The sequence below is a fragment of the Oncorhynchus gorbuscha genome, linkage group LG25 (assembly GCF_021184085.1).
Source record: "Oncorhynchus gorbuscha isolate QuinsamMale2020 ecotype Even-year linkage group LG25, OgorEven_v1.0, whole genome shotgun sequence".
Lineage (NCBI taxonomy): Eukaryota > Metazoa > Chordata > Actinopteri > Salmoniformes > Salmonidae > Oncorhynchus > Oncorhynchus gorbuscha.
The window spans coordinates 27,940,165-27,994,388 of record NC_060197.1 but is presented as its reverse complement, the minus strand read 5'-3'; the positions used below and the strand labels follow the sequence as shown (position 1 = coordinate 27,994,388).

Sequence of the window (54,224 nt, the reverse complement as noted above, 5' to 3'; positions counted from 1 at the left end):
CCCCTGTTTTTGAAATCTCTCTGTTCTTATGCATCCCTATTGCCCATTTAAAGGGATATCAACTAGATTCCTTTTTCTATGGCTTCCCTTAGGTGTCAACAGCCTTTAGACATAGTTTCAGGCTTTTATTTTGAAGAATGAGCGTGAACGACCACATTGCGTAACTGTCCCGGTTGATATAATATCGAATAGATATTTGAAAAACACCCTGAGGATTGATTATAAAAAACGTTTGACATGTTTCTGTGGACATTATGGATATAATTTGGAATTTTTGTCTGCGTTGTCGTGACCGCTCTTTCCGGTGGATTCCTGGGCATAAACTTGCCCTGGTTAAAAGCAGTGCGGCATGTATTTTGACAGGGACAAGCCTTTAGAGGCCACACGGATGACAGTAGGAATTTATACCAGCTTTTGAAACTTAGGGCAGAAGAGGATGATCCCATTTTACTGAAGTGGTTAACAGAGCGTACCACAATGTACACAGGCCCCAAAGCACAGAATGAAATTCTAAACATCATGGCCAATACAGTCATTCGAGGCATTGCAGCTGAGATTAGGTCTCTTCCGATTGTACAATTTTCAGTAATTGTTGATTGTACTCAAGATGTCTCTGGTGCGGAACCGGAGAGTGTCTGTCTGCGTTATGTTGACCATGACCGTGTCCCTCACGAGGACTTTATTGGGCTAAACAGGGTGGCGGAGACAACAGGAGAGGGCATTGCGAAAGTGGCAACTGATGTGTTGTTGAGGCTCAATTTGCCCATGTCTGGCTTACGTGGGCAGAGTTACGATGGTGCCTCAAACATGGCAGGAAAATACACAGGTGCACAGGCAATTGTGAGGAGGCAGCAGCCATTTGCCCTCTATTGTGCATTGTGGAGCACACTGTGTAAATCTGATTACACAGGCTGGCTGCTCAGCCTCCCCACTGATCCGGGATTCCCTTTCTTGGGTCCATCAGTTAGGTGTCCTCTATGGCCAGTCAGGGAAGTTTAAGAGCGTGTTTGAATCAATTGCCACGTTCAAAGATACAAATCTGACCACCCTGAAACCCCTATGTGCAACAAGGTGGACTGTGCAGAATACTGCTATTAGAGCTGTATTAGGGCAGTATGAGCGGGTACTAAGCAGCCTAGAGGAGATGGCAAAAACTGCATCCAAGACAGCTTCAACTGCCAGTGGCTTATTCGAGCACTTCAGCAAAGGCAAGACTGTGTTGGGCCTCACACTTGCCTCTGCTGTTCTTGGAGAGCTTGAATGTGTAAACATTTCACTGCAGAAGACAACTCAGACTGTCTCTGGTATGCAGGCTGCAGTCGAGTGTGTGCGGTCATCTCTTAGGGGCAAGAGAAATGACGAAAGCTACCTTGCACTGCATGAGAAAGCAACAGCATTGAATCCATTGAGACGCACTCAAGACGATTTGCTGGCAAAGCAGTGGATCACTATAGGGCAGACATTTTTTAAGTGTTGGATGGTGTGGAGGTTCAGTTTGGCGACCGTTTTGACCAGAACAGTCTTAAGCATCCTACAAAAGTTGGAAAGAGAGCTTCTCACGGGGGTGTTGGATGAGTCTCTAGATCAGTACCCTGAGCTGAACATAGATTCTCTTTCAGTGCAGATCCCTCTCTTTCACAACAAATACCCCTGTAGCAGCAGTGGAGAGGCAGCAGAGGGTTATTTGGGTTTTTCATTGAAGTAGTTATTTTGCTTTTAGAACTGTACTTATTTTGAGCTTTTTGTTCTTGTAAAGATGTAGTAGACTCAGGCCAGTGGCACATATTTAATGACTATATAAATGTATCAGAAAAAGGTCAATTAAAAGGTCAATTCAATACCAACTTTGTGATGGTTCTCAATGGGGATTATTTTAGACAAGATCACACCATGTTCATTGTATTTATGAAAACTGTTCCTTTGTTGGTATTGCCACCTACTGGCCTTTGTTGGTATTGCTGGTTGTAAGTACAAATACGTGCATACATACTGGACTGATAAGGAACACCGCTATAACTATTATTATTATTAGTATTATAATGATTTAAACATTTGAACAAGTTAACTACTTTACCTATCAATTATCCAGTAGTAGTGATCATGGTTCCACAATATACATTTAACATATTACAACGTAGGCTATGTGTTGCAGCACTACTTTTGGTGTCCCCCTCAGGAATTGCTCTTGAGAAAATGTAATGTAATTGTCCCCTCCAAAGTTGATATCAGATTTTCGCCCCTGGGGAAAGTGTAACTGCAGGTCACTGCGGGCCTGTGTTAGATTGTGTGACTTCTTGCAAACACTAGGTACCTGATTAGATAATTATTTAATGCTGCATTCATGACAATTCGGAAAACTCAGAACCTCCAAGTTCAAATGAATTTATTTGCGTATAGCTTCCTATTGGTTGGCGTATAGCTTCCTATTGGTTGATTCTGATACTTCCCAAGTGGGCAACTCATGTATTATTGCCACATTCAAGACAACTTGGAAACTCGGAACTCCGAGTTCAAATTTGCGTAGAGCTTCTTATTGGTTGATTTTATATTTTCTAAGTGGGAAACTTGGATCTTAGATTTCTACAACGAGTTCCCAAGTCTGAAATGTTAGAGTATTCGAGTTCCGAGTTGTCTTGAATGTGACACATCTTCCTACAACGCGTTTTTCAAGACAGAAATGTTTGAGTTTCCTAATTCCGACACGTCATGAATGCAGCATAACATCAGTACAAAGTTTTAAGGTCTTATCCTCCAGGGTCAAATATAATAAATATCAAGAGGAGGATATTAATAAGGTAGAATATGACAAAAGGCACATCATATCATAATGACAGAGAAAGTGAAATCTCATAAAACAAATCAAGGGAACGATCATAGAAAACCTGAGCTTTGCTCAGTTCAACTTAATGAATAGTTGATTTCCTGCTGTATTAAATCATGAAAGACTGTGCTATTATGGTCACCTAGTTTCCATCAGTATTCTTTTGAATCACATAGGGTTGAGTGCAACTGCAGAAACCCGGGGGCCTCAGGGGGCAGCATGCACCCTGACTCTGGATGAGCGGTACCTCATTGGCCCAGGTTTTTAAATCCAGATCAAAATGACCCTGTGTTGTGTTAAATATGGTCCCTCGTTTTTGGATGTCGTTTTAAGACAAAATGGAAACAAATCTCTAACATATCACATCATGTGCTATTTCCTCTCAAATTCTATTTTAGCGGTCAACAATGTGGTTTTTAAAATCTGTATTTTGTATTGTCAATTATTGTATCATTGCAGTGACAATTAAATATTGTATAACTTTCTAACGCTAAGCTACAAAGTTCATGTTGTACTGTATGATCCCATGACATTTGGTCAGAATATTTTCTGTCTTAGATTGAGGAACAAATTTGAATGGAGGAACAGGATTGAGACAACACGGGATCATTTTGATCTGGATAAAAAGTTTGCCCTGTAGGCGACCATCAGGGCAGCCAGGAGACACACATCAGCAGTGACCCCCGGGACAGCAGCCACAGTCGGTCTGTACTGAGGAGAGAAAGTGGCTCTGAAGTTGAATTTCCCCCTCTGTTAAATCATGTGACTTCTTTGAAACGGTAGGTACCTGAATCACAAGCATTTACACCAGTATAAAGTTTTGTTACACTCCACAGGGATCAACATGAAGAGCAGACCATAGTAAAGACCAAGTGACGGATATATCAAATATTACTAAAGACGAGGGAAGGCAGGTGTGCGTAAATGATGGTGACATGAGTGCTTAATGCAGGGCAGCCCGACGTGGGATGGGCGCCTTCCGAGCCAACCAGGGCAAGGAAACCTCTCGAGCCACCTAGGGTGTGGAAGCCCGACGAGCTGGCATAAGCACCCCCGGTATTTTAGGGGTGTGGCATTCAGCTAGATCGTATTGGCCACACTGTGCGAGTAAATGTCATCCCATTTGATCATGTTAAGGTTACATACCGCAAATTCAAATTGTCCTTAATTTTATTTGCATTTTACACATTGGATTAATTATTACATATTATAATAAAGTATACCACCTTATTGTATCCCAACAATGGGACTTACAATAATCCAGCACCCAGCATCAATAACCCAGCAGTTTTTAAAGAAAACAACCCAACCCACCACCTGCAACCCAGGATCAACCAAACAACCCAGCATTTTTTGGAGAGTAGTGTAGTGGGATGATGTGACTGGTGAAGATGCTTTAATCTCTATATTTATCAAGCACTAGATGAATGAGAGACTTGTCCTGGATTCCGTAACAGGAGAGCAGGCGTGAGTCTTCCAGAGTCTTGCATGTGTATCTCATCGTCAGGGTATCTGCATAAAGAGGTTAGAGTTCAGCGTACAGTTGTCGTTAATAAGGTGGTACACACATCACTGCAAATGTTATGATGAATTGTTTATCACAATGTTACTCAATATGTTGGGTGTTCCCTTGTTTCCCTAGTGATAAAACCATCAAATTACATAAATATCATTATGTACAATGCCCAGTATGTTTGTTCTAATTCTGTACTGTAGAGTTCAACCTGCCTACCTATGTCCCAGCCTGGAAGTCTCTGGGCAATTTTCTGTTTCAGCTGCAGCACTGTGGTATTGTTCATCTCCTCCTCTGATTGGCCCACGTCGATTTCCATTATCTCCCCTCTCAGTCCATTCACTCTAACGTGGAATTTTGCTGAATGTGATCAAAACAAACTCTATTCATGCACGAATCAAGGTTTAGACTAAATTACATTCAAGGGCATTTATGTATCATTTGCAAGTCATGGTCATAAACATATTGAATTCGTGTAGATTTTTTTTCTTCTTTGAGACTTATTGCTTGAAAGGTCCATCTTGTTAGACACAGAATATCAATGACAAAAGACAGAAATAGTGCTGAGATGTTTTTATGAACATAAAATTAGGTCAGGATCGAAATATTTTCTGTTGTTCCACAATGCTAAGTAGCTAACCCGCCATGTTAAGTCTATGGGAATGCTAACAGGCTTATGTTGACTTTGTACTGTTTATACTACTTGAAAATGCACGTTATTTGTCACCTTTCATTTTTTCATACATTGATATCTTGATATTGCCCAGTGTATTGTACTCTGCATTCTACAGTTACACCTGCCTACCTGAACTCCTCAGGTATTTCGCTGTTGTTTTTATATTGCTAAGCAATTTTACATTTAATTTCTAATTGTAGTTTTAATAGAGTCTATCATCATTGATTTCTTGACATTGCCTGGTAAGTATGTGTGTTCAATTCTGCATATAGTTCTACCTGCTTACCTGACTTCCATGATGTTCTCTCTGGCCCTCGCTCGACAACGTTCTGTTTCAGCTGCAGCACTCTGGTATTGCTCATCTCCTCCTCTGTGTGGCCCATGCTGATTGCCATTCTCTCCTGTCTCTGTCCTTCCACTATAAAAATATACAAATATAAATGCAGGAGCAGACTTAGCAACTTGGGTGCTCGTTTTAAAATGCTGTTTACGTGCCCCCCCCCTGGCCTCTAACCCCCAAAATAAAATAAACATGTTCTTTCAGACATTACCTGCTACGATTATTATTATCCCACAATTAAAATGTCTTTCATTAAAAAAATATATATTATATATAATTATATATAAATATATATTTCAGGAAATAATTATAATATATATATTATAATTATTTACTGAAATATTTTTTTTTAATGAAAGACAATAATAATAATCGATAATAATAATAATCGTAGCAGGTAATGTCTGTAAGAAAATGTTTATTTTGGGGGTGTAAATATATATATATATATATATATATATATATATATATATATATATATATATATATGCATACAGGCAGGCCATACAAAGCTGTTTCTACACACTTACAATTATACTGACAATTATAATTTGACACTCACCTACTGCTCATTTGAAATTTTTGTAATGAACTCTGACTCTAACTTAGCCCTGGATGAATCTTCTGGCTGCACTTTGCCATTTTAATTTCTGTTTTAACAGAAGTTAGAACAGAGAAGTTAGACTCAGAAGGAAAATCTCTCACCAAGGATTGTGTTTCCTGATGCACTCCTCCCAGCACAAGTTTTTCCCAGCGGCAATATCCTCATTCTATCTGTTTTAATAGAAAAAACACAGCATATTTGAGAAACTAATGTACTTGAAATGACTGCCTTACTCATACAGTGACTACTCCATGTTATCTGAAACCAAACAGTTTAATTAATACATTGTAATAGTGATGTTTTTCCCGGTGGTTCTATGTTTACTGTATATGTGCAGTTCTATTTTTATAGATCTTGATACCGTACATTAGATTCTGTTCACTCTATCTAGGGCCGGGCCTAGCCTTTTGGGGGGCCCTAAGCGACCTGGTTATCAAAATGAGTCGTAGGCTACACCAAGCGACAGATACCTTGACATATACCTCGTTAGAGTTATTCAATCACCGGGCTGAATTGTCAGGATTGCACATGTTGCATTGTTGTGTTAAGTGAAATGCTTCAATACTAAATAGGAATACGAAAATAATAAATATATCTATATTTTCATATCGGTGAGCATGATTCATGACAGCTAATTTCCTGCTATTCTACTAATTTTGCAATATGGTGGAAGCGTAGTTTTTAATATGATAACTGATGATCAATGGGCTCCACCTCAGTCAAAAGTTTGGATACATCTACTCATTCAAGTGTTTTTCTTTATTTTTAATAGTGAAGAGATCAAAACTATGAAATAACATGTATGGAGTCATGTAGTAACCAAAAAAGTGTTCAACAAATCAAAATATATTTTATGTTTGAGATTCTTCAAAGTAGCCACCCTTTGCCTTGATGACAGCTTTGAACACTCTTGGCATTACCTCAACCAGCTTCATGAGATAGTCACCTGGAATGCATTTCAAGTAATAGGTGTGCCTTTGTAAAAGTTAATTTGTGGAATTTCTTTCATTCTTTGCATTTGAGCCAATCAGCTGTGTTGTGACAGAAGATAGCCCTATTTGGTAAAAGACCAAGTCCATATTATGGCAAGAAGAAGCTCAAATAAGCAAAGAGAAATGACAGTCCATCATTACTTTAAGACTTGAAGGTCAGTCAAACTTTGAAAGTTTCGTCAAGTGCAGTCGCAAAAACCATCAAGGGCTATGATGAAACTGGCTCTCATGAGGACCGCCACAGGAATGACAAGAGTGAGCAAAGCTGTCATCAAGGCAAAGGGTGGCTACTTTGAAGAATCTCAAGTCTCAAATATATATTGATTTGATTAACACTTTTTTGGCAACTACATGATTCCATGTGTGTTATTTCATAGTTTTGATGTCTTCACTATTATTCTACAATCAAGAAAAATATTAAAATAAAGAAAAACCCTGGAATGAGTAGGTGTGTCCAAACTTTTGACTGGTCCAGTACAGTATATATATATATATATACTGCACTGTATATATATATATATATATATATATATATATATATATTTGTAAAATTGGTCCACGGTCCCACGGGCTGCCAGTTGCCCATCCCTGATCTACATGGATCATAAAGGAGCTATTGTGTAACAGAGACATGGACGGAAGAGGAAGCGAGACATCCCACTCGCTATTCTATATAAAGTGAATGAACTAAGCAGACCAGACCCAGCTGCTAATGCATTGGTGTCAATGGGAGAGCCACCCCCTTTCTTCAATGGTAAACGGCCTGAGTGGGACATCTTCATTTATCCACCGTCTTTGACGGAAATAAGAATGTGCAGTAAACTCACTCCACAGCTAACTTAAAATGTCACCAATGGTGCTATCGAATTGGCTCCTTTTGTATAGCTCAACTGGTTCGTACATTGTCAAGCAGACCTAAGATAACAATAGTTTTAAATATGCTTTGTGGAAAGTAACTATTTTGGGAAAGTAACAAATAATTACTTTGGAGGTGACCCAAAAATGACTAATTTTAAAACTATTTGAATACAGATCTCAGAAAATGACTACCTTTTTAAGTATTTGAATTCCAATCCATCTGGCAGTGGATCACATTAGATCTACACAATACATGTATGTTTGAACATTCTGTACATTTCCATTCTCCTAAACAGGACCCAGGTTTCTAAAGTCCTATGTAACAACAACATTGCTATTGGAATAATCACAAAGTAATGTTCTATAGATTAATATCTTCAAGCCCTCCAAACCATGTGCTAATGATCATATATTTCGACTAATTCAACTAATTGTTGTAGTTTTTCGTTCTTCATCAAATACAGCATTTGGCAGCCACCAAATAAATATTATTTTTGTTTTCAAATCACTTAAATACCTTAAAATATTATTTGTTTTTTTCTGAGAGGTATTCAATATACTTTCAAATATTATTACATTTTCTGATACCTGTATTTGATTATCAAAGGAAATACTTGTCTTTAGTTGATTCTCTATATTCGACAACTTTGAGTATTTGAAAGGTTGGTATTTTCAAAGAAACTACAAAATGCAACTGTTTTCTAACCAGGTCTGGTGTGCATACTGTATGCAGAGAGATAACGGTACCTTATGGCTTAGTGGTAGCTGACAGAGCCGATACAGCTTGTGATACTTACGGATGTCCTGAGTGACCCAAGAATAGTTCTTCACCAGGATGCTGTAGAGTGCCTCCTTCTGGGGTTGAGTGGACATGGCTCCGTATAGCGCCCTCATTTTGTCCTGGCTGGTTCTGGCAGCCAGGATGTTAGAATTAACCTCCGGATGGATCAGTCCCTGTGAGAGCATGACATCTGCAATGGGCTCTACCGGACTGACCCTCTGAATAAGCTCTGCCCTGTGATCATCTATAAACTGGGCTCCTGGTAAATATCATAGAGGTTGTGTCAATATGGAAGAATGCTAATAAAAAAACGTAGTATATATATATACATAAGTACTTATATATATATATATATATATATATATATACACAGATACACATATCTACAGAAGTGGTTCAAATTGGCATTTGGGATAAAATTGTAATTTGTATCCTATTCTTCCCAAAACTTCTAACACATCTTACAACATACAGGTAGATAACTGCCAAAATAAATGAAGCACTTGAGTAAATGAGGAATACAAAGTATATTGAAAGCAGGTGCTTCCACAAAGGTGTAGTTCCTGAGTTTTAAGCAATTAACATCCCATCATGTTTAGGGTATAAAAATGCAGAGTTGCCCATTATTTTGATTACCATGACTTTGAAAGAGAGGTCTCAAAGCAGCATACAATAGGTGGTTTAAATTGTGTGTGTGTGTGTGTGTGTGTGTGTGTGTGTGTGTGTGTGTGTGTGTGTGTGTGTGTGTGTGTGTGTGTGTGTGTGTGTGTGTGTGTGTGTGTGTGTGTGTGTGTGTGTGTGTGTGTGTGTGTGTGTGTGTGTGTGTGTGTTCAGTCACCAGATCTCAACCCAATTGAACACCTATGGGAGATTTTGGAGCGGGCCCCTGAGACAGTGTTTTCCACCACCATCAACAAAACACCAAATGATGGAATTTCTCGTGGAAACATGGTGTTGCATCCAATGTTCCCTATTAAAGTTTAGGTCTCGTGAGCGGAAATGTCAATGTTTTAGGAATGTTTTTGTCATTTCCGGTGCGTTTACAGTGAACACTGAGGCTGTACCCTTAATGTTTTAGCCAATAAGCTAAAATTGTGGCTATTTGAGCATAATGTAGGCCTACCAACAAACCCAATGTGGCAAATCCCAAAACATTGGAAATAGCTTTTGGATTACTTTGATATAGCCTACAGTAGCCTACATGGGGTGTTCAATGTAGGCCTACATTGCATGAGACTTTTTTTTTAAAGAGCTTGACATTAATTAATTATATTTTACTTGGTCTGTAACACCATCGGCCAAATAGGCAGTGGCGACCAGTCATTCAGGGCAGATAGGGCAGAACCCAACCTGTTTTGAGCCCCACATTTTTTGCAAAAACAAACATGTTATTTTGCATGTTATTTTGGCATCAATATGTGTTCACATATCAGTTTGCAAACAATATAAAAAAATATACATCATTGAGTTAATAAAGATGCATTCAAGCAAGGCAGAGTTCCTCTGTCCAGTGTCTGGTCTTTTGCCCATCTTAATCTTTTATTTTTATTGGCCAGTCTGAGATATGGCTTTTTCTTTGCAACTCTGCCTAGAAAGCCAGCATCCCAGAGTCACCTCTTCACTGTTGACGTTGAGACTGGTGTTTTGAGGGTACTATTTAATGAAGCTGCCAGTTGAGGACTTGTGAGGCGTCTGTTTCTCAAACTAGACACTCTAATGTTCTTGTCCTCTTGCTCAGTTGTGCAACCGGGGCCTCCCAGTCCTCTTTCTATTCTGGATAGAGCCAGTTTGTGCTGTTCTGTGAACGGAGTAGTACACAGCGTTGTACGAGATCTTCAGTTTCTTGGCAATGGCCTTCATTTCTCAGAACAATAATAGATTGACGAGTTTCAGAAGAAAGGTCTTTGTTTCTGGACATTTTGAGCCTGTAATCGAACCCACAAATGCTGATGCTCCAGATACTCAACTCGTCTAAAGAAGGCCAGTTGTATTGCTTCTTTTATCAGAACAGCAGTTTTCAGCTGTGCTAACATAATTGCAAAAGGGTTTTCTAATGATCAATTAGCCTTTTAAAATTATAAACTTGGATTAGCTAACACAACGTGCCATTGGAACACTGGAGTGGTAGTTGCTGATAATGGGCCTCTGTACGCCTATGTAGATATTCCATTAAAAACCAGCTGTTTCCAGCTACAATAGTCATTTACAACATTAACAATGTCTACACTGTATTTCTGATCAATTTGATGTTATTATAATGGACGAAAAATGTGCTTATCTTTCAAAAACAAGGACATTTTTAAGTGACCACAAACTTTTGAACGGTAGTGTATGTTGTGTAGTAAGATGTCAGTAGCCCATGTACCTCCCCCTAATAATTTGGTCTATTTAAACCTCTTAATTTCGGCCTACTGTTCTGACTTGGTGGTGCACATGTAGCCTATAACCTGTTTTAGAGAAATGTAATCATTGAATATTGTAAGAGCTTTCATTGTCTGCTTATATGCCCCCTTTATTTATCCTACGGTTCTGACTTGGTGTACAGGGAGAACATTGTAAGAATGGTCAATGTTCTGAATTAGCTTGCTCATTAATGTCTTAATCAAAATTATGGATTGCCTCTTATCCGCTTTGCTTCCCTTATGCCATAGTTTGTACATCTTAATTGTCATTAGAAACCACATTTGTTTAAGCAAGTCAGCCATATCAGCTGTGTTTTTGTAAGGCAGTAAATGAGGCTGAATGAACAGTTTGGCTGCCAGACAAGGCTCCACTGATAGCCAGGTGTAGCAGTGGTAAGATGTTGGGCCTACTTTGGGACAACTTTATGTAGGCCCTAACAGTTTGTGGGTACAGTTTGTCACCGTTATAGTCCAATTAATAAAACGTTTTTTTACCTCTTCTTCTCTCCAATTTAATGGTATCCATTTGATAGTTACAGTCTTGTCTCATCGCTGCAACTCCTGTACAGACTCAGGAAAGGCGAAGATCGAGAGCCGTGTGTCCTCCGAAACACAACCCAAACAAGCCGCACTGCTTCTTGACACAATACCCGCTTAACCTGGAAGGCAGCCGCACCACTGTGTCAGAGGAACCACTGTACACCTGGCGACTGTATCAGCATGCATGTGCCCGGCCTACTACAGGAGTCACTAGAGCGCGATGGGACAAGGACATCCCTGCCAGCCAAACCCTCCGCTAACCCGGACAACGCTGGGCCAATTGTGCTCTGCCCCATGGGTCTCCCGGTCACGGCGGGCTGCGACAGAGCCTGGACTCAAACCAGGATCTCTAGTGGCACAGCTAGCAAATGCGATGCAGTGCCTTTAGACCACTGTGCCACTCGGGAGGCCTCAATGAATGTATTGTTTAGTGTTGTGGCTTTGCTGACATGCCTCCCACTTTCTTTCTTTTTTTGCCCCACCAAGATTTACATGCTAAAATCGCCACTCCAAACAGGTGACTATAAAGTGCATTGTATTGTGTTTTATGATGAAGAAACCAATTTTCAAAGTACAATGATTTATTATTGCCATACAGAGAATCGGACAATGTAGGTTACCCCTCTGCCTATTGGCTTATTTGCATATTCAAGCGTGTCTCAAAATACAACCCTGTCCCTTTAATTAAGACATAAGCTTTTGACATGACTGGCTTTTCAAAAACAGCTTGAAATGTAGCCTACATGTTTTGTGCTCTTGTAGGAAGCAATAACTCCTCCTTGATAAACCTATATTTATCTACACTTGGGGTAATAACTTGCTTACTAGAAAAGAATATCAACAAATGGGGACACCCGCGGCACTGCGCTCTGATCTGAAATGATCTGAAAAATGCATTCATTCGCGGGTGATTGAACGAGCGGTTCGCGTACTACCCCCGCCAATAGAATTCTACTCCGTTGCGCTCTGGCTTTGCCCACAACAAAATCAAACACTCAGTCTTGCAAAGTTAGATTTTTTTTTTTTTTACATTGAAAAGTGGCTGATATAATGTTGATTCGATCACAGGAAAAAACGTTGATCTAAATAGAGCAAACTAATGGGGCGAACTCAGTGACATTAAATCTCTTGCGTCTCTGCGCGGCATGACATTTCTTCTGCGCGGGCAATCCTGGCAGAAGCTGCGCAGCCGCGCACGCGCGCAGTTTATAGGGGACATAGTTCGCATCCCTCCAATAGAGTTCGACACTTGCATAATCTATGCCAAGGCGTATTAAAGCTGTTCTTGCGGCTCCTGGTGGCCCTATTAAGACACTTTGTTGGTGTTTCCATTATTTTGGCAGTTACCTGTATATCTCATTTACTGCATATTCAAGCTATACAATCAAATCAATACTTTCAAATCCGCATACAAAATTCCATGACCTATTAAGCAATTCCTATTTTACTTGAAATCATAAACTAAGGTTGAGCAAGAGAGGCTTAGATACATTTGACCAATATCATCGTGTCTAGTGACGAACTTGAGCGTGGTGTCTTTGGGGTGATGGCGCTTCTCACCCTCCTGCTGCTGGGTTGTCATCGTGTTGCTCTCTCTCGCCACTGTCTCTCAGTCGTTGCCTCACACACACAGGACGGACTGTGGGATATGAATAAGAGAAGCCGATTTGCACCTCGACTATCTCTTGTACGTGTTTTTCCAACATAGCTAGATTTCACTTTCCTTTTCACCTGACATTTACGAGAAGTCACATGGTATGAAAGAAATGCATGCTGTTGATGCTATACTATTTTACTCCTAGCTAGTGTTTGAAAAGTGTATTGTTATACTTTGTGCTGCTGAACTGATTCCTAGAGACTAGCACCTGTGCATCTTGTCATGTTTCATGACTGTCCAACATTAGAATTATCTTGATCATTGAGCATGACAGACCACAGTCACTGCAGATTAACTTCTATCAACTGACATTCTCTGACTCAGGGCCCGTTTTAGCCTTTTGGGGGCCCTAAGCAAGCAAAACATTTGAGTCTGCAAAACATTTTAGTGACCCCCCCTCTTTATGGCAGAGATTAAATGTACGTTGTGAAGTGAATTTCCTGCACCTCTACCCATTTTGTCATGGGGCGGATAATTGTCTTTACAATTTTATTTCAAATTTCATGATTTTTTAAATGCCATGGGGCAAGACACTGCTTTTTCTCAGTTTTACAGCTAATTATCTGCAATTCTACCCATTTTCCATGGGGAGAGACATTTTTTTCAGTTTTAAAGGAAAATTCTACACATGTGCCATGACTTATGCCCTGTTAATGATATCTGACTGAGAGTGACTAACAAAGTCAATAAGGGGCCCCTGGGCTTTTACCCTACGTGCCTGGTCAGTATTTGGCCATTATTACAAGTGTAGATAGGTGGCTAGACTAACTTACCAATTAACAAATTGTTAGCTGGTTAATTGAGTGACTGTCAGTGACTGACATACCAAGAAAAAAATTGCTGAAGCACAACCAAATGTTGAACTTTCACATTGTGTATTCTGCTATTCTAACTGTCAACAGTTAGTTGAGACCTGGACTGAGTACCCCCACCCCGGCCTGAAAATAAATATATACACTACCGTTCAAAGGTTTGGGGTCACTTCAAATTGTCCTTGTTTTTGAAAGAAAAGCACATTTTTTTGTCCATTAAAATAACATCAAATTGATCAGAAATACAGTGTAGACATTGTTAATGTTGTAAATGACTATTGTAGTTGGAAACGGCTGATTTTTATGGAATATCTACATGTGCGTACAGAGACCCATTATCAGCAACCATCACACATGTTCCAATGGCACGTTGTGTTAACTAATCCAAGTTTATCATTTTAAAAGGATAATTTATCATTAGAAAACCCTTTTGCAATTATCTTATCACAGCTGAAAACTGTTGTGCTAATTAAAGAAGCAATAAAACTGTCCTTCTTTAGACTAGTTGAGGATCTGGAGCATCAGCATTTCTGAGTTTGATTGCAAGCTCAAAATGGCCAGAAATAACTTTCTTCTGAAACTCGACAGTCTATTCTTGTTCTGAGAAATGATGCTGGCCTTCTAGGCAGAGTTGCAAAGAAAAAGCCATATCTCTGTCCAGTGTCTGTGTTCTTTTGCCCATCTTAATATTTTGTTTTATTGGCCGGTCTGAGATATGGCTTTTTTTTTCAACTCTACCTAGAATGCCAGCATCTCGGAGTCGCCTCTTCATTGTTGACATTGAGACTGGTGTTTTGCGGGTACTATTTAATGAAGCTGCCAGTTGAGGACTTGTGAGGCATCTGTTTCTCAAACTAGACACTCTAATGTACTTGTCCTCTTGCTCAGCTGTGCACTGGGGCCTCCCAGTCCTCTTTCTATTCTGGTTAGAGACAGTTTGTTCTGTTCTGTGAAGGGAGTAGTACACAGCGTTGTACGAGATCTTCAGTTTCTTGGCAATTTCTCGCATGGAATAACATTCATTTCTCAGACAAGAATAGACTGACGGGTTTCAGAAGAAAGGTCTTTGTTTCTGGCCATTTTGAGCCTGTAATCGAACCCACAAATGCTGATGCTCCAGATACTCAACTAGCCGAAAGAAGGACAGCTTTATTGCTTCTTTAATCAGAACAACAGTCTTCAGTTGTGCTAACATAATTACAAAAGGGTTTTCTAATGATAAATTAGCCTTTTTAAATGATAAACTTGGATTAGCTAACACAATGTGCCATTGGCACACTGGAGTGATGGTTTCTGATAATGGGATAATATTCTGCCGTTTCCAGCTACAATAGTCATTTTCAACATTAACATTGTCTACACTGTATTTCTGATCAATTTGATGTTACTTTAATGAACAAAAAAATGAGCTTTTCTTTCAAAAACAAGGACATTTCTAAGTGACCCCAAACTTTTGAACTGTAGTGTATATTTAGTTAATATTTAAAAAAATAAGAATAATATTTTTTGGGGGGGGGTTGGAGGCCTAAGAGAACGCTTACCGCTTATGCTCCTTATGCCTGGAACCTTCCCTGCTCTGACTTATCTAAGGGGGATTCCAGAGAACATCACCATGGCAACAGATCTGTATAACATATAAATAGTGCAGATTTACATTTTATATGTCAATTTGTATGAGTAAAATGTATACCACAGGGATAAGACACAGAAAACGCTCACATAATTCATTGTTATTACAGGTTAACATAGTGTTAAAGCTAAATCCATGTTGAACAACAAAACCAGGGGACAATTAGAACACCCCAGTGTCGCATTGCTCTTTACTCTAGTGTACTTTTTTCATTTGTACAGTTCAACACTTAACAAATAGTCAATTTCCCCCTCTGATAAATAATGTACAAACACCACCTACTTGATTAAGTAACCATTTACACCAGTGCACAAGACTGTGCTATAATGGACACCCAGTTTCCTTTAGCAGTTATTTGAATCACTTTGGGTCGAGTGCAACTGCAGAACACTGGGGGCCTCAGGGGCAGCATGCACCCTGACTCTGGAGGAGCGGTACCTCCTGTAGGCCACCATCAGGGCAGCCAGGAGACAGACAGCAGCACTGACTCCCAGGACTGCAGCCAACGTGGTGTCTGTACTGAGCCCTGGTTCTGCACAAGTAGGGGCAGGGTCAAAGGTCAGGCTCGGGTCAGGGATTGTGTTCTGATGTAACAGGGGATCGCTGAGGGAGAGAAGATAAGAAAATAAACACTTTATTTATACTGATAAATAAATGATGTATTGCGCTCTGAGAAAGTGAAAGACCACTTAGAACTTGATTGAAATAACAACATTGCAAGTTCATATTGTGCCATACCAAAGACACTGAAATACTTCGTACTCAGCCATACTCACTTCTCAGTAGTCACTGTGCCTTTAGTAGAGGCAGCTGGAGAGTGGGGGTCCTGGTTGTCGATGGAGAGACCAATGTCAGGGTAATAACACAACCTCTTGTCAGGACATGCAATTAGCCCCCTGTAACCTGTCACCTGAGATGAATGAGAAATCATGTCAAAACATGGTAGAATCTAATGGCCAAAATGGCTAAATCGGTGTATGCTCAAAAGTTTACCTCAATGGTGCTTCCTACTGGGCAGTCCAACCATTCAGAGCCAGACACCTGTATCTGATACCGGTTCAGCCCAGTACACCTGTGTCTATAACAACGCCCCACCACAGAGTCACTGACGGAAAGGGAGACATTCTGACAGAGAGAGGAGATGGATAGAAAATAAAATAAATGGTTAGGTGTCACCTTCATACACTTTTTCACAAATATATGCGGTGTGAGTCCACATAAAATGCACACACACTGACCTCTCTGCTCAGGTTAGAGAAGAAGCATCGGCTGTCTATACGGTACAGCTCTCCACTAAACTCTGTTTCAGTCTCTCTCTCATTCTCCTCTTTCCAGCACTCACTCTTCGGAAAACACAGAGAGAAGTAAAGAGGGAGAAGTTCAAAGAGAGAGAGAAGGTGAAGCTGAGGAAGAGTGTTTGAAATACTGTTTTGTCATGTTCAGGGAAATGGTCAAACTGAAGTAAATAAGTATGCAGAAGACCCACCATTAGAGGTTTGTAAATGCGGCACCCATCCAGGTGAGCGTCAGTCTGGCACTCCCCCTTGTGGCGGTGAAGATAATGACACCCTAAACCACTGAGCGATGGAGAACACAAGTCAAACAGAGAATGAGGTAGAGTACCTGGACAGCTTTAGACAACGTTGGAGAATGGGGTTTGTTTTTTATTGTATGGTTAAGTGTGGGATATTCAAATAAAAGAATAACACTACCTGCCTGTGCAGAAAAATGAGGAGGAGTTGTCATGGCAGGTGGACAGTAATCCAAACATTGCTCCCTCACCTACGAAAGATACACAAACAATAATTCACTACGGCCATTAATCAGGTACACTCAGAATCACTCACACCACATGATATTCCTCTCTTACACTCTTTCTCTTTGACAGATATTCTTTCTAAACCCCTTATCTGTTTGGTTCAGTTATATCCGTCTCAATGGACAGGCGGGTCCCTCACCCTTTCCCCACACCAGGCCCTGTGCTCGGCTGTGGTTGACAGAGTACCAGCCCGTGTCCTGTAGGGCGGCCAGGGTGACCGGGTCGACACGCACCACAGCTGGATCCCCCAGGGCTGCAGCCATGATGGAACCCTGTAGCACCCTGGACTCCCAGTGAGAGGACAGACCACTAGAACCTACATCCTGGGAGATGGGGAGAGGAGTGGAGAAAGAGAGAGGGAGGGGCAGAGTGTGTGTTAAAGAGCAGGGGAGAGAAAGAGAGAGATTTAGAGAGAAAAGTGTGAGAAAGGAGTTATGGGTAACGAGGTAGCTAGAGAAAGGTAAAGCACAATATAATATATATATATAATATGAATAAAGTGTGAGAGTCCGGTATTTCAGGAGTGTGACTACAGTGCCTATATTTCTGCACTACTATTTATTGTGTGTTAATGGCTCATGGCAGGGTCCGTACCAGGTTCTCCAGTGGTCCTCCCAGGTCAGGGTCAGTAGATGACAGGTGTTCCTGCAGGGCTCTGATCACTGATTGGGTGTAGATCCTGACCTGACCTGTCTCATCTGTGTTAGTCACCTGACCCCGGGGGGAGCAGCCCATCCCAGCTACACAACACAATAAGACAACACAGAATCACATAACCACACAACACAACCACACAACACAACTGAGTATAACTCAACCACACAACACAATCGAGTATAACTCAATGACATAACACAACTGAGTATAACTCAACCACACAACACAATCGAGTATAACTCAATGACATAACACAACTGAGTATAACTCAATCACACAACACAACAAACCCTCAGCAAAACAAAAACAGATACCTTTACAATAGAAAGAGAAAAATCTAAAAATCTAACCTAAAAGGATTGGACAAAAACACACTCTTAAGTAACACAATATAATATAGCCTTATAATACAAATGTAATATACCAAATGATATCACAAGCAAGGTTACTGACGTTGTGAGTAGGAGCAGTCTCTCCAGGTGCTGAAGAGTTCTTTGGAGAATCCCAATGCATGGAACAACTCATGGATCACTGTCTGGAGAAAAGGAGATGCTAATTATTTTTACTTATAAATATATACATATATACAGTGCCTTGCGAAAGTATTCGGCCCCCTTGAACTTTGCGACCTTTTGCCACATTTCAGGCTTCAAACATAAAGATATAAAACTGTATTTTTTTGTGAAGAATCAACAACAAGTGGGACACAATCATGAAGTGGAACGACATTTTTGGATATTTCAAACTTTTTTAACAAATCAAAAACTGAAAAATTGGGCGTGCAAAATTATTCAGCCCCTTTACTTTCAGTGCAGCAAACTCTCTCCAGAAGTTCAGTGAGGATCTCTGAATGATCCAATGTTGACCTAAATGACTAATGTGTTATGCAGGTGAGTGAGGACCCAAAAGCGACTTAACAGAAACTGAGTTTATTCAAGTCCAAACAGAAAATAACAAATCCTGAATCCTTAACAGGAAATGTCCAAACGGGGATAACAGAAATCCTCTAGTTTGTAGAGGGGAATAACAGGATAAGCGGCCACAGACTGCAGGTCCCTTCGGGTAGGCGCAGGCCGTAGCTGACAGAGACACCTGCTCACACGCAGCATCTGATGAAGGCAAAAACACGACAGGACGGAACAAGAACACAGCACAGCAAACAAGGATCCGACAAGGACAGAAGCAGAAACAGAAAGAGAAATAGAGACTTAATCAGAGGGCAAAATAGGGGACAGGTGTGAAAGAGTAAACGAGGTCGTTAGGAGAATGAGGAACAGCTGGGAGCAGGAACGGAACGATAGAGAGAGAGAGGGATAGAGAGAGAGGGATAGAGAGAGGGAAAGAAACCTAATAAGACCAGCAGGGGGAAACGAATAGAAGAGAAAGCACAGGGACAAGACATGACAATATATGACAATACATGACATAATGATGATAAATACAATCCACCGGTGTGTAATCAAGTCTCCGTATAAATGCACTTGCACTGTGATAGTCTCAGAGGTCCGTTAAAAGCGCAGAGAGCATCATGAAGAACAAGGAACACACCAGGCAAGTCCGAGATACTGTTGTGAAGAAGTTTAAAGCCGGATTTGGATACAAAAAGATTTCCCAAGCTTTAAACATCCCAAGGAGCACTGTGCAAGCGATAATATTGAAATGCAAGGAGTATCAGACCACTGCAAATCTACCAAGACCTGGCCGTCCCTCTAAACTTTCAGCTCATACAAGGAGAAGACTGATCAGAGATGCAGCCAAGAGGCCCATGATCACTCTGGATGAACTGCAGAGATCTACAGCTGAGGTGGGAGACTCTGTCCATAGGACAACAATCAGTCGTATATTGCACAAATCTGGCCTTTATGGAAGAGTGGCAAGAAGAAAGCCATTTCTTAAAGATATCCATAAAAAGTGTCGTTTAAAGTTTGCCACAAGCCATCTGGGAGACACACCAAACATGTGGAAGAAGGTGCTCTGGTCAGATGAAACCAAAATGGAACTTTTTGGCAACAATGCAAAATGTTATGTTTGCCGTAAAAGCAACATAGCTCATCACCCTGAACACACCATCCCCACTGTCAAACATGGTGGTGGCAGCATCATTGTTTGGGCCTGCTTTTCTTCAGCAGGGACAGGGAAGATGGTTAAAATTGATGAGAAGATGGATGGAGCCAAATACAGGACCATTCTGGAAGAAAACCTGATGGAGTCTGCAAAAGACCTGAGACTGGGACGGAGATTTGTCTTCCAACAAGACAATGATCCAAAACATAAAGCAAAATCTACAATGGAATGGTTCAAAAATAAACATATCCAGGTGTTAGAATAGCCAAGACAAAGTCCAGACCTGAATCCAATCGAGAATCTGTGGAAAGAACTGAAAACTGCTGTTCACAAATGCTCTCCATCCAACCTCACTGAGCTCGAGCTGTTTTGCAAGGAGGAATGGGAAAAAATGTCAGTCTCTCGATGTGCAAAACTGATAGAGACATACCCCAAGCGACTTACAGCTGTAATCGCAGCAAAAGGTGGCGCTACAAAGTATTAACTTAAGGGGGCTGAATAATTTTGCATGCCCAATTTTTCAATTTTTGATTTGTTAAAAAAGTTTGAAATATCCAATAAATGTCGTTCCACTTAATGATTGTGTCCCACTTGTTGTTGATTCTTCACAAAAAAATACAGTTTTATATCTTTATGTTTGAAGCCTGAAATGTGGCAAAAGGTCGCAAAGTTCAAGGGGGCCGAATACTTTCGCAAGGCACTGTACATATATATATATATATCTCACACACACACACACAATTACATTTATTTTACCTGCACAGTGCCTTGGTGGCTATATCCCTCCCCAGTCAGTCTGTCCCTACAGATGACCACCACTCCAGCCAGAGGTCGACCCTGGGAGTCAGTCTGGCAGTGCACTGCATAGGCCAACACACTGGGCTGGGATATATGAATAGCGAAGAGGAAAGAGTGATACATTGACAGTCAACGTATTTTATGACCTGAGTTCATTACTGATCGTATTGCTTTTCATTGGTGAGGGTATGCTGGTAAGGATATCTGCTGATCTTAGATCTGTACCTAAGGACAACCAGAGCTATGTTGACAGTCACCAACTAAGTTGATTTACATGGAACATAACATGGTCTCCACTGTGACCCCTCACCTCCGCTCGACACTTGTCGGTGCTCTGCGCGTGGAGGTAAAGTAGGAAGTCAGTGTCAGGAAGTCCCGCCCCCTCAGGCCTTATCACAGTCATGGTTGGTGCATCAGGCTCTGAGTACACGGAACAACCCCTCAGGTGATCATCTGGGATCTGTCAATCAATGGTGGTGCATCCTCACTGGCAGGTCATGATTTCCATCAAAGGACTAATAATAACACAGCATCTCCCTTTCTGTGTGTTATGAGAGAGGGTTCAGATGCTGCTACTCACAATGACATCCAGACAGGTCTCCATCCTGTAGTTCTCATTGGCTCGGCCACACCTGCGGAAATGGAAATCTTTGATTGGTTGAAATGATTCACCGACCAATAACAGTATAAAATCCAATATACTGTATCAGAAAGTCTAAGACAAGAGAAACATACTGTATAAACAGAGACAGTATTTTACTATGTAAAGAAATGGAAAAATACACACATATAGCTAGGTATACAGTTGTAACACACAGACTTGTTATAGTTGGCAGCGCTGGCGTTCCGCCATATGAACTTGCAGTACTTGTTGATGTTTCTGCTGAGCAGCAGATGACCAGGGACTCTGTTTACTGTCGGGACAGCAAGTATTAAATTATCAGTGAAATACTTAGTTATCCCCACATGATTACATCATTACATTGTTATTACACACAAACGTGACACAGAAGTCACAAAGACTCAGTCAAAGACACACACAATAAAAGTTCCTACTGACAAACATCCACACACAATAATGTTCCTACTGAGAAACATTCACACACAGTAGATACACTGAACAAAAATATAAGAGCAACACGTACAAGTGTTGGTCCCATGTTTCATGAGCTCAAATAAAATATACCAGACATTTTTCGTACAGACAAAAAGCTTATGTCTCTAAACTTTTGCGCACAAATTTGTTTACATTCTTGTTTGGGAGCATTTCTCCTTTACCAAGATAATCCATACACCTGACAGGTGTGGCATATCAAGAAGCTGTTTAAACAGCATGATCATTGCACAGGTACAACTTGTGCTGGGGACAATAAAAGGCCACTCTAAAATGTGCATTTTTGTCACACAACCCAATGCAACAGATGTCTCAATGTCTCAAGTTGAGGGAGCGTGCAATTTGCATGCTGACAGCAGGAATGTCCACCAGAGCTGTTGAATGTTCATTCCTCTACCATGAGCCACCTCCAATATCGTTTTAGAGAATTTGGCAGGACGTCCAACCGGCCTCACAACTGCAGACCATGTGAATGGCATCGTGTGGGAAAGTGGTTTGCTGATGTCAATGTAACGGATGTGAAACGGCTAGCTTAGTTAGCGGTGCGCGCTAAATAGCGTTTCAATCGGTTACGTCACTTGCTCTGAGACCTTGAAGTAGTAGTTCCCCTTGCTCTGCAAGGGCCGCGGCTTTTGTGGAGCGATGGGTAACGATGCTTCGAGGGTGACTGTTGTCGATGTGTGCAGAGGGTCCCTGGTTCGCGCCCGGGTATGGGCGAGGGGACGGGTTTAAAATTATACTGTTACATCAACATTGTGAACAGAATGCCCCATGGTGGCAGTTGGGTTATGGGGACAGGCATGAGCTATGTACAATAAACACAATAGCATTTTATCTATGGCAATTTCAATGCACAGAGATACCGTGAAGAGATCCTGAGGCCCATTGTCGTTCCATTCATCCGCCGCCATCACATCATGTTTCAGCATGATAATACACGGCCCTATGTCACAAGGATCTGTACACAATTCCTGGAAGCTGAAAATGTCCCAGTTCTTCCATGGCCTGCATACTGGCCAGACATGTCACCCATTGAACATGTTCAGGATCGATGTGTTCCAGTTCCCGCCAATATCCACCAACTTTGCAAAGCCATTGAAGTGGGACAACATTCCACAGGCCAAAATCAACAACCTGATCAATCAATCAATCAAATGTATTTATAAAGCCCGTTTTACATCGGCCGATGTCACAAAGTGCTGTACAGAAACCCATCCTGAAACCCCAAACAGCAAGCAACACAATGTAGAAGCACGGTGGCTAAGAAAAACTCCCTAGAAAGGCCAGAACCTAGGAAGAAACCTAGAGAGGAACCAAGCTCTGAGGTGTGACCAGTCCTCTCCTGACTGTGGCGGGTGGAGATTATAACAGAACATGGCCAAGATGTTCAAACGTTCATAGATGACCAGCAGGGTCAAATAATAATAATCACAGTGGTTGTAGAGGGTGCAACAGGTCAGCACCTCAGAAGTAAATGTCAGTTGGCTTTTCATAGGCGATCATTGAGAGTATCTCTACCTCTCCTGCCATCTCTAGAGAGTCGAAAACAGCAGGTCCAGGACAAGTTAGCACTTCCAGTGAACAGGTCAGGGTTCCATAGCCGCAGGCAGAACAGTTGAAACTGGAGCAGTAGCATGACCAGGTGGACTGGGGATAGCAAGGAGTCATCATGCCAGGTAGTCCTGAGGCATGGTCCCAGGGCTCAGGTCCTCCGAGAGAGAGAGAGCGAGCGAGAGAGAATTAGAGGGAGCATACTTAAAATTCACACAGGACACCGGATGAAACAGGAGAAATACTCCAGATATAACAGACTGACCCTAGCTCCCCGACACAAACTATTGCAGCATAATTACTGGAGGCTGAGGAGCGGTCGGGAGACACTGTGGCCCCGTCCGGATAGGGCCAGACAGACCCTGTCAACTCTATGTGAAGGAGATATGTCACACTGCATGAGGCAAATGGTGGTAACACCAGATACTGAATGGTTTTCTGATCCACGCCCCTACCTTTAGTTGTTGTTGGTATCTGTGAGCAACAGATGCATATCTGTATTCCCAGTCATGTGAAATCCATAGATTAGGGCCTAATTGAATTATTTCAATTGACTGATTTCCTTATATGAACTGTAAATCTTAGAAATTGTTTCATGTTGCGTTTATATTTTTGTGCAGTACAGATCCACTCAAACGCACAGCACACAGAGACAGACACACTACTCTCCTACCTGACAGCAAGTTGGACACGATGCCCACAGCCTCCCTGACTGCTGGTTCCAGTCTCTCGCTTTCCACCTGAGACAGGGCGGGGCTATCCCTCTGAACCCAGGTGTGGATCCTGATTGGCTGTGGATGGTTTGTGGGTGGAGCCAGCTCTCTTGTGCGCTTCCTGTGGTGTCTCTGGGATGAAGAAAGTTGAAGCGCAAATGAAGGAATTTGAAAAGGATTAGCTGTGTCCTCTGAAGCAGTAAGTCGAGTCTGAAGCCCAACATTGTTACTGGCCGTCGTCTTAGGGTGAGATCCGTCTGGATCCGTGGGTGTGGTGACCACTGTGACCGACTGCTGAACCTCATCAAAGATACACTTCTCCAGAGCACCGGGGAGCCATATGACCACCACCACCATCCAAACCCACGGCCTGCTGAGGGAGGGGGGTGAAGGTATAATCATAGCCCTTCCACAGGAGCCGCCCCTCCACAGAAGCCTCATCTCGGGGAAGAGATCACAGAGACGGATCTGTTGGACTGACACGACATCAACGAGCTTCATCCTGCAACTAGCCATTTAAACGACCATTTATATGAACAATTTTGACTTTTACTTTTAATGTTACAGATTTCTATTATAGGTCTACATTGTTCATATAAATGGTCATTTGAATGGCTAGTTGCAGGACAAAGCTAACATGCTACAAGACAATCCTAAATTAGTTGTTTAAAAAACATTTGGGATTAGAGGTGATTTTAGAGGGAAATCCAAATATATCTCCGGAAAACTACTGCATTTCAGCTGTCCACTTGGACACTATTGCGCAATAATGCTATTATTGCCTTAGTAACATTTACTGTATTCACTCAAACATGTATAAATGGTGAGTCAATATACAACTGAAGTATTGACTGATGTAGATAATGACACTTGAATTAATCAGAGTCTGACCTGTTTTTCACTAGAGGAGCCCGTTTCAGACTACATAATGAGTCTCCATAAATTTTCTACACAACTTCATGAAAAGGGGTAGGCCTAAATCGAAGTTTTTCAATTCCCCCTTGCTATTAGTCAAAAAGTACTGTATAGTGGACCACTTTCTCCTCTGCTATTTTAAATTCATCTCGACAATTTGAACTCCCCATTGAATCGGTTCTGTTTCATGAATCGGTTCTAATTACCTGGGAACGCCGTGTCCAGCCTCGCGCCGACCCCATCAAAAATTGAGTGCAGAATTTTCTAAATGAAATGACATTCCTCAACATATTCATCAGTCTTCTTCTGTAAATGTAATGGCTTTTCCTCCGACTCACCTTCACTCTTCTCCTAATGGTGCAAGTTGCAAGCGACCAAACAGATCTCCACCATTGACACCCAGGTATTTCAATGTACTTTGTCGTCATGGCGCCCCGGGGCTCTTCTCGAGAGACTGATGTGACATGTCTTTGATACATTCCCAGAAGACAGAGGACAATGGCTTATAGACCACCTTATCTAAAAACTTACCACTTCTTTACTTTTCCTAACATTGCACTTTCACTTCTTCGACCCACACCTCTCTCTCTCTCTCTCACACACACACACACACACACACACACACACACACACACACACACACACACACACACACACACACACACACACACACACACACACACACACACACACACACACACACACACACACACACGAGTCCAAATAAAAGTGCAAATTGTTTAATCTCTGTGGATTCGTTCATATCTTTGCCTATGTACAGTGAAATAGACCCTATTTTTTTTGTTTAAATCACTCTACAATCTTATTATTAGATTGCAATCATCCAACCACTCCATGTATAATTGAATACATTCAGTACAACCAGGTAAACAGAACAATAAGAAAATAACATTTGAAAGTACATTTCTGGAGGACAAAAGCGCGAGGAAAAAACAAAAGAATATGCTATACAAATGGCAACACTGAAACGCCGCTTCATGCGCTATTTGTTCATCGTGTCAAAGTGTGGTAGAGTGGGTTGGATTCACAAAGGGGTGAGACTTCAAGTCAAGTTTGTTGTGCCTGTTGCCCCTGGGGGGCCTCGTCGTTCTGCGTGCACTGCACAAGTCTAACCCAACCTCAGGCACAGAGAGAGATTGTCTTGTGAGTCTAGACACAATGTGTACTAGAGAATTACATTATAAACATTCATACATCACATTTAAGTGCATACATTACACACACAAGTTATGCCATACATACACTAACCAGGAGGGTCCCCAAAATTATTGCCAGTTTGCAGAACTGCATGGAATTTATCAATTATAAAGAGCAATATAAAACAGTCTGTCTGTGAGAAGGTAGGTGTGCCTTTTTGTGTAGATACACACACACTACATGACCAAAAGTATGTGGACACCTGATCGTCGAACATCTCATTCTATTAATTATGGACATTAACATGGAGTTGGTCCCCCCCTTTGCTGCTATAACAGCCTCCACTCTTCTGGGACGGCTTTCCACTAGATGCTGGGACTTGCTTCCATTCAGCCACGAGAGCATTAGTGAGGTCGGGCACGGATGTTAGGCGATTAGGACTGGCTCGCAGTCTGCATTCCAATTCATCCCAAAGGTGTTCGATGGGGTTGAGGTCAGGACTGTGCAGGCCAGTCAAGTTCTTCCACACCGATCGAGACAAACAATTTCAGTACGGACCTCCCTTTGTGCACGGGGGCGTTGTCATGCTGAAACAGGAAAGGGCCTTCCCCAAACCGTTGCCACAAAGTTGGGAGAACAGAATTGTCTACAATGTCATTGAATGCTGTAGTGTTAAGATTTACTTTCACTGGAACTAAAGAGCCTGAACCATGAAAAGCTGTCCCAGACCATTATTCCTCCTCCACCAAACTTTACAGTTGACACTATGCATTGGGGCAGGTAGCGTTCTCCTGGCATCTGCCGTCGGACTGCCTGATGGTGAAGCGTGATTCATCACTTCAGAGAACGCGTTTCCACTGCTCCAGAGTCCAATGGTGGCGAGCTTTACACCAGTCCAGCCAACTTTTGGCTGCTCTGCCATGGAAACCCATTTCATGAAGCTCCCGAAGAATAGTTATTGTGCTGACTGACGTTGCTTCCAGAGGCAGTTTGGAACTCGGTAGTGAGTGTTTCAAAATCGATTATCACGCGCTACGCGCTTCAGCACTCGGTCTGGCCTACCACTTCACAGCTGAAGCTCCTAGACGTTTCCACTTCACATTAACAGCACTTACAGTTGACTGGTGCAGCTCTAGCAGGGCAGAAATTTGAAGAACTGACCTGTTGGAAAGGTGGCATCCTATGACGGTGCCACGTTGAAAGTCACTGAGCTGTTCAGTAGGACCATTCTACTGGAGACTGCATGGCTGTATGCTCGATTTTATACACTGGTAAGCAACGGGTGTGGCTGAAATAGCAGAGCCCACTAATTTGAAGGGGTGTCCACATACTTTTGTATATATAGCGTATTTGTGACAGTATGCATGCAGTACGTGTGTGTAATCATTCAAATTCATCATATGCAGGAAGCTTCTAAACAAGGCACTTAAAGGGGGGGGGGTATAACTTATAATATTAGAACATCTTCCATACCCTTACACTGCTGCCCTACACCCTCATAAATACTAAAACACACATGACGTAGTCACACATACGAGTCACATAAAGACAAGCTCTTTCATGTGTTAAAAACAAAATCACTCATTTGACAGTAGCTGATATATTAGAGCATGAGGATGTGGGAGGAAGATTCTCTGTGCAAAGTTCACCACTTTCAGACGACACACATTCATGACTACACGCACGCAGAGGCAGGCACACGTATACACTTTCTCAAGGAGGTCCCACACTCAATAACATAAACGCATTGAATACGAGATTTCTACAGTCAGTCAAAACCAACCCAATGTAATTCAAAAGGCACTACATCAGCACAGAGACGGGGAGAGCCTTGCTGTGCTCCTGTGCGCGAGCACTGTGCACATCATTCAGGGAGGGGGATGGCGGTGGGGTTTGGATAAGGTCAGGGATCAAGGGTTAGCAGGGGGACGTCATCCTCCGAGGTCATGTCCTCCGAGAGGGGGATAAGCAACACCTCATCCTCCGAAGAGGAGAAAGTGGGGGATGCGGAGAGGGGCAGGGAGTTGGTGGGGGAGGAGGAGGAGAACGGTGAGGCGCGGAAGCGAGAGATACCGCGCCCCAGAGAGTGGAAGAGCGAGGCCAGGGAGGGGCTACTGGGGGTGGGAGGGGCAGCCACAGGGAAGCTCTGGGGGATGGCTGAGATAGAGACGAGGGGTGGAGGAAGGGAGGCGGGAGGCGGTGGTGGGTGCTGCACCGTCTGAGGGAGCAAGCCTAGTTTCTGTGGCAACGGCAGATTGACGGCTTCCACAGCCAATGAGGAAGTTGCGGGAGTTGATTGACTGGGCTCTGCACCAGTAGAGGTGGGATCTGTCTGCTGGGGGGCGGAACTGGAAGGCTGGGAGGGCCTGGAGGCGGTTCTAGGGATTAAGCCCCACCTCCGCATGCGACGGACAGCCCGGCGGACGAATCGGGGCCGGCGACGGCGACGTGGAGAGTTGGCGGTGTCCTGTCTGAGGAGCTGGAGGATACCTCTCAGAGTAAGAGAGGAAGACTGATGGGGGGAGAGAGACAAAGAGAAACACAGAGACAGAGAGGCAAACTAAGTTAGTGATGGATTCCCCTTGTAAAGGAAGGAAACCAAAGAAAGGAAATCTCAAGTAATCTGATATTTGATATCTGATATTCAATTAATATTCAATTAATTGTGCTCCAATCAGAGCACAGTGGAACAAAGTTGTTGTTAGTTCCCGATCTAAGGTCACTTAGGGTTAGGATTGGGGGACTGCTAGCTGATCCTAGACCTGTTACTAGGCTCTCACCTCGTTGGGGTTCTCTGTGGGGAAGTCCTCCACTGGAGGGATGATGCCCTGGGCAATCAGCTGACCGTAGGAGGGAGGAGCCTGCTGCTGGATCAGCGCCGCCTCTTGGCGGCTGATTGGAGCAAACATACTGCAGGAGGAAGACAGACAGAAACATATGGGTGTCTGGTCCAATAAGACAATTTGAACACAGATCAAGGGAGGCATTTGTGGGTGATGAAGCATCAACATGTAGTAAACCTGATGTGTGAGGTGCATGAGGGATACCTGTATTCTCGGGTGCGCAGTGAGTAAAGCTTGCAGGTGCAGCCCATAGCGATGACCAGCAACAGCCCACAGACCAAGCTGCCAACGGTTGCCGCGGTGATGACCTTCCGAGGCAGGGTCACGGAACAGTTCAGCTCGTCTGTCCCGTCCTTGCAGTCCACCTGGCCGTCACAGCGCCAGCTCTCAAACACACACCTGGGGAAGAGACAAACGGTCAAGATGGCGTATACACTTACACACATCAAAAACACACCACGCACCCTCACAGACCATCCTCTACCTGTCACTGTCGCAGTGGAAGGTCCCAGGTTGACATATAGAACAGTCTCTCTCATCACTCCCATCAGAACAGTACAGCTGGTAGTTACACCTCTCCTTGGCAGGGAAACACACCGGACGCCCTAGGAAGCTATGCCCCGCCAGCAGTGCCCTCTGACCAGCCACTCCACAGGCAAACTGGTCCCGGGGACATCCCCTACACCCTGCTTCGTCATGTCCCGTCTCGGGACAGTCCCAGTGCCCGTCACACTTCTGTTCCTGGGTGTAGCAGCCCCCCGTGGCACCCCCACATTTACCTTCCCAGGGGGGGCAATAGCCCCCGACACGGTAGGTGGCGTTGAAGCCTAGCCCCTCAGAGCCGGGGAGCGTACGATAGGTCAGGGAGAGGAGGCCGGTCTGGGACTCGACCTGGATGGTCTTGTAATTGGACGCATTAGTGATCTGTCACAGAGGGAAAGGGAGGGAGAGGGTGAAGTGATTAGATTGAGTAAATTAACTTGGTTATATTAACTTTCCCAGTGATTTCAGAGGTAGAAAAGCTGGCTTTAACCACAGATCTAGGATCAGACCAACCTACTCTCTGATTTAAAAAAATAAATATCTGACTTCGTTTCAGTTTATTAGGGGCAACGTCTACCAAACTCCATTACACACACCCCCGCCCCCCCACACTCACAGTTTTGAGGAGTTCCCCGGTGCCCTGCTGTCTGTCAGTGATGGTGACCGTGTCTCCAGGCCCCAGCTCCAGCAGCCGCAGGTCCAGCTTCAGAGGCCTAGAGTCCTGGGGGTCCAGGGTCCACACACAGAACAGAGGGGGGCCCCTGATGGAAGGAGGGGCGAACGTCCCATAGAAGGTCTGGAGGAGGCCCCCGCAGGTGACGACCTTGGGAGGTAGGGTCACGGTGCAGTTCAGCTCGTCTGTCCCGTCCTTGCAGTCCAGCTGGCCGTCACAGCGCCAGCTCTCAAAAACACACCTGGGGCAGAGGCATAAACAGTTCAGGTGGCGTATACACACACATCAAAACTACACTAACACACATATCAAAGCTCACTAACAAACATTAAATGCATGCACACACACACTAAGTTTTTTTCGGGATCAAAAGGGGGCTTAGATGGTGGGCATGGTAGGGGGTGTGACAATGGGCACAGTTATCCCTGTGAATTTGAGAATTTTTTTGAGACCCCCCCCATCTTGGCAGTGTAGACATTTTTAAGCCAACGTCCTGCAATTCTACACATTTATCCATGGAGTTGAGAGAAATTTGCCATGGCCAATACGGTGTTATTTTTGCTCAATCCAAATAAAATCAATACTGCTAAATTCTTGCTTTGAGAAATTTAAATTTCTCTTTCACTGTCTATATTCTATTTTGATGATTGTTAGTTCTCAAAAATAATCTATTTTGTGTTTATATATATATATATATATATACATACACATACTGTATATATACACAAACACACAGTGGGGCAAAAAAGTATTGTGTCAGCCACCAATTGTGCAAGTTCTCCCACTTTAAAATATGAGAGAGGCCTAAAATTTCATCATAGGTACACTTCAACTATGACAGACCAAATGAGAAAAAAAATCCAGAAAAATCACATTGTAGGATTTTTTATTTATTTGCAAATTATAGTGGAAAATAAGTATTTGGTCAATAACAAAATTTTATCTCAATACTTTGTTATATACCCTTTGTTGGCAATGACAGAGGTCAAACGTTTTCTGTAAGTCTTCACAAGGTTTTCACACACCGTTGCTGGTATTTTGGCCCATTCCTCCATGCAGATCTCCTCTAGAGCAGTGATGTTTTGGGGCTGTTGCTGGGCAACACAGACTTTCAAACATTTTCGATGGGGTTGAGATCTGGAGACTGGCTAGGCCACTCCAGGACCTTGAAATGCTTCTTACGAAGCCACTCCTTTGTTGCCCGAGCGGTGTGTTTGGGATCATTGTCATGCTGAAAGACCCAGCCACTTTTCATCTTCAATGCCCTTGCTGATGGAAGGAGGTTTTCACTCAAAATCTCACAATACATGGCCCCATTCATTCTTTCCTTTACACGGATCAGTCGTCCTGGTCCCTTTGCAGAAAAACAGCCCCAAAGCATGATGTTTCCACCCCCATGCTTCACAGTAGGTATGGTATTTTGGTTTCATCTGACCATATGACATTCTCCCAATCTTCTTCTGGATCATCCAAATGCTCTCTGGCAAACTTGAGATGGGCCTGGACATGTACTGGCTTAAGCAGGGGGACACGTCTGGCACTGCAGGATTTGAGTCCCTGGCGGCGTAGTGTGTTACTGATGGTAGGCTTTGTTACTTTGGTCCCAGCTCTTTGCAGGTCATTCACTAGGTCCCCCCATGTGGTTCTGGGATTTTTGCTCACCGTTCTTGTGATCATTTTGACCCCACGGGGTGAGATCTTGCGTGGAGCCCCAGATCGAGGGAGATGATCAGTGGTCTTGTATGTCTTCCATTTCCTAATAATTACTCCCACAGTTGATTTCTTCAAACCAAGCTGCTTACCTATTGCAGATTCAGTCTTCCCAGCCTGGTGCAGGTCTACAATTTTGTTTCTGGTGTCCTTTGACAGCTCTTTGGTCTTGGCCATAGTGGAGTTTGGAGTGTGACTGTTTGAGGTTGTGGACAGGTGTCTTTTATACTGATAAATTCAAACAGGTGCCATTAATACAGGTATTTATGCTGTATCCAGTATTTATGCTGCAGTAGTTTATGTGTCGGGGGGCTAGGGTCAGTTTGTTATATCTGGAGTACTTCTCCTGTCCTATCCGGTGTCCTGTGTGAATTTAAGTATGCTCTCTCTAATTCTCTCTTTCTTTCGGAGGACCTGAGCCCTAGGACCATGCCTCAGGACTACCTGACACGATGACTCCTTGCTGTCCCCAGTCCACCTGGCCGTGCTGCTGCTCCAGTTTCAACTGTTCTGCCTGTGATTATTATTATTTGACCATGCTGATCATTTATGAACATTTGAACATCTTGGCCATATTCTGTTATAATCTCCACCCGGCACAGCCAGAAGAGGACTGGCCACCCCACATAGCCTGGTTCCTCTCTAGGTTTCTTCCTAGGTTTTGGCCTTTCTAGCCACCGTGCTTCTACACCTGCATTGCTTGCCGTTTGGGGTTTTAGGCTGGGTTTCTGTACAGCACTTTGAGATATCAGCTGATGTACGAAGTGCTATATAAATAAATTTGAGGTAACGAGTGGAGGACAGAGGAGCCTCTTAAAGAAGAAGTTACAGATCTGTGAGAGCCAGAAATCTTGCTTGTTTGTAGGTGACCAAATACTTACTTTCCACCATAATTTGCAAATAAATTCATTAAGAATCCTACAATGTGATTTTCTGGATTTTCTTTCTCATTTTGTCTGTCATAGCTGTAGTGTACCTATGATGAAAATTACAGGCCTCTTCTTTTTAAGTGGGAGAACTTGCACAATTGGTGGCTGACTAAATACTTTTTTTTGCCCCACTGTGTGTGTGTGTACACATATATATATATATATATATATATATATATAAAAAATCATGTAGTAACCAAAAAAGTGTTTTAACAAATCTAAATCTATTTTATATTGGAGATTCTTCAACGTAGCCACCCTTTTCCTTGATGACAGCGTTGTACACTCTTGGCCTTCTTTCAACCAGCTTCACCTGGAATGCTTTTCCAACAGTCTTGAAGGAGTTCCCACATATGCTGAGCACTAGTTGGCTGCTTTTCCTTCACTCTGCGGTCCAACGCATCCCAAACCATCTGAACTTGGGTGAGGTCGGGTGATTGTGAAGACCATGTCATCTGACGCTTTGAAGAATCTCAATTATAAGGATTTCATTGGCAGAAAAATGACCCCCCCCCCCCAAAACACACACACACACTCCTCTACCTGTCACTGTCGCAGTGGAAGGTCCCAGGTTGACATATAGAACAGTCTCTCTCATCACTCCCATCAGAACAGTACAGCTGGTAGTTACACCTCTCCTTGGCAGGGAAACACACCGGACGCCCTAGGAAGCTATGCCCCGCCAGCAGTGCCCTCTGCCCAGCCCCTCCACAGGCAAACTGGTCCCGGGGACATCCCCTGCACCCTGCTTCGTCATATCCCGTCTCGGGACAGTCCCAGTGCCCATCACACTTCTGTTCCTGGGTGTAGCAGACCCCCTCGGCACCCCCACATTTACCTTCCCAGGGGGGGCAGTAGCCCCCGACACGGTAGGTGGCGTTGAAGCCTAGCCCCTCAGAGCCGGGGAGCGTACGATAGGTCAGGGAGAGGAGGCCGGTCCGGGACTCGACCTGGATGGCCTTGTAATTGGACGCGCTGGTGATCTGTCACAAATGGAAAGGGAAGATGGTGAAATGATTAGAATGAGTAAATTAACTTGGGTAATTGAACTGATCAACTGATCTGATCTTGTAACAAACTCTAGAGGTAGAAGTTGGCTTTCACCACAGATCAACAATAAGACTAGCCTACTTTCAATCCGAGAGTAATTAAATAATATCTGACCCCGTATCAGTTTATAAGGGGCCACTTTACCTAACTCTAAGACACAAACACACCCCCAGGCACACTCACAGTTTTGAGGAGTTCCCCGGTGCCCTGCTGTCTGTCAGTGATGGTGACCGTGTCTCCAGGCCCCAGCTCCAGCAGCCGCAGGTCCAGCTTCAGAGGCCTAGACTCCTGGGGGTCCAGGGTCCACACACAGAACAGAGAGGGGCCCCTGATGGAAGGAGGGGTGAACGTCCCATAGAAGGCCTGGAGGAGGCCCCCGCAGGGCCACTCAACGGGGGCCCGGGTCACACTGGGGTGGGCTCTGTGAGCCTGGAACTGCCAGAAGTCATATATAGGATTGGTTGGCTCCTTTTCCTTGGTGTGGTCCCCATTCTCGTCTACTTGCTTCTCTGTCTCCTCCTCCTCTTTCTCCAGCTCTCCCGGTGCCTTCCCTACTGTTTCCCAATCCCTCCCTCTGCTGTTACTCCCCCCGTTCTTCTCTCTTCCGGTCTCCCGCGCCCTGTAGGACTCTGGTGTGGTGGTGGCCACCACTGTTTTGCCATGCTCAGGATCCAGATTCAGGATCTTCATCTCTCCATCACAGTCTTGCTCGTCTATGCCCAGGCCCACCCCTTCACCCAGGCACTCCACCCGGCCGTTACAACGCCACGACAGGGGCAGGCAGCGCCCACCCAAACACTCAAAGTCCACACCCGTACAGTCCCCGGAGTCTAGAGAGAGAGGAGTGGCAGGGAAAGGGGGAAAGGGAGAAGAGCTGATATTTCTATTAGCTATATTACATTTCCTGGTACTCAAAGAGAGTTATAACGAGTCTACTAGGTGATGATTAACAAGTGATATAGCCTGACATCACGGCACCATACCTCTGACATAGCCCAGGCGGAACGCAGACACAGGGAATAAGTGTGGCAGGAAGTGGTGCGTCACTGTAATGTTTCCCCCCATCAACTCCATGGGTTTCGGCAGGTCGGAACCACAGAGGGTAATGGGCTTGCCAGTCGATGACGTCACCGAGACCCATTCCTTCTTACACCGTGTGGAAAACTGGGAGAAACTGAAAGATCGACGGGAAAAAAATAGATAAAGAAGTAAAGCAAACAATCAAAAACTACATTATTTGGCAATGAAGCCATTTTCCTTTACACAATGTGACATTTCTAAAGTCCAGTCCGGACACAACCCCTACACCGTACACCCTGGGCACTTCATGTAGATCTGAAAGTCTATTTAAAGAACATGGTAGTAGCTTCACCACTGACAGGCTGTACAAACTCTTCCTCCCAATTGCTTACGCCTACCTAAATCCTTCAGGTGTACACTAGTGCCAAGAGGGTTAAGGACTAGACTAGAAGTTGTTTTGGGGACAAACGTTGATGCACCCCGACCCACCAAAAAAGCCCCTAAGACAGCGAGTGGGGAGACATTACCTGAGAATAACAGGCTCTCCTACATGTGCCTTGATGATCCAACTACAGTAGAAGGGCCGAGGGCGGTAGGACGAGCTGCGGTGCACAAAGCTTCTGATCTCTCCTCTCGCAGCCTCCAGGACTTGGGGAGATCGTCCACAATGAGCTGGGAGAGAGAAGAACCCTACAGTATATTAGACTGGGAGGGGCGGCCTGAGAACACATATTTGTTTTCCAGTTGCAAAACATTTTGCTACGGTATTCCTGGTCTGATTAAAATCAGGCCGTAATACACTATTAATTGATATGTACCGCCTGAAACATTGGAGTCCAAAATCATGTAAAGGAACCGGAGGTGCCACCGCTGATTGTCAATTACAGTTGAGACTCCCACGCCTACCCATGTTGATCACATAACTATGAGGATTGTGTAAAACTGGTGAGAGGCAGATGGGTCCCTTTGATAACATGAATAGAGACATTAGCAAGAGAGAGGGGGGGGGAGGGGTAGCACACTTACCAGTACTGGAGACCAGCTCCAGGCTGCTGTAGGCTGTGAATCAACAGGCAAAAACAGAGTTACAGAGGTCTGAATCGGGCATTACTAAAGATCTGACTAGTATTTGCACACGGTACATTTCACACTAGATACTGCTTACAAAATACAATGTTTACAATAGTTGTTGGCCTAACACATGGCTCGCCACCCCTGTTCCTGGAGAGCTACCCTCCTGTAGGTTTTTGTTTCAACCCCAGTTGTGAACTAACCTGATTCAGCGTATCAACCAGCTAATTATTAGAATCAGGGGTGCTAGATCAGGGTTGGAGCGAAAACTTACAGGACGGTAGCTCTCCAGGAACAGGGTTGGGGAGCCCTGGCCTTAAGTATTGTTCTTAACCACCTGACATATGGACCCGACAGACAAAACAGGCAGATAGATGGGTCACATTCAAAGTAAAACTCACCCGTTACAAACAAAATGTTGATGACACAAAGGTTGAAAGAGACAGTCATTCTGATAATGGTGCTCCTCTGAAATGATGGTGCTCCTCTGAAATGCAGGTGCTCATGAAAGAGCAAAAATGGTGAAAAGAAAGCAAACTAGAATGGAAAAACATCTAGCCAGATCCCCCTCAGTCCGCCTTGCTGAGTGTCCCCATCATCGCTAATGTCTCGTTCAGGAAGACTTCACCTGAGAAAATAAAAAGATCAACCCTAGTCAGCAGAAATAGCTATTTTGACTAGCCTGGTCCCAGATCTGTTTGTGCTGTCTTGCTAAGTCCTATGGCCATTGACATACCAAAAAAATAGCAAGACAGCACAAAAATATCTGGGACCAGGGTATATTTTTACAGGAACAGGAGGAAATGACAGAAACATAGCTACAGAAATTGCTTAAGCCTTTACTTATGACAGCCAGACATCTGAAGTTGTTCGCTTAAAGCATGTGTTGTGTTCAATGTGATGGTTTTCTGTTTTTATCAAGAACCCAATGTTTACATCAGTGAAGGCTCCTTAGAGGAGCAAGGGCAGGAACATACTCAAAGAATTCCAGAAAAATAAAAATGTTAAACTTTTTAGATAAAACTATACTAAATACAGTATATTCATATGTCACCAAATAATTGATTAAAACACCCTGTTTTGCAATGAAGGTCTACAGTAGACTCAGCAGCACTCTGTAGGGTAGCGCCGTGGTATTGTTGGAGGACAGCTAGCGTCTGTCCACTGGGTACATGGACTTCAATACAAAACCTAGGAGGCTCATGGTTCTTACCCCTTCCATATACTTACACAGTAATTATGACCAACTTATGGAGGACATCCTCCAACCTATCAGAGCTCTTGCAGCAATAACTAACAGGTTGTCCACCCAAACAAAGGATCAGAGAACGACTAGTACTGAAAGCATTAGCTACAACTAGCTAGCACTGCAATGCATAAAATGTGGTGAGTAGTTGACTCAAAGAGAGAAGACAATACTTGAACAAATTATTTTTTCTCCAAAATGAAGGAGAAGCAAGAGAGAGGGAGCTAGCTGGAAGTCAGAAGTTTACATAGACTTAGGTTGGAGTCATTAAAACTCGTTTTTCAACCACTCCACCCATTTCTTGTTAACAAACAATAGTTTTCAAATCAAATCAAATTTTATTTGTCACATACACATGGTTAGCAGATGTTAATGCGAGTGTAGCGAAATGCTTGTGCTTCTAGTTCCGACAATGCAGTAATAACCAACAAGTAATCTAACTAACAATTCCTAAACTACTGTCTTATACACAGTGTAAGGGGATAAAGAATATGTACATAAGGATATATGAATGAGTGATGGTACAGAGCAGCATAGGCAAGATACAGTAGATGGTATCGAGTAAAGTATATACATATAAGATGAGTATGTAAACAAAGTGCCATAGTTAAAGTGGCTAGTGATACATGTATTACATAAGGATGCAGTCGATGATATAGAGTACAGTATATACGTATGCGTTTTGGCAAGTCCGTTAGGACATCTACATCTACAATTAAACAATTGTTTACTGACAGATTATTTCACTAATAATTCACTGTATCACAAGTCCAGTGGGTCAGAAGTTAACATACACTAAGTTGACTGTGCCTTTAAACAGCTTGGAAAATTCCAGAAAATTATGTCATGGCCTTAGAAGCTTCTGATAGGCTACTTGACATCATTTGAGTAAATTGGAGGTCTACCTGTGGACGTATTTCAAGGCCTATCTTCAAACTCCGTGCCTCTTTGCTTGACGTCATGAGAAAATCAAAAGAAATCAGCCAAGACCTCAGAAATTTTTTTTGTAGACCTCCACACGTCTGTTTCATCCTTGGGAGCAATTTCCAAACGCCTGAAGGTACCATATTCATCTGAACAAACAATAGTACCGAAATATAAACACCATGGGACCACGCAGCTGTCATACCGCTCAGGAAGGAGACGCGTTCTGTCTCCTAGAGATTAACCTACTTTGTTGTGAAAAGTGCAAATCAATCCCAGAACAACAGCAAAGGACCTTGTGAAGATGCTGGAGGAAACAGGTACAGATGTATCCATGTCCACAGTAAAAGCGAGTCCTATATCGAAATAACCTGAAAGGCCGCTCAGCAAGGAAAGAAGCCACTGCTCCAAAACCGGCATAAAAAAACCAGACTATGGTTGCAACTGCACATGGGGACAATGAACGTACTATTTGGAGAAATGTCTGCTGGTCTGATGAAACTAAAAAATAACTGCTTGGTCATAATGACCATCGTTATGTTTGGAGGAAAAAGAGGGAGGCTTGCAAGCTGAAGAACACCATCCCAAACGTGAAGCACGGGGGTGGCCTCATCATTTTGTGGGGTGCTTTGCTGCAGGAGGGACTGGTGCACTTCACAAAATAGATGACATCATGAAGTAGAAAAATTATGTGGATATATTGAAGCAACGTCTCAAGACATCAGTCAGGAAGTTAACGCTTGGTTGCAAATGGGTCTTCCAAATGGACAATGACCCCAAGCATACTTCCAAAGTTGTGGCAAAATGGCATAAGGACAACAAAGTCAAGGGATTGGAGTGGCCATCAAAGCCTTGACCTCAATCCTATAGAAAAAATGTGGGCAGAACTGAAAAAGCGTGTGCAAGCAAGGAGGCCTACAAACCTGACTCAGTTACACCAGCTTTGTCAGGAGGAATGGACCAACATTCACCCAACGTATTGTGGGAAGCTTGTGGAAGGCTACCCAAAACATTTGACCCAAGTTAAACAATTTAAAGGCAATGCTACCAAATACTAATTGAGTGCAAGTAAACTTCTGACCCACTGGGAATTTGATGAAAGAAATAAAAGCTGAAATAAATCACTCTACTATTATTCTGACATTTCACATTCTTAAAATAAAAACAACTAGCTAGCACTGCAATGCATAAAATGTGGTGAGTAGTTGACTCAAAGAGAGAAGACAATACTTGAACAAATTATTTTTTCCCCAAAATTCTGACATTTCACATTCTTAAAATAAAAAGTGGTGACCCTAACTGACCTAAGAGTGGGATTTTTACTGGGATTAAATGTCATAAATTGTGAAAAACTGAGTTTAAATGTATTTGGCTAAGGTGTATGCAAACTTCAGACTTCCATTGTATATTTCGTAGTATAATTTTTTTAACTTTCACTTTGTTAGCTTTGAATGCAGCTAGCTAGTTTAGCCTACTCAAACACCTGGCTTAAACAGAGAGGGATGCTATGTTAACTAGCTGGCTATCTAACGCTGGAACTCTTCCAAGGCAAGGAAAGCTTTTATTTGTATTATTTTTGTTGTCACTGGGAACCACCGGTGTAACTGCTAAACTGCTTGCTGCTCACTGTATTGCTTGATTGTAACGGGTTTACTAATGCATTAGTTCTAGTAGCTATGTTGACTAAGAAGGGACAATTATGTAGGCTGTGTGTAGCGGTTAGCGGTCATGACATAGCTCGGATAGTTTTTTTTGCCTTGTCACAGACAGCTTATGTGTTGTGCACTGAAGTCCACAAGCGAAGTGAAACAGTGAGAGGAGAGAGCATAGATATATGCGAGAAGGAATTATATATACACAACGAGTTGTTTGTAAGTGGCTGCTATGAAAGTGAACTGTGTTTGGCATGTGATCAGGGGTGTATTCATTGCGCCGATTCTGTTAAAATATTTCTTAAAATGGAACGGTGATAAACATACCTGAATTTGTCCAATAGAAACTCATTTCCAACTGTTGGACAATGATTTCACCCTAGATCAGTGGTACACAAACTTTTTATAGTCCCGTACCCCTTCAATCATTCAACCTCCAGCTGCATACCCCCTCTAGCACCAGGGTCAGGTCACTTTAATGTTGTATTTTTGCCACACACACTATACGATGTGTTAACGAACTGTAAGAATTCATGTGAGTTTTTGTCACAACCCGGCTTGTGGGAAGTGACAAAGAGCTCTCATAGGACCAGGGCACAAATAATATTACATTAATAATCGATCATTTTGCTCTTTATTTAGCCATCTTACATATAAAACCGTATTTGTTCATCAAAAATTGTGAATAAATCACCACAGGTTAATGAGAAGGGTGTGCTTCAAAGGATGCACATAACTCTGCAATTTTGATGAGGCTCTCTTGTTCAGATTTCGGTAAGCGGGCTGGAGGCAGGGCATGAAAAGGATAACGAATCCAGTTGTTTGTCTCATCTGTTCTGGGAAAACACCTGCGTAATTGAGCACCCAGCTCACTCATCTGCTTCACTATACCACATTTGACAATGTGCGTAAGCTTAAGTTCATTTGCACACAAAACAAAACATACAATGATGGAAAGACGTGTTGCCGAGAGTTCCTGAAATCCTAGATTCAGATCATTCAGGCGAGAGAAAAACATCAACCAGATAAGCCAGTCGTGTGAGAAACTTGTCATCTTGCAACCGGTCAGACAAGTGAAAATGATGGTCAGTAAAGAAAACTTTAAGCTTGTCTCTCAATTTAAAAAAACGTGTCGATAATTTGCCCCTTGATAACCAGTGTTGTAAAAGCGTTACATGGTCGCTACCCATATCATTGCATAATGCAGAAAATACACGAGAGTTCAGGGGCCTTGCTTTAACAAAGTTAACCATTTTCACTGTAGTGTCCAAAACGTCTTTCAAGCAGTCAGGCATTCCCATGGCAGCCAGAGTCTCTCGGTGGATGCTGCAGTGTACCCAAATGGCGTCGGGAGCAACTGCTTGCACGCGCGTTGTCTCCCTGTCATGGCTTTTGAGCCATCAGTACAGATACCAGCACATCTTGACCACCAAAGTCCATTTGATGTCACAAAGCAGTCCAGTACTTTAAAAAGATCCTCTCCTGTTGGCCTGGTTTCCAGTGGATTGCAGAAGAGGATGTCTTCCTTAATTGACACCCCCAAAAAACATAACGGACATATACCAGGAGCTGTGCCAGGCCCGCCACATCTGTTGACTCATCCAGCTTTAACGCATAGAATTCACTGGCTTGTATGCGAAGCAGTAACAGTTTCAAAACATCTCCTGCCATGTCACTGATGCGTCATGAAACAGTGTTGTTTGATGGAGAAATTGACTGAATAGGTTTTTGGGCCTTTTCCTCCAGCATTGTCTCAGCCATATCGGAAGAATTAAGTCCTCCACAATAGTATGGGGCTTGCCTGTCCTAGCAACTCGGTAGTTCAACATATAAGACGCTTCTAGCCCCTTCTTATAAATGTATCTGTTGCTTTTATACCTGTCTTACTAATCGAAAGTAATCTTTATTCTCACTCAAAAAACACCCGTGGCTTATTTTTCAAATAGGCATGTTTCATTTCTAAATGTCTGTGCAAGAGTGAAGGTTTCATTGAGTTGTGAGATAGTACTTTTGCACATATAATGTTGCTGGGAAAAGGCACTACTCCCAATATAAGTGAGCCCCAAATCAATGTAGTTCTCATCATATTTGCGCCTCTTACTTTACATTTATTTAACCATTTATCAATTTTCGAGCAAACGGAATGAGCAGCAGCTACCTTTGGCTACATACGGACCATTAGTGGAATTCCCGCGAGAGAGTAAAGGTTAATGTGATTGGATGTTAATTATTTGACTAGGCTACCTGTATTAGGACTCCCGAGTGGCGCAGCAGTCTAAGGCACTGCATCTCAGTGCAAGAGTCAGTGCCTGGTTCGAAATCAGGCTGAGTAACATCCGGCCGTGATTGGGAGTCCCATGGGATGGCGCACAATTGACCCAGCGTCGCCCGGGTTTGGCCGTCATTGTAAATAAGAAATTGTTCGTAACTGACTTGCCTAGTTAAATAAAGGTTAAATAAAAACATATTTAAAAAACATCACCCAAATGTAGCCCCGTTGGAAAATCTAAATGGACTGTTTGAAAATGCGAATCATAGTTTTATTTGGCGTACCGCTGTTTGGATATAGCCGCCCTAGATCATCTAGATACAGGCAAGATTGTGTAAATCGATATTTAATGTGTCATGGTATGTCACCTTGATTACTCAATTCTCTCGACCTGTGCACCTACGTTGTAAACTTTCATTCATAGGCTAGGTTGTAGCAACCTCATGACGGGTAACGGTACATTTTGAGTATCATGTGACTTAGTATCCTTAACCTATCGATGTTTCATTGAGCTGGGTGAATGGAATATGAATGACAAATCACCCAATATTCTGTAATATAAATAAATAACGTCATGTTCATCTTAAACGACACCGATAGTGACTCTTTTGAATATTATACACAGACATGTCCTGCCTTGCCAGTAACGTTGGCTAACTAAATGACGCATCTAGCTAACCTTGTGCTGTATGATTTACCAGCAAGCTAATCCTAAACACAAAAATGCTTGGGATTTTTAATATCGCGTTTTTTCTGTGTTATTTTAATTATAGATTATGTGAAATTATGTACATAGCTTCTAGACCTTCTGAATGCCTGCCCCCGCAAACTTCCTTGAAGAGGAAGGGATTCATCACGCCAATTCTGTTGCAAAACGTTTTGTACAGAAACAGTTTACTCTAAAAGGAAACCGTTTTCCAACGAAAACGAACGATTCTATTGGACAAATTCAGCTAGGTCCCTCCCCGTTTCGTTCCGTTTGGTTCTTACATTATAGAACCTAATGAATACACCCCTGCTTCGCTCTCTCGCCTTGTTGTGGCTAATGCTAATGATAGCTCTGACTAACTTCCCTCTTCCTTTCGTTATGTTTTCCTGAACGTGCCACGCGATAATAATTTTTAAAAAGCATTCATATATACATGCAAACACTCTGATGTACAGATTAATTAAAAAACGGCGATAAATGGTGTAAATAAATGCCTGTAACAACGAAGTTAGCAACCTTACCCTTTCTGTCGTCTTTCTTGTTGATAGGCAGAGTTCTGGGCAACTTCCGTATTGTTTACTTGGAAAAGGAGAGGGGGTGGTGCTAGAAGCTCAGACTGAGGCTTCGGCTGTCACAACGCCCCAAACAAACTCCGATGTTAAAGAGCCAAACCGGTGTACGAATAATTTTCTCATATTTATCATCAAATGTAATTTGTTTCTCGATTCACGAATTCGTTTCAATGGTGTTCATATCGACAGTTTAGGATTAATATTTGTTATCATGTTTCACCACAAGGTGTCAGAATTGATTAGGCTAGTGAGACGATCCCTCAGATTGGGTATACCACAGTGGAATTGTATTATAGCAGACGGCCTTGCATCAGAGAATACAATGTAACATTATTTGCATTAGCACGTTTTGTAATCAGCAAGGTAACACACATTTGATGCATTTCGTCAATGGACTGAGACAACGTGGATTGAAATCAAATGACTACTGAATTGTCTGCCTAAATTGTTCTTGTAGTTCTTTTTGATAATTTACACTATCCTGGGGTGTTGTTTTTGAGGAATTGTGATAAATGAATGTTCATATTTATACGGACACCGCGTCTACCGCTGTTTCTTTACCTCTCTGAGATAGGCTTCACACATCTGTAAGATGTAAATGAAGTGGGCGGAGAACAAACACCTCTTCACATTATTTAAGATATAATTGAAATATTATTTTGAAATTATCAGTAAATGTAAAAACAAACAAGCAATACACACCATAAAACCTTTTTGACAAATTGAAAATGTATCTCGATATGCAATACTGTTAGGTTATGTGCTCTTGTTTGTATATTTCTATTTTTGTATTTTTTTCCGTTCATAATAAAAAATAAAAAATAAATAAACATCTGTAAGACCCCCCCACAAAAAAAAACGTATTCACCTTTATTTAACCAGATAGGCCAGTTGAGAACAAGTTCTCATTTACAACTGCGACCTGGCTGAGATAAAGCAAAGCAGTGCGACACAAACAACAACACAGAGTTACACATGGAATAAACAAACGTATAGTCAATAACACAATATAAAAAAAATCTATATACAGTGTGTGCAAATGAGGTAAGATTAGGGAGGCAATAAGGCAATAAATAGGCCGCAGTGGCGATGTAATTACAATTTAGCAATTAACACTGGAGTGATAGATGTGCAGAAGATGAATGTGCAAGTAGAGATACTGGGGTGCAAAGGAGCAAAATAATAAATAACAATATGGGGATGCGTTAGTTGGATGTGCTATTTACAGATGGGCTATGTACAGGTGCAATGATCTGTGAGCTGCTCTGACAGCTGATGCTTAAAGTTAGTGAGGGAGATATGAGTCTCCAGCTTCAGTGATTTTTGCAATTCGTTCTAGTCATTGGCAGCAGAGAACTAACTGGAAGGAAAGGTGGCCAAAGGGGGAATTGGCTTTGGGGGTGACCAGTGAAATATACCTGCTGGAGGGTGTGCTACGGGTGGGTGCTGTTATGGTGACCAGTAAGCTGAGATAAGGCGGGCCTTTACCTAGCAAAGACTTATAGATGACCTGGAGCCGGTGGGTTTGGCGACGAATATGAAGTGATGGCCAGCCAACGAGAGCATACAGGTCGCAGTGGTGGGTAATATATGAGGCTTTGGTGACAAAACGGATGGCACTGGAATAGACTGCATCCAATTTGCTGAGTAGAGTGTTGGAGGCTATTTTGTAAATGACATCGCCAAAGTCAAGGATCAGTAGGATAGTCCGTTTTACAAGGGTATGTTTGGCAGCATGAGTGAAGGATGCCTTGTGCGAAATAGGAAGCCGATTCTAGATTTAATTTTGGATTGGAGATGCTTTATGTGAGTCTGGAAGGAGAGTTTACAGTCTAACCAGACACCTAGTTATTTGTAGTTGTCCACATATTCTAGGTCAGAATCGTCCAGAGTAGTGATGTTGGACGGGCAGCCAGGTGCGGACAGCGATCAGTTGAAGAGCATGCATTTAGTTTTACTTGCATTTAAGAGCAGTTGGAGGCCACGGAAGGAGAGTTGTATGGCATTGAAGCTCGTACGGATGTTAGTTAACACAGTGTCCAAAGAAGGGCCAGAATTATACACAATGGTGTCGTCTGCATAGAGGTGGATCAGAGAATCACCAGCAGCAAGAGCGACTGTAACGCTCAAAGAGTGAATGGGTGTGGAGTCAGGTGCAGAGAGCAGAGGATTCGGGAAAAAACACGCTTTAATGTCCAACCGAAAACGTACAATGGGTAACGCCGAACACGGGTGCAATACACTCCAACCAAGTACACACTGGTATCTCACCGGACAACGGAAAACCCACAATAATAAAGAACACCTTTTTACATAACAGTAACAAGCTCGCACAAACACAGGCGGGCTAACCGAACTTAAATAACCCCAACCCAAAAACCCCAACAAGGAACAGGTGAAACCAATTAGACAACCAAACGAAAAGGGGAAAAAGGGATCGGTGGCAGCCAGTAGACCGGCAACGACGACCGCCGAGCGCCACCCGAACGGGAAGGGGAGCCACCTTCGGTGATATTCGTGACAGCGACATCATTGATGTGTACACAGAAAAGAGTCGGCCAGAGAATTGAACCCTGTGGCACCCCCATAGAGACTGCCAGAGGTCCGGACAACAGGCCCTCCGATTTGACACACTGAACTCTGTCTGAGAAGTAGTTGGTGAACTAGGCGAGGCAGTCATTTGAGAAACCAAGGCTGTTGAGCCTGCCGATAAGAATGTGGTGATTGATGGAGTTGAAAGCCTTGGCCAGGTCGATGAATACGGCTGCACGGTATTGTCTTTTATCGATGGTGGTTATGACATCGTTTAGGACCTTGAGCGTGGCTGAGGTGCACCCATGACCAGCTCGGAAACCAGATTGCATAGCATGGCTTTTGAAGACCTTAGAAAGGCAGGGTAGGATAGATATAGGTCTATAACAGTTTGGGTCTAGAATGTCTCCCCGTTTGAAGAGGGGGATGACCGCTGCAGCTTTCCAATCTTTGGGGATCTCAGACGATACGAAAGAGAGGTTGAACAGGCTAGTAATAGGGTTGCAACAATTGCAGCAGAAAATTTTATAAAGAGAGGATTGTCTAGCCCAGCTGATTTGTAGGGGTCCAGATTTTGCAACTCATTCAGAACATCAGCTATCTGGATTTGGGTGAAGGAAAATGGGGGAGGCTTGGGCAAGTTGCTGTGAGGGGTGCAGGGCTGTTGAACGGGGTAGGGGTAGCCAGGTGGAAAGCATGGCCAGCCATAGAAAAATGCTTATCAAAATGTTCAATTATTGTGGATTTATCGGTGGTGACAGTGTTTCCTAGCCTCAGTGCAGTGGGCAGCTGGGAGAAGGTGCTCTTATTCTCCATGGACTTTACAGTGTCCCAGAACCTTTTGGAGTTTGTGCTACAGGATGCAAATTTCCGTTTGAAAAAGCTAGCTTTTGCTTTCCTAACTGCCTGTGTATATTGGTTTCTAACTTCCCTGAAAAGTTGCATATCTCGGGGGCTATTCGATGCTAATGCAGTACGCCACAGTATGTTTTTGTGCTGGTCAAGAGCAGTCAGGTCTGGAGTGAACCAAGGGCTATATCTGTTTTTGGTTCTAGATTTTTTTAATGGGGCATGCTTACATGCCAATTGTGCAAGTTCTCCCACTTAAAAAGATGAGAGAGGTCTGTAATTTTCATCATAGGTACACTTCAACTATGACAGACAAAATGAGGAAAAAAATGAGAAAATCACATTGTAGGATTTTTAATGAACTTATTTGCACATTAAGGTGGAAAATAAGTATTTGGTCACATACAAACAAGCAAGATTTCTGGCTCTCACAGACCTGTAACTTCTTATTTAAGAGGCTCCTCTGTCCTCCACTCGTTACCTGTATTAATGGCACCTATTTGAACTTGTTATCAGTATAAAAGACACCTGTCCACAACCTCAAACAGTCACACTCCAAACTCCACTATGGCCAAGACCAAAGAGCTGTCAAAGGACACCAGAAACAAAATTGTAGACCTGCACCAGGCTGGGAAGACTGAATCTGCAATAGGTAAGCAGCTTGGTTTGAAGAAATCAACTGTGGGAACAATTATAAGGAAATGGAAGACATACAAGACCACTGATAATCTCCCTCGATCTGGGGCTCCACGCAAGATCTCACCCCGTGGGGTCAAAATGATCACAAGACCGGTGAGCAAAAATCCCAGAACCACACGGGGGGACCTAGTGAATGACCTGCAGAGAGCTGGGACCAAAGTAACAAAGCCTACCATCAGTAACACACTACGCCGCCAGGGACTCAAATCCTGCAGTGCCAGACGTGTCCCCCTGCTTAAGCCAGTACATGTCCAGGCCCGCCTGAAGTTTGCTAGAGAGCATTTGGATGATCCAGAAGAAGATTGGGAGAATGTCATATGGTCAGATGAAACCTAAATATAACGAATCAACTCGTCGTGTTTGGAGGACAAAGAATGCTGAGTTGCATCCAAAGAACTTCCTACTGTGAAGCATGGGGGTGGAAACATCATGCTTTGGGGCTGTTTTTCTGCAAAGGGACCAGGACGACTGATCCGTGTAAAGGAAAGAATGAATGGGGCCATGTATCATGAGATTTTGAGTGAAAACTGTCATGCAGGTGAAAGAGGACCCAAACGCGACTTAACAGAAACAGAGTTTATTAATGTTCAAAACGGAATAACTGAAATCCTCTAGATTTGTAGAGGGAAAACAACTGGAGAAGCGGCCACAGACTGCAGGTCGCCGGGTAGGCGCAGGCCGTAGTCGACTGAGACACCTGCTCACACGCAGCGTCTGATGAAGGCACAAAACACGACAGGACAGGGTGATACACAATCACGGCAAAAAACACGACAGGACAGGGCGAAACGCAATCACAGCATGGTGAATACAAAACAAGGAACCGACGGCACAGGAACGGAACACAAAGGAATAAATAGGGACTCTAATCAGGGGAAAGGATCGGGAACAGGTGTGGGAAGACTAAATGATGATTAGGGGAATAGGAACAGCTGGGAGCAGGAACGGAACGATAGAGAGAAGAGAGAGCGAGAGAGTGAGAGGAGGGGAGAGAGAGGGCTAGAAGGAGGGAAAGAACCAAATAAGACCAGCAGAGGGAAACGAATAGAATGGGAAGCACAGGGACAAGACAAGATAATAAATGACAAACATGACAGTACCCCCACTCACCGAGCGCCTCCTGGCGCTCTCGAGGAGGAACACTGGCGGCAACGGAGGAAATCATAGATCAAACGGTCCAGCACGTCCCGAGAAAGAACCCAACTCCTCTCCTCAGGACCGTAACGAAAAACGATAAAAAGGGAAACTAGGGTACTACTCTAAAAAAAAAATGAGAACTAGGGACAGACTGAGACACAGCAAGGGCAGGGACAAGAACAGGAGAGATGCGATGGCAGGGAACAGACTGAGACCCAGCAAGACCAGGAGCAGAAGCAGAAAAAAATTACAGACTTCTTCTGCGCGCAGTCTGAACACGCAGCCACGAAACGGCGCGTGTCACGCTCCTGAGTCGGCCACCAAAAGCGCTGGCGAATAGACGCAAGAGTGCCTCGAACACCGGGATGACCAGCTAACTTGGCAGAGTGAGCCCACTGAAGAACAGCCAGACGAGTGGAAACAGGAACGAAAAGGAGGTTACTAGGACAAGCGCGCGGCGACGCAGTGTGCGTGAGTGCTTGCTTAACCTGTCTTTCAATTCCCCAGACTGTCAACCCGACAACACGCCCATAAGGAAGAATCCCCTCGGGATCAGTAGAAGCCACAGAAGAACTAAACAGACGGGATAAGGCATCAGGCTTGGTGTTCTTGCTACCCGGACGGTAAGAAATCACAAACTCGAAACGAGCGAAAAACAACGCCCAACGAGCTTGACGGGCATTAAGTCGTTTGGCAGAACGGATGTACTCAAGGTTCTTATGGTCTGTCCAAACGACAAAAGGAACGGTCGCCCCCTCCAACCACTGTCGCCATTCGCCTAGGGCTAAGCGGATGGCGAGCAGTTCACGGTTACCCACATCATAGTTGCGCTCAGATGGCGACAGGCGATGAGAAAAATAAGCGCACGGATGAACCTTATCGTCAGACTGGAAGCGCTGGGATAGAATGGCTCCCACGCCTACCTCTGAAGCGTCAACCTCGACAATGAATTGTCTAGTGACGTCAGGAGTAACGAGGATAGGAGCGGACGTAAAACGTTCTTTTAGAAGATCAAAAGCTCCCTGGGCGGAACCGGACCACTTAAAACACGTCTTGACAGAAGTAAGAGCTGTGAGAGGGGCAGCAACTTGACCGAAATTACGAATGAAACGCCGATAGAAATTAGCGAAACCTAAAAAGCGCTGCAACTCGACACGTGACCTTGGAACGGGCCAATCACTGACAGCTTGGACCTTAGCGGAATCCATCTGAATGCCTTCAGCGGAAATAACGGAACCGAGAAAAGTAACGGAGGAGACATGAAAAGAGCACTTCTCAGCCTTTACGTAGAGACAATTCTCTAAAAGGCGCTGTAGAACACGTCGAACGTGCTGAACATGAATCTCGAGTGACGGAGAAAAAATCAGGATATCGTCAAGATAGACAAAAACAAAAATGTTCAGCATGTCTCTCAGAACATCATTAACTAATGCCTGAAAAACAGCTGGCGCATTGGCGAGACCGAACGGCAGAACCCGGTACTCAAAATGCCCTAACGGAGTGTTAAACGCCGTTTTCCACTCGTCCCCCTCTCTGATGCGCACGAGATGGTAAGCGTTACGAAGGTCCAACTTAGTAAAGCACCTGGCTCCCTGCAGAATCTCGAAGGCTGATGACATAAGGGGAAGCGGATAACGATTCTTAACCGTTATGTCATTCAGCCCTCGATAATCCACGCAGGGGCGCAGAGTACCGTCCTTCTTCTTAACAAAAAAGAACCCCGCCCCGGCCGGAGAAGAAGAAGGCACTATGGTACCGGCGTCAAGAGACACAGACAAATAATCCTCGAGAGCCTTACGTTCGGGAGCCGACAGAGAGTATAGTCTACCTCGAGGAGGCGTGGTCCCTGGAAGGAGATCAATACTACAATCATACGACCGGTGAGGAGGAAGGGAGTTGGCTCGGGACCGACTGAAGACCGTGCGCAGATCATGATATTCCTCCGGCACTCCTGTCAAATCGCCAGGTTCCTCCTGAGAAGTAGGGAGAGAAGAAACGGGAGGGATGGCAGACATTAAACACTTCACATGACAAGAAACGTTCCAGGATAGGATAGAATTACTAGACCAATTAATAGTAGGATTATGACATACTAGCCAGGGATGACCCAAAACAACAGGTGTAAACGGTGAACGGAAAATCAAAAAAGAAATAGTCTCACTGTGGTTACCAGATACTGTGAGAGTTAAAGGTAGTGTCTCAAATTTGATACTGGGAAGATGACTACCATCTAAGGCAAACATGGGCGTAGGCTTGTCTAACGGTCTGAAAGGAATGTTATGTTTCCGAACCCATGCTTCGTCCATGAAACAACCCTCAGCCCCAGAGTCAATCAAGGCACTGCATGTAGCACCCGAACCGGTCCAGCGTAGATGGACCGACATAGTAGTACAAGATCTAGATGAAGGGACCTGAGTAGTAGCGCTCACCAGTAGCCCTCCGCTTACTGATGGGCTCTGGCCTCTTACTGGACATGAATTAACAAAATGTCCAGCAACTCCGCAATAGAGGCACAGGCGGTTGGTGATCCTCCGTTCCCTCTCCTTAGTCGAGATGCGAATCCCTCCCAGCTGCATGGGCTCAGTCTCAAAGCCAGCGGAGGGAGATGGTTGCGATGCGGAGCAGGGAAACACCGTTGATGCGAGCTCTCTTCCACGAGCCCGGTGACGAAGATCTACCCGTCGTTCTATGCGGATGGCGAGAGCAATCAAAGAGTCCACATCTGAAGGAACCTCCCGGGAGAGAATCTCATCCTTAACCACTGCGTGGAGTCCCTCCAGAAAACGAGCGAGCAGCGCCGGCTCGTTCCACTCACTAGAGGCAGCAAGAGTGCGAAACTCAATGGAATAATCCGTTATGGACCGTTCACCTTGGCATAAGGAAGCCAGGGCCCTAGAAGCCTCCCCACCAAAAACTGAACGGTCAAAAACCCGAATCATCTCCTCTTTAAAGTTCTGGAATTTGTTAGAGCAATCAGCCCTTGCCTCCCAGATAGCTGTGCCCCATTCTCGAGCCCGGCCAGTAAGGAGTGAAATGACGTAAGCAACTCGAGCTCTCTCTCTAGAGTATGTGTTGGGTTGGAGAGAGAACACAATCTCACACTGCGTGAGAAAGGAGCGGCACTCAGTGGGCTGCCCGGAGTAGCAAGGTGGGTTATTAACCCTAGGTTCTGGAGGCTCGGCAGGCCAGGAAGTAACAGGTGGCACGAGACGTAGACTCTGGAACTGTCCAGAGAGGTCGGAAACCTGAGCGGCCAGGTTCTCCACGGCATGGCGAGCAGCAGACAATTCCTGCTCGTGTCTGCCGAGCATGGCTCCTTGGATCTTGACGGCAGTGTAAACAGCGTCTGAAGTCGCTGGGTCCATTCCTTGGTCGGTTCCTTCTGTCATGCAGGTGAAAGAGGACCCAAACGCGACTTAACAGAAACAGAGTTTATTAATGTTCAAAACGGAATAACTGAAATCCTCTAGATTTGTAGAGGGAAAACAACTGGAGAAGCGGCCACAGACTGCAGGTCGCTGGGTAGGCGCAGGCCGTAGTCGACTGAGACACCTGCTCACACGCAGCGTCTGATGAAGGCACAAAACACGACAGGACAGGGTGATACACAATCACGGCAAAAAAACACGACAGGACAGGGCGAAACGCAATCACAGCATGGTGAATACAAAACAAGGAACCGACGGCACAGGAACGGAACACAAAGGAATAAATAGGGACTCTAATCAGGGGAAAGGATCGGGAACAGGTGTGGGAAGACTAAATGATGATTAGGGGAATAGGAACAGCTGGGAGCAGGAACGGAACGATAGAGAGAAGAGAGAGCGAGAGAGTGAGAGAGGGAGGGGGAGAGAGAGGGCTAGAAGGAGGGAAAGAACCAAATAAGACCAGCAGAGGGAAACGAATAGAATGGGAAGCACAGGGACAAGACAAGATAATAAATGACAAACATGACAGAAAACCTCCTTCCATCAGCAAGGGCATTGAAGATGAAACGTGGCTGGGTCTTTCAGCATGACAATGATCCCAAACACACCGCCCGGGCAACGAAGGAGTGGCTTCGTAAGAAGCATTTCAAGGTCCTGGAGTGGCCTAGCCAGTCTCCAGATCTCAACCCCATAGAAAATCTTTGAAGGGAGTTGAAAGTCCGTGTTGCCCAGCAACAGCCCCAAAACATCACTGCTCTAGAGGAGATCTGCATGGAGGAATGGGCCAAAATACCAGCAACATTGTGTGAAAAGCTTGTGAAGACTTACAGAAAACATTTGACCTCTGTCATTGCGAACAAAGGGTATATAACAAAGTATTGAGATAAACTTTTGTTATTGACCAAATACTTATTTTCCACCATAATTTGCAAATAAATTCATTAAAAATCCTACAATGTGATTTTCTGGATTTTTTTTCTCATTTTGTCTGTCATAGTTGAAGAGTACCTATGATGAAAATTACAGGCCTCTCTCATCTTTTTAAGTGGGAGAACTTGCACAATTGGTGGCTGACTAAATACTTTTTTTGCCCCACTGTATTTAAGATGGTGAGGAAAGCACTTTAAAAGAATAACCAAGCATCCTCTACTGACGGGATGAGGTCAATATCCTTCCAGGATACCCGGGCCAGGCTGATTAGAAAGGCCTGCCCGCTGAAGTGTTTTAGGGAGCGTTTGACAGTGATGAGGGGTTTTCGACCGCAGACCCATTACGGATGCAGGCAATGAGGCTATGATCGCTGAGTTCCTGGTTGAAGACAGCAGAGGTGTATTTAGAGGGCAGGTTGGTCAGGATGATATCTATGAGGGTGCCCATGTTTACGGATTTTGGGTTGTACCTGGTAGGTTCATTGATCATTTTTGTGAGATTGAGGGCATCTATCTTAGATTGTAGGACGGCCGGGGTGTTAAGCATTTCCCAGTTTAGGTCACCTAACAGTACGAGCTCTGAAGATAGATGGGGGGCAATCAATTCACATATGGTATCCAGGGCACAGCTGGGGGCAGAGGGTGGTCTATAACAAGCGGAAACGGTGAGAAACTTGTTTCTGGAAAGGTGGATTGGGTGGAGATGGAGGAACTCTCTCTCTCAATTCAATTCAATGGCCTTTATTGGCATGGGAAACATATGTTTACATTGCCAAAGCAAGTATCACAACCCTAAAATCACAATCCAGTCTGTATCACAACCTGGGCGGCGCACAATTGGCCCAGCGTGTAGGCCGTCAATGTAAATAAGAATTTGTTCTTAACTGACTTGCCTAGTTAAATAAAGGTAAAAAAATAAAATAAAATAAATAAACTGAAATAAACAATCAAAAATATACAGTAAACATTACACTCGCAACATTTCCAAAGGAATAAGAGACATTTCAAATGTCATGTTATGCAG

The 54,224-nt window shown here is 43.6% G+C and overlaps 2 protein-coding genes across 3 annotated transcripts; both read right to left on the bottom strand.

Moving 5' to 3' along the window:
• Nucleotides 1-3,973: 3,973 nt before the first annotated feature.
• LOC124014395 lies at nt 3,974-13,240 on the bottom strand. The gene is made up of 6 exons (XM_046329310.1): nt 13,088-13,240; nt 8,602-8,844; nt 6,056-6,124; nt 5,297-5,428; nt 4,554-4,694; nt 3,974-4,333 (listed from the first exon to the last, which is right to left on the bottom strand). Exons 1-6 carry the CDS (start codon nt 13,107-13,109, stop codon nt 4,218-4,220), a joined length of 723 nt encoding a protein of 240 aa, XP_046185266.1. The 5' UTR covers nt 13,110-13,240; the 3' UTR covers nt 3,974-4,217.
• Nucleotides 13,241-27,502: 14,262 nt separating this feature from the next.
• On the bottom strand, nt 27,503-43,676 carry LOC124014094 (low-density lipoprotein receptor-related protein 10-like). Of its 2 annotated transcripts, none has more exons than XM_046328800.1 (12): nt 43,576-43,676; nt 36,656-36,882; nt 36,210-36,242; nt 35,711-35,873; nt 35,147-35,337; nt 34,347-34,993; nt 33,657-34,096; nt 30,418-30,715; nt 29,743-30,182; nt 29,463-29,657; nt 29,196-29,325; nt 27,503-28,927 (listed from the first exon to the last, which is right to left on the bottom strand). In XM_046328800.1, the coding sequence occupies exons 2-12, from the start codon at nt 36,702-36,704 to the stop codon at nt 28,319-28,321; spliced, it is 3,195 nt and encodes a 1,064-aa protein (XP_046184756.1). In that variant the 5' UTR covers nt 36,705-36,882; nt 43,576-43,676; the 3' UTR covers nt 27,503-28,318. The 2 variants fall into 2 exon arrangements, with proteins under 2 accessions (XP_046184756.1, XP_046184758.1); XM_046328802.1 differs by having other exon boundaries at nt 35,711-35,855.
• Nucleotides 43,677-54,224: the final 10,548 nt, after the last annotated feature.

Excerpts from the sequence above, each read along its gene's own strand:
- LOC124014395 (XM_046329310.1), bottom strand. The coding sequence starts at position 13,109 with ATGACAACCCAGCAGCAGGAGG. Across the intron at positions 8,845-13,087 it reads GACAACCCAGCAGCAGGAGG|GAGCCCAGTTTATAGATGAT; the intron begins GTGAGAAGCGCC and ends GATATTTACCAG. Across the intron at positions 5,429-6,055 it reads ATCAGGAAACACAATCCTTG|TGGAAGGACAGAGACAGGAG; the intron begins GTGAGAGATTTT and ends ATATTTTTATAG.
- LOC124014094 (XM_046328800.1), bottom strand. The coding sequence starts at position 36,704 with ATGACTGTCTCTTTCAACCTTTGTGTCATCAACATTTTGTTTGTAACG. Across the intron at positions 35,874-36,209 it reads GGAGCTGGTCTCCAGTACTG|GGTTCTTCTCTCTCCCAGCT; the intron begins GTAAGTGTGCTA and ends AATATACTGTAG. Across the intron at positions 28,928-29,195 it reads CCACAGAGAACCCCAACGAG|TCTTCCTCTCTTACTCTGAG; the intron begins GTGAGAGCCTAG and ends TCCCCCCATCAG.